The 72,089-nt window shown below is 50.0% G+C and overlaps 1 protein-coding gene across 1 annotated transcript; it reads left to right on the plus strand.

Moving 5' to 3' along the window:
• Positions 1-30,091: 30,091 nt before the first annotated feature.
• LOC131412367 (forkhead box protein O6-like) lies at positions 30,092-51,381 on the plus strand. Its single transcript, XM_058551951.1, is given in 4 exon segments — positions 30,092-30,127; positions 31,705-31,854; positions 49,939-50,172; positions 50,174-51,381. Coding segments are annotated over 4 exon segments (1,464 nt in total). The 3' UTR covers positions 51,218-51,381.
• Positions 51,382-72,089: the final 20,708 nt, after the last annotated feature.

The following is a 72,089-nucleotide window of genomic DNA, read 5'->3' on the forward strand; positions in this document are numbered from 1 at the left end:
GATAAACCCAGAGCTGAGGGCCAGGTCCCAGGGCCCCTGGTCGACCCAGGTACTGCCACTCCCTGGGTGCTGGTACGACCTCCATATGAGAGGGCATCTTCACCACATCTCCCACCACAATGCACTAACTGGCCATCACTATGCACTAAATGGTCAACAGCATGTTAAATTAGTTCGTTCTAAATAAGAACAAATGGGTTCTGATTACCACTGAAATAAGGCACAATCACTCTCCTGAGCCCACAGAACCCATTTGTTATATACTTGTTGATTGATTAAAATGATAAAAAGTTATGAAATAAACAGCTAAAGGTGCCTGGCAGTTTTCATTTTGTTTGTTTGCTTAATGCTGGTTAATTGCTAACACCTGCTGGCATCAGTGTCTGCTATCTCTTAAACGCTTCCATTTCTATGGAATTCACATTTCTAGGTACTGGAGTCTCTATGTGTATGTACTATCAGAAGACAAACATTCCAGAAGGTAAATGTGCATTGACTTATATCATACTGATTTTCAAAGAAATATCTCCGCACTATCTTTTCAGTTTCCATAACAAACAACAAGATTTCACAGCTTAGATCTATCAGCCAATGATTATAAATTCCAAAAAACTCCAGATTAGCCTTTGAACTTGACAACAAAGGAAAAAAAGCTATTACCATTTGTTTCATACTTTTCTGTTTATAATTTACTAAAGATAGTACAATAGAACTAGGTTTCAGAAGCAGCATCTGGGTAAGAACTGCAGTTAGCACACTAACAAAAAATGAAAGTTAGAATAAAAACATCAAAGATGTTAATGTTAAAACTAAGTCTAGTGCTTAGAAAAACAGTTGTATAAACTAAAGTAAAAAATGATAATGTTTTTGGGAAAAAATAAAGCTCTAATCCATAACATAATTTAACAAAAAACTTAAAGTATGGGTGGATCTGATGGCAAAAGCAAGAACTTCTTTACGTGCAAACAAAATCCTAGTAATTAGTGAACAATACAAAAAGAAAAATCAGGAGTATAATCACTTACTGAGTAGGAAGTAGAGAGATTTGGGTTTTATAAATCTACAATATAAAAATATGTTTTGTAAGACCAACTCTTAACTGAAATAAGGAGAAAATCATATAGAACACTACAAGGGGGTGTGGCATAGGAGAATCTGAAATGTACTAAAAGCATTTTACTTTATTTTTATATTTTTATTACTTGGCATAAGGCACAATAAACCTTTTGTCTTCCAAGTGCACACCTTCAGTCTTTGCCTCGTTTGAGGGTGGGCTGCATTCTGTACGCTCCCACAATCACTTCTAGCACACATCTCCTTGACTCTCTATACGGAGATTTCTTCATCATCAACTGCATCAAAGTGATCCAGGGCACTTTCATAAATATATGGGTGACTATTTCTGAGATATGAAACATATATGTATTGATCCTCAGACATTATTCTCATATAAAATAACATTTGTTTTAATATCCCTATATATGAGATCTTTCCTCAAGCAGAATGTTCAGTTTCAGAGAGCAATCTAGAATGGAGATTCATACAGGTTCATGATGAAAACCAGCATGCAGGACCATTTCAAAGATAGATCAGAATGCTGCAGCCAGCTGAGTTTCAGAAATACCAAAAAAGCTTGAAAAAGATACTTTAAAAAAAATTTTGCCTATAAAATTAAATACCTGTGTTTTATGGACTCAAAGTGGTTAAAAAAATTTGTTTATGTGTGTGTGAGTCCAAAGAGAATTCTAAAATGTGTCAGTACATCTCTGTCAATATATACTATGCTACATAAGGCAAGCTGGATGGGCCAAATTCACCCCAACAAAGAACGGAAGGACAGGTCACAGCCTGATGCCCCAGCCCACAGGTTACTGGCCCATCAAGTCTTCACCCTGCTCACGCGGCCTCTTGGGAAAGCTCAATGCTTGGTGTCTAATTCCTACTGCTGGCATTCCTCCAGGAAAGGGCTCTGATGTGGGTCAACAGCAAGACAAAGGACCACAGGAAGAGAACGTCTGAATAGAAGGAGCAAGAAGGTATTTAGAAATGGACAACTGCTAAGCCTTTGGGTTCAGGCCAAGCCCCAGCTAGTAATAGAGAGTGTGCCTCCTTAAAGTATTCCAGCAGATAGTACAAGGAGATGAACCAAGTGCCAGCACGGGCCGTCCTGAGCCGCAATACCAGCAGCCTTGCAGCACCACCCAGGCAGCCAGCATCTGCATCTCTAGGGGCACGCATGTCCACCTCTCCTTAACAATCCACCAGACAGGATTTTAAAATAATGTTTGCACAACATCACCTATACAATATTCTTGCCAAAAAGGTTTGACCTAAATCTAATATTGAGGAAACTCAGAAAAATCCAAGTTGTGGCAACTCTAAGAGTGAATGCCCTGGGCTCTTCAGAAATGTCAGTGTCGTGAGAGAGAAGGAAAACACAAACACTGTTCTAGGTGAAAGTAGACTAGGTAGACATGGCAGCTAAAGACATCACATGGCCCTCCTCTGAATCCTGGGTTGGAAACAACCCGGCTACAGAGGATATTCTGATACAGGTGGGAAGTTTTGAATATTATTGCATCAAAGTTAATGGGTGTGATATAACATTATGGTTATGCAGGTAAACTTCCTTATTGGGAGATATGTGATAAAGTACTCATGAAAGAACCAGCATGATCTAAAACTTGAACATGATTTGGAAAACACGTGCTATGACAGATAGATAGACAGATGGATAGTTGATTGATAGACAGATGAGACATAGACAGATGATTGATAGATAGAAAGATGGTAGAGAGCTAGATTTGAGTAGATAAAGACAGACAGACAGACATAGATAACACATGAATGTGGCAAATGTGAGTCTAGGTGAAGCGTCTATTAGTATTCATTGCACTATTCTTTCTACATTTTCTATAAGTTTGAAATTTTTCAAAATAACTTGGGGAAAATGCTTGTAGTGCTCTAGCATCTGAAACGAAACAGCTATAGAACGTTTGGCTATACAATAATACAACATCAATTTAAAGTTGAAATAAAAATTTTAAAAGTGCTTTCTACAAAATCTCTGTATACATATAGCTAGATATATGAAAATAAATCAAATTGTTTCACACAAGTCTATAATATTTTAGCTGCATTCCATAAAGAGATCATCACAAACATGAATTATATATCACACTCCTGGCCAATGTAAGCACCTAATGAGTATCCCACACATTTTGGCACTTTGCTGAAAGCAGTTTCACACTTTATTATGCAATGTCCTGTGCTGTTTCTAATATTTTCTAAATTACGTTCCAAGAAGACTCAAGGGCAGAAACTCTGGATTGTTATTTCTTTTGTATCTGCTACAATGTAGATCACTAAAGAAGGTTAACAAAATATTTGTTAAGGTGAAAACTGCAGCTTCCTAAATGCTTCCATAGATAATGATCAATTTACAAAAATTAAAGAAAATTCACATTTTCCATGGCCAGTGGGTTTGAGACTCACACTGAATTCAGTTTCAGTTGTTAAAAACATGGACGTGAGAAGGGAGCTGAGCACCCCTTGGTCTGTGTGTAGGTCTCAGTGCCTCCCAGGGCAGAGGTGGAGTGTGCCTTTCCACCCAGACAGCCCCACCTCTGCTCACAAGAGCCCCCTGTCCTTCCCCTTCCTCCAGGGGACCCTTCCTTTGGGATTCTACATGTGCTGCCAAAACCACATCTGCTACTTTGAGGTAAAGCTGTGTTGTAAATGCTCCCTCCCTCACTAGTCAATTCTATACCATCAATGGTGCTAGCTGATTGAATATTAAAACTGTGAAAGTCTTCAGCTTTATGTACATATGTATTCAGTGCATATTTTTCTATTATGCCATAAAAGTATATAGCACGCCCATTAAGATGGTTACTATTATTAAAAAAAAAAAAAAGAAAAGGAAGTGTTGGCGAGGATGTGGAGAAATTGGAACCGCTGTGACTGTTGGTGGGAATGTAAAATAGTTACAGCCACTATGGAAGATAGTATGGTGGTTACTCACAAAATTAAACAAAGAATTACCATATGATCCAATAATTCTACTTCTGCATATATACCCAAAAGAACTGAAAGCAGGATCTAGAAGAGATATGTGTACACCCATGTTCAAAGCAGCATTATTAACAACAGCTAAAATGTGGAAGCAACCCAAGTGTCCACTGAGAGATAAATGGATTACCAAAATGTGATATATACATACGATGGGATATTATTCAGCCTTACAAAGGAAGGAGATTCTCACACCTGCTGCAACATGAATGAACCTTGAGGACACTGTGCTGAGTGAAATTAGCCAGTCACAAAAGGACAAATACTGTATGATTCCACTTATAGGAAGTCTCTGGAGAATGGTGGGTGCCAGAGGCTGGGGAAGGTGGAATGAGGAGTTAGTGTTTAATGGGGACAGAGTTTCAGTTTGGGGAAGATGAAAAAGTCCTGGAGATGGATGGTGGTGATGGTTTCATAACAATGTGGATGTACTTAATACCACTGAACTGTATGCTAAAAAATGGTTAAGAGAATAAATTTTATGTTATGTATTTTTATCACAGTTAAAAAAGAACTTATGTATACAAGAACACAGTAAGTGACTTGTGGTTTCTAGGTACTTTCTTGTATTCAGAAATGTAGAATCATTGTTCTTTGCTACTCATCACCTAAAACATGCCTAAAGAACAAAAGAAAGTTACATTAGCAAGGAAATAATTTGGAAAATTTACTCCTTTTTTAAAAAGCAGACAAGGAAAGGGGGAAGAGAGAGGAGAAAAATCTATCACAAAGAGGCCACAATCATACAAAAAGCATAAAAAAGCAGATGTATCAGAAAAGCAAATAATAATGAAAAACATTCAAGCTGAATAGTTAATAGATGTAAGCCAATGAACCAGAGACAAAAACTTCTTCATTTCATCAACAGCAGGAAAAAATAACATAATTCATGCATTAAAACTTTGATTCTTCATAAAGTCATCTCAATATGTATCTTTTAATTACAAAGGACAGACTCTTGGAAAATATCTGATTCTGCCAGAGAACACCAAATCCCCACGTCCAAGTGTGGAAAATCAGGGACAAAGCTACATTTTAGAACCACTGAAAAGTACCTGAAATGGTTGCTGCTGGGGTGAAAAAGAGGCAGAAACCAGGAGGAAGCTGGGTTGCTATAACAAAAGGAGTACCAGTCTGCCCATCCTTTCCTGTCACAACCTTTACCTGAAAGGAGATACTGAAGGGAAGGGAGGGAAAAAGCAGAATCATTTGTAAGCTTTTTCAAAGTTGATCAATATTTGTATTTCACACTCTGATGGTGAGACCTCACTGAGAGGGGACATGACTGAGTGGCCCCCGTGTGATTTCAGATGAACACAGTTGAACACATGGTTATTTGTCACCGTTAGTGACTCACAAGCGGGCTGGAATGAATAAAACTAGGACCTCAGCACTGAAAAGCTTTGTTTTAAGTCTGGTTTGACTCTTCACTTCAACAAGGCATATTTAATTGCTGGCAGGTAACAAGTTTAGGCACGACAGGCGTCTGCATTGGACAGTTACAGGCATGAGCCCAGCAGGGAGGGGATGCTGGCGCTGCAGGCGACTTGGGAGGACATAAGCGGGGGAGGAGGGAATGAGAATCACACACACACACACTGAAAATGTATAATCTCTTAAAAACACATTTTGATCTGATAAAGCAGAACAGAAGGACAAGTTAACCTGCATATCCATGATAATGCACTTAGAGCTAAGCAAATGAGAGTCTTTCAAGAAGAATTATCTGCTTTTGGTCCAGGATATTTGAATGGAACATACCCTTATATTAAATTAACTCAAAGTGAAACAGCATTTCACATCTTAAAAGCTCACAAGGGGAAATACAAGAAAACAAAAACTGGTTCATCTGGATAAATACATTTAGAAGGCTAATTAGAAACAAACCTATATCATCATAAATAATAAAAACTAAACCTTAATATTTATCAGTACTCTGGAAAAAAGGTATACTTTTAGAAAAATAAGCAAAATGGTAAATTTTATGTTCTGTATATTTTACCACAATTAATTTTTTTTTTAAAAATCAAGTACATTAACTCTGTAATCAAATGAGCTTGAATAAAATGTACAAACATTTCTCATTCTTTCAGGAACCTTCAATGTAATTTCTAGTCAAAATGCCTAAAATGGCTGACATTGGCTAAATGTCTTGGCCTTAGGGAATCCAGTTCTGTTAGGAGGTACTGAAGCCTTTAACTTTGACCCAGAAGGAGGGAACCATACTGTGACAGTGGGAATTTCGGCATTCAGCGGGCTGAAGAGTAATCAGCAATGCTTGGGGAAGAAGGAGACTTTGAACTCTGAGGTCCTCTGAGTGATGTCCATGCTGAGGGCATGTGCAGAGGCCTCTGCCTGAAGTTTATTGGGGGGCCAAGTCATCAAAAGTTGACAGAGATAGGACATCAGCATCATGGCAGAGTGAGCTTCCCCCATTGAAGCTCTCCCCACTAAGACACAACAAAAAAGACATTCATATTCCAACAGAAGCTATTCACACAACACGGGACATCTGAGGCACCCAGGCAGCCGTACACTCGAAGATTGAGGTGCTGGAATCCCCAGAGTAAGTGGAAGAAGGTAAGAGGAGCTCCCTTCCTTTCCCAAGGACTGCGACCCAGAGACTGAGACCCCGTGGCTCTCAGAGGAGGGGGAGGGACGGCTCGCCATGTGAAAAATGGCACTCTCCAAGACCCCTCACAGCCTGAGGGGATCCCCCTATGGAGGGAGAGGAACTGTTGTGAGGGTAGTTTCAACAACCTACCCCCTCAGGAGAGCAGAGAGCGACAGCCAGGCAAGAAACCTCGGAGATCCGGGAGGCGAAAGTAAGAGCCCCTCTCCCACCTGGCCCACCCAACTGGCACTTCAGCACAGTGGCGGTTCAGCTCAGCCCTGTCCCCAGAGGCAGTGGCCCCCAGGTGCCTGGGCCCCACCAGCAGGGGCAGCGTGACCGCGTCCCACCCCCACAGACAGCAGCCCCCAGGTGCCCGGGCCTGACCAGCAGTGGGGTGAGCCTGCGCCCCCACACCAGAGGAAGCGGCAGCTCAGGCCCCACCATGCCACAGCCCCAGCTGCTCCAGCTGGACCAGGCCACGGCCCCAGCTTCCCCAGCTCCACCGTGCCACGGCCCCAGCTCCTTTGGCTTGACCGCCCTCCCTCCCCCTGGCTCCAGCTGCTGCAGCTTGGCCTGTGCTCAGGCTCCAGTTGACTTGGCGCTCGTAACTTCAGCCCACCGCACTCCAGTTCCAGCTTCTTTGGCCCAGCACACTCTGGTTCCAGCTTCTTTTGCCTAGCGCACTCCAGTTCCAGCTTCTTCGGCCCAGTGGTGCTCCAGTTCCTGCTTCTTTGGCCCAGCAGCACTTCAGCTGTAGCTGCTTCAACTCACCCGCACCCAAACCCCAGCTGCTTCAGCCCAGCTGCACTCTAGTCACAGCTGTTCCCACGCTTCCCCCCTAGCAGCCTCCACTCAGCCACGCCTCAGATCAGCCAGAGGCCGAGAAGAATGCCTGCGGATTGAGGCTGGCCACAATACACAGCCCTTGACCCCCACCCAGCAGCAGCAAGAGGAAACTGAGACCATATATTTTCACTGTGAGGAAAAGTAAGCCAACACTGACAGGCACCATGCAAGAATATATTAAATCTCCAGACCAAAAGGAAAATGACAAGCACCCAGAAGTCAACCCGGAAAGCACAGAAATGTATAACCTTAATGAGAATTCAAAATAGCCATCATAAAAAAGCTTAATGAAATACAAGAAAACATAGACAATTCAATGAAATCAGGAGTTTCTTCACAAAAGAGATTGAAACTATAAAAAAAAAATCAGAAATCTTAGAGATGAAAAACACAATAGAGGAGATAAAGACAAATCTGGAAGCCTTAAGCATCAGAGCTGACAATATGGAGGAAAGAATTAGCAATATTGAGGACAGCAATGCAGAAATGCTCCAGAGGGAGGAAGGAAGAGAACTAAGACTAAAAAGAAGTGAAGAACCTCTCCGAGAAATATCCGACTCAATTAGGAAATCCAACATAAGGATTATAGGTATTCCAGAAGGAGAAGAGAGGGAAAAAGAAGCAGAGAACTTATTCAAAGAAATAATATCCGAGAACTTCCCAAACCTGGGGAAGGAGCTGGAAATACTAGTGAATGAAATAAATAGATCTCCTAAATATATCAACACGAAAAGACCCTCTCCAAGGCATATAGTAGTAAAGCTGACAAAAGTCAACGACAAAGAAAAAATATTAAAGGCAGCTAGACAAAAAAAAAAATAACATACAAAGGATTTCCTATCAGGATCTCAGCTGATTTCTCAACAGAAACTTTACAGGCTAGGAGAGAGTGGAATGATATATTCAAAATTCTGAAGGACAAAAACTTTCAGCCAAGAATACTCTATCCAGCAAAAATATCCTTCAGATGTGATGGAGAAATAGTAACTATCCCAGATAAACAAAAGCTAAGGGAGTTCATTGCCACAAGACCCCCACTACAAGAAGTGCTCAAGAAGGCCCTCGTCCCTGAGGAAAAAAAGAGAAAGGGGATTCAAAGTTTTGAACAAGGAGGAAAAGAGGTCGACAAAACCAGAAAAATTGCAGTCCTCTATCAAAATAGATTAGCAAACACTTAATTATAAAACCAAAGATCAAGGGAAGGGAAGCACCAAGCATAAATATAACCTCATCATGTTAAACACGAACTCACAACACAAGAAGGAATAAGATGTGACAACAACAACGTAGCAGGGGAAGAAGAAAGGGATCGAATCAACTTAGTCTAAGGGAATAAGAGGCCATCAAAAAATGGACTCTCACATCCACGAGATTTTTTACACAAACCTCATGGTAACCACTAACCAAATAATCAGAACAGAATCACACACGATAAAGAAAGAGAAAACTAAGAGAACCCCCATACAGAACTACCAAACTAAATTGGTAGTCCGAAACACATGGGACGAGAAACAAAAGAAATGCAAAAGAACTGGAAAAAGAGCAATAAAATAACAACAACAAGCCCTCATATATCAATAATTACCCTAAATGTAAATGGACTGAACTCTCCAATCAAAAGACACAGAGTGGTGGGATGGATTAAAAAACAAGACCCAACAATACGCTGCCTCCAGGAAACACATCTCAGCTCTAAAGACAAACACAGGCTCAGAGTGAAAGGATGGAAGACAATACTCCAAGCTAATGGCAAACAAAAGAAAGCAGGTGTTGCCATACTTATATCAGACAAAGCTGACTTCAAGATAAAACAGGTAATGAGAGACAAAGAGGGGCAATGTATAATGATAAAAGGGACACTCCACCAAAAAGACTTATCACTTTTAAATATATATGCACCCAATACAGGAGCACCAAGGTACATAAAGCAACTATTAACAAACCTAAAAGGAGATATTAACAACAATACAATAATAGTGGGGGATCTTACCACCCCACTCTCATCAATGGACAGATCATCCAGACAGAAAATAAATAAGGAAATAATGGACCTAAATGAAAAACTAGATGAGATGGACTTAATAGACATATACAGAGCACTCCATCCAAACACAGAATATTACACATTCTTCTCAAGTGCACATGGAACATTCTCAAGAATACATCATATGTTGGGAAACAAGGCATGCTGATATAAATTTAAGAAGATTGAAATCATAACAAGCATTTTTTCAGACCATAATGCCATGAAGTTAAAAATCAACTACAAGGAGAAAACCGGGAAAGTGACAAAGCTGTGGAGACTCAACAACATGCTACTAAACAACCAATGGATCATTAATGAAATTAAAGGAGAAGTCAAAGCATATCTGCAGACTAATGAAAATGAAAATACACTGTACCAACTCATATGGGATGCAGCAAAAGCGGTCCTGAGAGGGAAACTCATAGCAATACAGGCCCACCTTAACAAACAAGAAAAAGTCCAAATAAGCAACCTCAAAGTATGCCTAACAGAATTAGAAAAAGAAGAACAAACTAAGCCTAAAGTCAGAGGAAGGAGGGAAATAATAAAAATCAGAGCAGAAATAAATGAAATTGAAATTAAAAAAACAGTAGAAAGGATCAATGAAACAAAGAGCTGGTTCTTTGAGAAGATAAACAAAATTGACAAACCCTTAGCCAGACTCACCAAGAAAAAAGAGAGAAGGCTCAAATAAATAAAATTAGAAATGAAAAAGGAAAAATTACAACAGATACCACAGAAATACAAAAGATTATAAGAGAATACTATGAAAAACTATATGCCAACAAATTGGACAATCTAGAAGAAATGGATAAATTCCTGGACTCATACAACCTCCCAAAACTGAATCAAGAAGAAATAGAGAACCTGAATAGACCAATCACAAGTAAAGAGATTGAAACAATAATCAAAAACCTCCCAAAAAGAGTGACGTCAGCATCATGGCGGAGTGAGCTTTCCCGTGAATTCTTCCCCCACAAAATACAACAAAAGTAACAGCCACAGACAAACAACGGAATCCCAGACAGTCAAAAGCTGGAGCGGAGGGATCCACACTGCCGCACATCTGAGAGCGGAACGTGCTGGGCCCCCGGAGGAAGTGGGGAGAGGTAAGGAGAACTCCGCTCCCTCCCCATCAGATCAGCGATCCGGTCCGCGCGGCTCCCAGAGAGGGGGGAGGGGCGGCCCTCGGCGGGAAACTGCAGCTCTTCGGGCGCTCTCAACCAGTGGGAAACTCCCGCACAGAGGGCTCAGAGGAGCCACAGGGCTACCATCAACATCTGAGCAACCCAGAGAGCGGATAAAGAGGGGCAAACGAGAAGCCTCCCACGTCAGGGACCCAGAGGGCAAAAGAGAGAGCTCCCCCCTCCCCACAACCCGGAGTCTGCAGCTCGACCAGATCTAGCGGTCCGAGGCAGACCTGAATAAATTGGACTGGACCCGTGGATCGCAGTGGGGAAAAGAAACAAAACAAAACAAAACAAAACTGCGGATCGCAGCAGAAAAACTGGGGCAGAGCGCAGGGGGCTTAGACTACACAGCCCTTCACCACCACACAGTGGCGGCAGGTGGAAAGTGCAACCAGAGACTTCCAGGATGAGGAAAACCAAAACCAACACAGGAACCACAATGCAAAAATATATGAAATCACCAGACCAGAAACAAAATGACAAGCAACCAGAAATCAACCCCGAAGACACAGAAATCCATAAACTAAATGACAGAGATTTCAAAATAGCTATCATAAAAACACTCAACGAAATACGAGACAACACAGACAAACAATTCAATGAGATTAGGAGTTTCTTCACAAAAGAGATTGAAATCATAAAGAAAAACCTATCAGGGCTGATGGAGATGAAGAACACAATGGAGGAGATAAAGGAGAATCTGGAATCTTTAAAGAACAGAGCTGACAATATGGAGGAAAGAATTAGTACCTTAGAGGATAGGAATACAGATATACTCCAGATGGAAGAAGAGAGAGAACTAAGACTAAAAAGAAATGAAGAAAGACTCCGAGAAATATCGGACTCTATTAGAAAATGTAACATAAGAATTATAGGTATTCCTGAGGGAGAGGAGAGGGAAAGAGGAACAGAGAGCCTATTCAAGGAAATAATAGCTGAAAATTTCCCAAATCTGGGGAAGGAGCAGGAAATACCAGTAAGCGAAGCCAACAGGACTCCTATATATATTAACAGACAAAGGCCTTCACCACGACACCTAGTGGTAAGGCTAGCCAGGGTCAACGACAAAGAAACAATATTAAGGGCAGCTAGACAAAAACAAAAAATAACATACAAAGGAACTCCCATCAGGCTCTCAGCGGATTTCTCAACAGAAACTTTTCAGGCTAGAAGAGACTGGAATGATATATTCAAAATACTAAAAGACAAAAACTTTCAGCCAAGAATACTCTATCCAGCAAAAATATCCTTCAAATATGATGGAGAAATAGTAACTCTCCCAGATAAACAAAAGCTAAGGGAGTTCATGGCCACGAGACCGCCACTACAAGAAATACTCAAGAAGGCCCTCAGGCCCGAAAACAAGAAGAGAAAGGGAACACAAAGCTTGGAGTAAGGAGAAAAGTAGGCAGACAAAATCAGAGAAATAGTAGATCTTTACCGGAATAGGTTAGCAACCACTTAAATACTAAACTCAAAGATCAAAGGAAGAAATTCACCAAAAATAAATTTAACCTCATCACTGTAAACACACAGCCACAACACAAGATAGAATAAGGTATAACAAGAGCAACTTAGAAGGGGAAGAGGAAAGTGACTGAATTGACTTAGTATAAGGAAATAGGAGGCTATCAGATAATGGACTATCTCATACAGAAGATTTTTTGCCCAAACCTCAAGGTAACCACTAAACAAATAATCAAATTAAAACCACATATGATAAACAAAGAGAAAACTAGAAGAATCATAAGACAGAACAACCAAACTGAATTGGCAGTCCAAAACAAATGGGACAAGAAACAAAGGAAATGCAAAAGAACCAGAAAATAAGTGACAAAACAGCAACATTCAACCCTCATATTTCAATAATTACCCTAAATGTAAATGGATTGAACTCTCCAATCAAAAGATACAGAGTGGCAGGATGGATTAAAAAGCAAGACCCAACAATATGCTGCCTTCAGGAAACACATCTTAGCACTAAAGACAAGCACAGGCTCAGAGTGAAAGGATGGAAGACAATACTCCAAGCTAATGGCAAACAAAAGAAAGCAGGTGTTGCCATACTCATATCAGACAAAGTAGACTTCAAGATAAAACAGGTTAAGAAAGACAAAGAAGGGAAATATATAATGATAAAAGGGACACTCCATCAAGAAGACATATCACTTATAAATATATATGCACCCAACATAGGAGCACCAATGTACATAAAACAACTATTAACAAACCTAAAAGGAGAAATCAACAACAACACAATAATAGTAGGGGATCTTAACACCCCACTTACAGCAATGGATAGATCATCCAGACAAAAAGTTAATAAAGAAATATTAGACTTAAATGAAAAACTGGACGAGATGGACCTAGTAGACATATACAGAGCACTCCACCCAAAAACAGCTGACTACACATTCTTCTCAAGCGCGCATGGAACATTCTCTAGGATAGACCATATGTTGGGAAACAAAGCAAGCCTCAATAAATTTAAGAGGATTGAAATCATAACAAGCATCTTTTCAGACCATAAGGCTATGAAACTGGAAATGAACCAGGAAAAAAAAGCTGGGAAAGTGACAAAAATGTGGAGATTAAACAACATGCTACTGAACAACCAATGGATCATTGATGAAATTAAAGGAGAAATCAAAAACTATCTGGAAACAAACGAAAATGATAACATGCCATATCAAACCATATGGGATGCAGCAAAAGCGGTCCTGAGAGGGAAACTCATAGCGATACAAGCCCACCTTAACAAACAAGAAAAAGCCCTAATAGGCAACCTTAAATTACACCTAACAGAACTAGAAAAAGAAGAACAAACAAAGCCCAAAGCCAGCAGAAGGAGAGAAATAATAAAAATCAGAGCAGAAATAAATGATATTGAGACCAAAAAAACAGTAGAAAGGATTAATGAAACAAAGAGTTGGTTCTTCGAGAAGATAAACAAAATAGACAAACCCTTAGCCAGGCTAACTAAGAAAAAAAGAGAAAAGGCTCAAGTAAATAAAATTAGAAATGAAAGAGGAGAAATTACAACGGATACCATGGAAATACAGAGGATTATAAGAGAATACTATGAGAAATTATATGCCAACAAATCGGACAATCTAGAAGAAATGGATAAATTCTTGGACTTATACAACCTCCCAAAATTGAACCAAGAAGAAATGGAGAATCTGAATAGACCAATCACAAGTAAAGAGATTGAAATAGTAATCAAAAACCTCCCAAAAAATAAAAGTCCAGGACCAGATGGCTTCTCCAGTGAATTTTACCAAACATTCAAAGAAGATTTAATACCCATCCTCCTCAAACTATTCCAAAAAATAGAGGAAGATGGAACACTTCCTGAATCATTCTACGAGGCCAACATCACCCTGATACCGAAACCAGACAAAGACAATACAAAGAAAGAAAATTACAGGCCAATATCGCTGATGAACATTGATGCAAAAATCCTCAACAAAATATTGGCAAACCGAATACAACAATATATTAAAAAGATCATACACCATGATCAAGTGGGATTTATACCAGAGACGCAGGGATGGTTCAACATCCGCAAATCAATCAACGTGATACATCACATCAACAAAACAAAGAATAAAAACCACATGATCATCTCAATAGACGCAGAGAAGGCATTTGACAAGATACAACATCCATTTATGATAAAAACTCTCAATAAATTGGGAATAGAAGGAAAGTACCTCAACATAATAAAGGCCATATATGACAAACCCACAGCTAACATCATACTCAACGGGGAAAGACTGAAAGCCATTCCTCTGAGAACAGGAACGAGGCAGGGCTGCCCACTCTCACCACTCCTGTTCAACATAGTACTGGAGGTTTTGGCCAGAGCAATTAGGCAAGAAAAAGGAATAAAAGGAATCCAAATAGGTAACGAAGAAGTGAAACTCTCACTATTTGCAGATGACATGATTGTATATATAGAAAACCCTAAAGAATCTGTTGGAAAACTGTTAGAAACAATCAACAACTACAGCAAAGTTGCAGGGTACAAAATCAATCTACAAAAATCAGTTGCATTTCTATATGCTAATAATGAACTAACAGAAAGAGAGCTCAAAAAGATAATACCATTTACAATTGCATCAAAAAGAATAAAATACCTAGGAATAAATCTTACCAAGGAGGTGAAGGACCTATACAATGAGAACTACAAGACATTATTGAGGGAAATCAACGATGACATAAAGAAATGGAAAGATATCCCATGCACGTGGATTGGAAGAATAAACATAGTTAAAATGTCTATATTACCTAAAGCAATCTACAGATTCAATGCAATCCCAATCAGAATCCCAATGACATTCTTCACAGAAATAGAAAAAAGAATACTAAAATTTATATGGGGCAACAAAAGACCCCGAATAGCTAAAGAAATCCTAAAGAAAAAGAACAAAGCAGGAGGCATCACAATTCCTGACTTCAAAACATACTACAAAGCAATAGTAATCAAAACAGCATGGTACTGGTACAAAAACAGACACACAGATCAATGGAACAGAATTGAAAGCCCAGAAATAAAACCACACATATACGGACAGCTAATTTTCGACAAAGGTGCTAAGGACATGCAATGGAGAAAGGAAAGTCTCTTCAATAAATGGTGTTGGGAAAACTGGACATCCACATGCAAAAGAATGAAAGTGGACCATGTGCTATCGCCATACACAAAAATTAACTCAAAATGGATCAAAGACCTGAAGGTGAGACCTGAAACTATAAAACTCATAGAAGATAATATAGGCAACACACTATTTGACATTGGGTTTAAAGGAATCTTTTCGGATGACATGCCTACCCAGACTAGGGAAACTAAAGAAAAAATAAACAAGTGGGACTTTATCAGACTAAAGAGCTTTTATAAGACAAATGAAATCAGAATCAAGATGAACAAACAACCAACCAGCTGGGAGAGAATATTTGCAAAACATACATCTGACAAGGGGTTGATCTCCATAATATATAAAGAACTCACACAATTGAACAACAAAAAAACAAACAACCCGATCAAAAAATGGGCAGAGGAAATGAACAGACACTTCTCCAAGGAAGATATACAGATGGCCAATAGGCACATGAAAAGATGCTCAACATCACTAATCATCAGGGAAATGCAAATCAAAACAACACTAAGATACCACCTCACGCCCGTTAGAATGGCTATAATCACCAAGACAAAAAACAACAAATGTTGGAGAGGATGTGGAGAAACAGGAACCCTCATACACAGCTGGTGGGAATGCAAATTGGTGCAGCCTCTATGGAAAACGGTATGGAGATTCCTCAAAGAATTAAAAATAGAGATGCCCTATGATCCAGCCATCCCACTACTGGGAATCTATCCAACGCACCTGAAATCAACAATCCAAAGAGGCTTATGCACCCCTATGTTCATTGCAGCATTATTCACCATAGCCAAGAAGTGGAAGCAACCTAAGTGTCCCTCGACTGACGATTGGATTAAGAAAATGTGGTATATATATACAATGGAATACTACTCAGCCATAAAAAAAGACAAAATCGTCCCATTTGCAACAACATGGATGGGCCTGGAGCGTATTATGTTAAGTGAAATAAGCCAGAAAGAGAAAGACAAACACTGTATGATCTCACTCATATGTGGAATATAAACAAACACATGGACAGAGAAAACTGGACTGTGGTTACCCGGGAAGTGGGGGTGGGGGGTGGGGGGTGGGCACAAGGGGTGAAGGGAGTCATATATGGGGTGAAGGACAAACAAAAATGTACAACCCAAAATCTCACAATGTTAGAAACCATTAAAACATCAATAAAAATGTAAAAAAAAAAAAAAAAAAAAAAAAAAACCTCCCAAAAAATAAAAGTCCAGGACCAGATGGCTTCTCTGGAGAATTTTACCAAACATTCAAAGAAGACTTAATACCCATCCTTCTCAAACTATTCCAAAAAATAGAGGAAGATGCAACACTTCCCAACACATTCTACAAGGCCAACATCACCCTGATACCAAAGCCAGGCAAAGACAATACTAAGACGGAAAACTAAAGACCAGCATCCTTGATGAACATAGATGCAAAAATCCTCAACAAAATATTGGCAGACCAAATACAGCAATACATGAGAAAGATCATACACCACGATTAAGTGAGATTTATACCAGGGACACAGGGATGGTTCAACATCCGCAAATCAATCAATGTGATACACCACATTAACAAAATGAGGAATAAAAACCATATGATCATCTCAATAGATGCAGAGAAGGCTTTTGACAAGATCCAACAAAGATGGACGAGATCCATTTTGTTGAGAGTTTTTATCATAACTCTCAACAAAATGAGTATAGAAGGAAAGTACCTTATCATAATAAAGGCTATATATGACAAACCCACAGCCAACATCATACTCAATGGGGAAAAACTGAAAGCCATCCCTCTGAAAACAGGGACAAGACAAGGGTGCCCACTCTCACCACTTGGAAAAAGAGCCACAGCCAAGTGGCAGGGTACAAAATCATCTTACAGAAATCAGCTGCATTTCTATATACCAACAACGAACTAACAGAAAGAGAAGTCAAGAAGACAATCCTGTTTACAATTGCAACAAAAAAGAATAAAATTTTAATCTAGGAGTAAATTTAACCAAGGAGGTGAAAGACCTATACAGTGAAAACTATAAGACATTATTGAGTGAAATCAATGATGATATAAAGAAATGGAAAAATATTCTATGCACTTGGATTGGAAGAATAAACATAGTTAAAATATCCATACTACCTAAAGCAATCTACAGATTCAATGCAATCCCAATCAGAATCCCAAGGACATTCTTCACAGAAATAGAACAAAGAATACTAACATTCATATGGGGCAACAAAAGACCCCGTATAGCTAAAGCAATCCTGAAACAGAAGAACGAGGCTGGAGGCATCACAATCCCTGACTTCAAAACATACTACAAAGCAATAGTAATTAAAACAGCATGGTACTGGTACAAAAACAGATACACAGATCAATGGAACAGAATTGAAAGTCCAGAAATAAAACCTCATATCTATGAGCAGCTAATCTTTGACAAAGGAGCTAAGGACATACAGTGGAGAAAGGAAAGTCTCTTCAAGAAATGGTGCTGGGAAAACTGGACAGCCACTTGCAAAAGAATGAAAGTAGACCATCTTCTTTCGCCATATGCAAAAATTAACTCAAAATGGATCAAAGATCTGAAGGTGAGACCTGAAACTAGAAAACTCTTGGAGGAAAATATAGGTAGTACACTACTTGCCATCAGCCATAAAGGGATCTTTTTGAATTCCATGTCTACTCAAAGGAAACAAACCAAAAAATAAACAAGTGGGACTTCATCAGATTAAAGAGCTTCTACAAGGCAAATGAAACCAGGATCAAAATGAATAGGGAACCCACCAGCTTGGAAAAAATATTTGCAAACCATATATCTGACAAGGGATTAATCTCCATAATATATAAAGAACTCACGCAACTCAATAACAAAAAAAAAAACAACCCAATCAAAAAATGGGCAGAGGAAATGAACAGACACTTCTCCAAAGAAGATATACAGATGGCCAATAGGCACATGAAAAGATGCTCAACATCACTAATCATCAGGGAAATGCAAATCAAAACCACATTAACATATCACCTTACACCTGTTAGAATGGTTATAATCACCAAGACAAAAAGCAACAAATGCTGGAGAGGCTGTGGAGAAATGGGAACCCTAATGCACTGCCGGTGGGAATGCAAACTTGTGCAGCCTTGTGGAAAACACTATGGAGATTCCTCAAAAAATTAAAAATAGAAATACATTATGATCCAGCTATCCCACTACTGGGTATCTACCCAACGAACCTGAAATCAACAATCCAAAGAGGCTTATGCACCCCTACGTTCATCGCAGCATTATTCACTATAGCCAAGACATGGAAGTAACCCTTGACTGATGATTGGATAAAGAAGATGTGGTATATATATACAATGGAATACTACTCAGCCATAAAAAAAGACAAAATCGTCCCATTTGCAACAACATGGACGGACCTGGAGGGTATTATGTTAAGTGAAATAAGCCAGAAAGAGAAAAACAAACAGTGCATGATTTCACTCGTATGTGGAAGATAAACCAACACATGGACAGAGAAAACTGTTTGGTGGTTACCAGGGGCTAGGGGGTCGGGGGGTGGGCACAAGGGGTGGAGGGATGCACTTATATCGTGACTGATAAACAGTAATGTACAATAAAAATTTCACAATAAAAAATTTTTTAAAAATGAAGGAAAAAAAGTTGAAGGAGATAAACTGTTAGTAAAGTTCGCTCCTTCTTGGAAGGTAAGAAGCCTTTCAAAAACAAGTCTTCTCATACAAGTTTTAAACACTGAAATTGAATGTTATGGAGTAGTTGACCCCTTTATTGAAAAGGTTAAAAGGGATAGAGATGGAACACTCTCTTGATACTTACAGTTTTTGATACATTGACTACACATATATCACTCAACGGTGTCAAGGGGAAATCCTACTATACTGAGAAGCAAAATTAGAAAAACATACTGAAGATATAAGAATACGGCATTAACAATTCAATATAGGATTATATACTGACTTCTAGAGTACCTCTGAAAATCTCCTGACAACTTGATTTAATGATTTTTTTAAGTTTTAAAAAATATATAAACATAATTTGCTCAAAGGTTTAAAAAAGTGTGTTTTCACTTGTACCAACTCTCCAAGTAAATGACCTACAGGCAAATTTACTTAATTTCACTTAAGTAATTTGGTTGAAATCAATACTTAGTCCCCAAATATTTTAGGGCTCTAATAAAGTTTGATAATCAAGCTGATATTAGTAGGGTAGACTTAAAATACACAAAAGCACTTGGAATGAGAACTATATGACATAGAGGAAAATATTCACTTAAAAGTCTGAATGTTAGTAAATGTCAGTAGAATCCAACATTCTCTTGTGAAATGATGGTCAAACATGAACTCCTGAGATGCTAGTCAGATTCTATTAAGAACTTGTTTCTATTATTCACAAGTAAACACTAATAAAAGAATTAACTTACTATTAGTCTACTATCAAAGCTTTCAGAATGTTGGTCTTCAATTTTTCTTGTTTCTCACATAATTAACTTTTTTTTTTTTTTTTTGTGAGGAAGATCAGCCCTGAGCTAACATCTGCCAATCCTCCTCTTTTTTTGTTGTTGTTGAGGAAGACTGGCCCTGGGCTAACATCCATGCCCATCTTCCTCTGCTCTATATGGGACGCCGCCACAGCATGGCCTGACAAGTGGTGCGTCAGCGTGCGCCCGGGATCCGAACTGGCGAACCCCGGGCTGCCGCAGTGGAGCGTGCGCACCCCACCGCTTGTGCCACCGGGCCGGACCCTCACATAATTAACTTTATAAGTAGACCTTCAGCTTCTCCCACAAGGCCTGAAGGACACAGCACTCCTGCTGTCATTTAGTTCAAAATACTCCATGAGGATATTCTCTTCCACCCATGAATTCCTTAGAAGTAAGTCTCTTAGTTTCCAAACATAATTTTTTTAAATAATTGATTTCTAATTTTCTTCACTGTATGCACAGAATGGTCCATATGGAGTTGATGTTTAAAATCATATTGAAGTTTCCTTTGGAGTCGATTTACAAAAAATTTCCATGTATCCTTGAAAAGAATTATTTCACTTTGTTGAATGAAAGTTTTTACACACACACATATACATATGTACATAGATTTAAATATGTACACATATGTATAGTCAAACAGGATAATTTATGTTGTTAATTCATGTTGTTCACATGTTCTACATCCTTATAATTATTTTATTTCCTTGATTTATTATTTTCTGAGAGAAATGTTAGAATCCGCTCATATAATGGCGGATTTCAGAATGTCCCCCTTGAAATTCTGTCAGTTGTGCCTTACATATTTCGAGTCTAAGTTAGACCTATAACACCCACAGAGACTCTAACACGGAGAGGGGCATGGTCAGGATTCTCAGCTTCGGATAGTGTCCAGCCCCCCCGGCAAGGCACCGCAGAGAGGGCTGCGGGTGCTGCCACTCCGAGCAGCACAGCCTGGAACAGTGATGGGGAGAAGTGGAGGGACAGTTAGACGGAGGGGCGAGCGGCTGGCATGCAGGTGCTAGCGGACTCAGCCATGCACAGGGTCCCCAAACCATCCTCCATAAACGGGGAGGGCCTCAGCACATCTCTAAGACAGCTATCAAGTAACTATAACAGTGTCTTGGTGTGAGAGTAAAATGTCTAGAACATGTGCTTTAGGATGATGCAGCTCTGAATTTCACTCGTGATGATATAAGCCATGATATCCATTTCCATGACAAGTAATTAAACATGAGAATTTTCACCTCCATCATTAGTAACTTCAGACTGCTCCTCCTCCTCCTCTTCCTCAAGGTCCAAATCACTCTGCCTGAGATGAGCTTGCGATAGGGCATAATGTTTCTTCTTAAAAGCTAGGAAATCCATCATGTTCCTTTGAAGGTGCTGCAAAAAAAACAGTTCAATCAAATACTCCTTAAAGGCCGCCTTCAGCGCCTCCATCTCTCTGTAGTGGTGGTCCAGGCACTGCTTCCTCATCTCAGCCAGCTCCTGGGAGGCCAGAGGATCTCCTCCTACTTCTTGGGATCCTCTCACATCCCAGCACTCCCCAGAGATGTGAAAGGAAGGCTGGAGAGGCCAGCGGGCACCATGGTCCTGGAAGGGCTGGTGGGGCGCAGGGATGTCCTCCCGAATGCTGAAGTTCCCCCAACCCTGACCCTGACCCCACGGAGCAGAGGTCTGGTCAGTGGTGGTCCCTGCAGCACCTGCTTCTGCTGGATCAGTGGCCCCTGGATGTTGCTACTGATCTAGGGTGGCAAGCTCGCTGTGGTGATGTGATGGGGCTGGCCACAGGCTGCAGGCTGCCCCTGCCTGTGTCCACAGGGCTCTGGGGTCTCAGGTGCTGGACAGCGCCCCCTGGACTGGGTGTGGGGCTGTGAGAGTCTCCATTTTCTGACAGTGATGGGAGTCCCTGCATGCTGCAGGTGAACCTGGGTCCCCTGAGCCACCTGGCCAAGGCCCTAGCCCTCCTGAAACACAGAGCGCCCACCACTGGATGGGTTCCAGCTGATCTGCCTCACCAGGTAGGACCGCTGCTGCAAAGGCCCAAGCCAGCATGAGGGGAGCCAATTTGCATGCTCTGCAGGCCCGGTCCTGCCCCAGGGCTGGGCTGGGTGGGGCTCTGGGTCTGCAGCTGTTGGGACAGTGGTGAGGCAACCTGGATGTATGACGGAGATCCATGCTCAAACTGCCTCTGCTGGGCACTGAACTGAAAACCCAGAGAAGTGGGGCTGGGGAGCAGCACAGGGGCAAGCGGGATCCTTGGGCTTCCTCCCTCCTCCAATCCAACATTCTGACAAGTGATGCTCACATTCTGCACAGCCACGGGACTCCTATTCACCTGCTGCTGAACTTGGTAACTGGGTGACTGGGGTGGGTTGGGCTCACCGATGGCGTGAAGGACATGGCAGGGGCCTGGAGTGGATTTCCATGGGCCTGCTGCTCCTCTCCTTCGCTGCCTGTGAAGGCCCCAGACCTCTGCAGCTGGTGCTGGACATGCTGAGGGCCGCTGCCATGGTGCATTATCACTTCTTTATGAAATAATTCCTAAACAAATACAGAAAAGATGAGATTCAGTGAGGCAAATTTTATTTCTAGTAGTCTTTCTGAGTACTGTACAAAGGCATTTAGAAAGTCCGACTACTGCATCAAAAAGCGTACCCTTATTACTTGCTTTAGGAATAGGGGAGCCGGCTGCTGTGGTTGATAACAATTAGGCACAAACTGATTACTTTAGGTGGAAAAAAGCCCTTACAGTGGAGTAATTTCAGATTAAAAGAGCTGCTCGGCAGGAGATGTTCAGTAACACTTTCTTGTATCAAATTTTCCATGAGCTAAAGCATCTGCTTAATTCAATTCTACTGGCTAGTGGCTTCCGAGCTGACGGTAATGAGGACAGCAACAAGGAGGAGCCAGAGGAGACCAGGGGCAGCGGCTCACGTTTACCGGGGCCGGTCCTCTGTGCTCCAGGCATGGTGCTAGAGGCTTTCCATTCCTCACCTCACTGACTGCTCAGGAGAATGCCACGAGGCCAATTCCACCATCATCCCGTTCTACACGGAGGGAACTGAGGCCACGAGAGGGGAACACGCCGTCTGAGCTAAGAGGCAGTAGCCTTCTTCAGCCCCAGGCTCTCCAGCTCCAAGGCCACGTGCCGGCCACTGAGCCAAGCACTGGGATAGGTCCTACACAGACTCAGCCTTGCCCTGAATCTGGATTTGGATATTGTTGACCAAACAGCGCTGGAGCACCAGGTCTTTGGATTTGAGCCTGTGTGAAGACTGAACACTCTGTTTAGCACCTACCCTACGGGAACTAAGTGCTAGAGGGACTCAGTGATTACTGCTTAGTGACTAGCTCTCTGGTGGAAAATAGTGAATGGAAGTAGACAGACAGTTTCTGAAGTAGTCATTCCAGAGACAGGCCAGACATGCGGTGCAGAGTGGGCTTGAAGTTCCTGGTGGGCCGACCTCCAGGTCCAGCACTATCATAACTTGGGACTAAAGCCCAGGACACAGGAGACTCCCTACTGCCAAATATTTTTGAATAAAGTATATGTATTATAGAAAAATATATTTTATAAGACAGCTCAGATATCATTTTTTTCCATCATAATACATCATATAATTTCAGGGGAAACATTTAAAAGTTGCAATAACCCCACCAACTATGGCAGCCGCCTTTCCAAAGGCTTGATGCTCAGAGATGTTTATGACAGCACGTCATATAAAAAATGGATGTAAACGAAACACCAAATAGAAGAGAACAGCAGGTCAGTCATGGGATGACATAGTATGTAGTCACTGAAATTACTATAAAGAGTGTTGAAGAAATAAAATGTTTACGTTAGATTTCAAATGGAAAAATTCAAGATAAAAAAATTTTGTAATTTTTAAAGATTTAATAGAAAGACTCAAATGTGAACCAGCTGGGGTTGAGAACCACTGTGATAGATCAAGAGTCCCTTTGTGTTCACCCCTGTTACACCTTCTAAACAATTTCTACTGCAGGACTCGCCCCTCCTGCCCCAGCTGTTACCAGCACACATGAACACACGTGAGATCATGGAAAAACCCTCACAACAGTGATTAGACCTGTGGTCCTTAACCCTGTTGATGCTTCTGAGAATCCAGTGAAAGCTACAGACTTTTCTTACCAGATCTAAGATGAAAATCTGGTTCTACACAGAAAACTAGGACTAGAAGAAAACTTCCTTAACCTGATAAAGGGCATCCTACAGGTAACTTGAAGCTAACTCATACTAGATGGTAAAAGACTGAACACTTTTCCTCTAAAATCAGAAAGAAGGCAAAGATATCCACTCTCAGTACTTCTATTCAACAATGTAATGGAGATTCTAGCCAGTGCAATCAGTCAAGAAAAATAAATAAAAGGCATACAGATTGTAAAGGAAGAATTAAAATCCTTCGTTCCCAGGCAAAATAATCATCTATACAGAAAATCCCATGGAATCCACAAAAAGACTCCTAGAACTAATAAGTGAGTTTAGCAAGATATAAGCTCAATATACAAAAGTTATATTTCTACAAGCTGACAACAATCAGAAATTAAAAATTTTAAAATTATGATAGCATCAAAAAATATCAGCAATAAATCTATAACAGATGTGTAAGACCTATACACTAAAGTGACAAAAATTGCTAAGAGAAATTTTTAAAGATGTAAATAAGTGTTCATGGATCAGAAGACTCAATATTGTTAATATGTCAATTCTCTCAAAACTGATCTAAAAATTTAAAGCAATCTCAATCAAAATCCCAGTAGGCTCTTTATAGAAAGTGAGAAGCTCGTTCTAAAATTCATAAGGAAATGCAAAGGACCTAGAAGAGCCAAAATTTTGGAAAAGACACTGGAAAATGTAGATGGCTCGACTTTAACACTTATTATAAAGCCAGCAATCAAGACGGTGTGGAAATAGATCAATGGTACAGAATAGAGAGACTAGAAATAGATTCACACATATATGGTTAATCAATTTTTAACAAAGGTGCAAAGACAATGATGCTGAAACAACTGGGTATCCACGTGCAAAAAGATGAACTTTGATTCATTCGTTGTACAATAGACATGCACAAAAATTTTCAATGGATCAGCGATGTAAATATAAAACTTAAAACTAAAAACTCCCTAGAAGAATGCATAGAAGAAAATCTTTGTGATCCTTATGACTTTGGGTAGGCAAAGACAGCTTGGATACAACAATAGATTCGTAAGAGAAAATTGATAAATTGGACTTCATCAAAATTAAGACTTATGCTCTTGAAAAGACATTATTAAGATAATGAAAATATAAGCCACAGACTAGGAGAGAATATTGTCAAATCCCATTATCTGATATAGAACTTCCAACAAGAAGAATTCTCAAATTCAATTTGAAGAAAAAATTTTAAGTGGGCAAAATAGTTGAGCAGGCACTTCATTGAAGAAAAATGTATGGATGAGAAATAAGCACATGAAAAGATGCTCAACATTATTAGTCATCAGGAAAATGCAAGACAAAACCACAACCGGATATTACTACACACCTTAGAATGCTAAAATTGCAAAGACTGATCATACAAAGTGTTGGTGAGAATGTGGAGAAACTGGAACCCTCAAACACTGCTGGTGGGAATGTAAAAGGGTGCACCCACTTTGAGAAACAGCTTGGTAGTTTCTTTAGAAGTTAAAGACACACTGAGCACATGATCCTGCCATTTCACTCCTAGGTATTCACCAAGGAAAAAAGAGAGCATATGTCCATACAAAGAGTTCTTTACAAAAGTTCATAGTGATAAACTTACAAAAATTTTGCATATGTATGGATATTAAAATTATTTAAGAAATTAGTAAATAGAGCCCAGCATATACTAACAGAGATAATAGACTGTCCTCAAAGGGGAGGTAGGCCAAAAATGTAAGAGAGTGGACTATCAGGAAACTCACTAACTTTATCATCAATTTTAAAGCCAAAAAGTACTAGATGACAAAATAATAGTTTATAAAATTAGCAGCCATTCCTAATAAAAATTCAAAATACAACGCCTATCAAAGGAAACTACTTAAATGTGATGTTTTAAAAAACTAGGGCCCAAAACTCAACAGCAAATATGTTAACGTTGACGTACAGAAGCTAATTCCAATAAATTAGAAACACAAGAGAGTCAAATATCACCACTTCACCACTTCAACGGAGGTTTTAGCAATTAAAAAAACAAAGAAAAATGAGCTAAATAATGAGGGGAATGAAATTATCTTTGTTTGCAAATCATATGACTGTATGCCTAGAAAACCTAAGAGACCAAAAATTATAAGAATAACAGAATTTGGTAAAGTGCCTGGAATCAAAATAAACATACAAAAATCAATAGCTTTGTTTCTATGTCAGCAATAGACAATTGAAACAGAAATAGAAAAAATATCCCATTTCATTAACAGCCACAAAAACTATAAAATACCAGTGAATATACACTTAACAAGAAAAGTGGAGCACAATCTGAAAAAAACCATACAATCTTATTTTAGGATATAAAATGACACGAATAAATGAAATAAGATACTATGTTCTTGAATAAGAAGATTTAATATCATAAAATGCCACACTTCCAAAAAAGTAAATATACATGTAATGCAATTCTGAGGAGAATTCCAATGAGTTTGGCTTTTGTTTTGCTTTAGAAATAGAAAACATGACTTTAAAGCTTATATGAAAAAGCTCATGTCTGAAAAGAGGCAACAGTATTTTGAAAAGAAGAATAAAGAATACCGAGGGGGTTCTTGACTTACAAAATATTCATACTTATTCTAGAGCTTCTGTACTCAAAAATCAGTGTTGTCCTGGCACAGAAATAGACCAAAAAAAAAAAAAAAAAGAGGAAAGGAAAAGAATACAGAGTCCTGACCAAAATATATAGACAGTGGTGTTTACTTTGAATGAAAAAAGAATGCTTTAGCTAAAAAATGGTAGTGGCACCTAGGGAAAAAAAAAAAAAAAGCTAGTTCCCTACCCCACACCATGTCAGACGGAATAAAGAGTTAAATGCTATCTTCCTCAAAAGAAAGAAAGAAAGAGAATAAGGGGAGGGAGAGAGGAAGTTTATTAGAGTCAAATTTAGGAGAATATTTCTACAATCCTGAGATGGTGAAAACTTTCTTAATAAACATGGCAGGAAACCCAGATGCCATAAAGTAAAAAATAACTACATAAAGATGTTCTAACAAAAAGACAAAAAATAATCAGGGGGGAAATACATGCAACATTTTATTTATGGCTGCAAAGGGTAAATATCCTTAATATACAAACAGCTCCTAGAAATTAGTGAAAAAACAATTCACCAAGGAGATGGAGAAGAATATAAGAGGCATTTACTGAAGAGGCTGTCCCAACTGGCGACAGCCAACCAAGGAAAAGCAACATAAAGCAATGGGGCAAGATGTCTTTTCACCCATTCAGCTGGCATTAACTTCAGATAGGAAGTCAAGGATCCTCCCCTGCATTTATAGAATGTAAATTGCTATAATAGTCTGTGAAACACTCTGTCAACATCTATTAAAATTAAGATTTTAAATATGTATATCCTTTGACCCATTATCTCGATTTAGTTCCCACTATTGGGAATCTAGCCCATAGAAATCAAGTACCAGAACCTATGTATCAGAACGCTTATCTCAGTACCACTCGTGGTGGGAAAACCCATCAATGGGGGACGATTGACTCAGTATGGTACATCCTAATTATGGACCATTATGCAGCGACCAAAAGAAATTATCTCTGGACTTGAATAGATGTTGGAGACATATTGCTAAGTGAAGAAAAAGGGGGAAGGGAGGTAAATAGGACTAAGGAGAAAAAAGGACAGAAAGGAATTCTTATTTTTCTACATTGTTCGAATTCTTCTTATAAGGTTGTATTTTGTTGTATTTAAAAACTAACTTTAAAATATACCTCATTCCAAGGTACAAAAAAAAAATTACTTTGGCAAATCAGTTTTCCAAAGGATCTTGAGATTCAAAATGTCAAACGCTCAAACTTTCAGCGTTCTTACGCCAGCTGACTGCAGCAGGTCAGTTTTCTGTGCGGAAGGATATTTACTCAGCCCTTGGCCAGATGGCTTAACGGTCTTCGGGGCGAAGGTGTGTCCTAGTTCGCCATCCGGTGTCTGAACGCCCCCTGCGGGGAGGTCTCTCCCAACGGTGCGCGCGCAGGGCTCAGCCCACGGAGAGACTGCTTCCCTGGACGGACCCGCCCTTCTCGGGGTGCAAAGCAGGGTCACCCCGACCCGACGGCCCACCGGAGACGGGCGCGGCGGCGTCAGCACCGTTGACAGCGGCCTCCCGGAACGGGGCAGGGGACTGCACTGTGGGAGGCGGCCTCACCTAAGCGGGGGTCACCGGGCCCAGGTGACAGGGGAGGCGGGCCAGCAGTGGAGGCCGAGGGGAGGGCCGCACCGCCCATCACGCCCCGGCGTGGACAGCGGCCGTCCCTACCGAGGCTGCCGGGCAGGCGGCGCAGGACTCTGGCAGGAGTAGCGCAGCGGCAGGCCACGGGACTGCTGGATCCGCCGGACTAGACAAAAGCGGTCTGGCTGGCCCCAGTGCGCAGGCGCACCAGCAGGCAGGAACACAGCTCAGGCAGGGGCACCTGCGGACCCGCAGGCGGAATGCGGGCCGATCGAAGCGGGCGGGGTGAGAGCGGAGGACCCAGAGGGAGTGGGTGGGGCAGAGGTGGCACCTGCGCACTCCTCTAGCTTCCGTCTCTGGCCGCCACCGGCCTTCATGCCTTCATTGATGCATCTCTGCTTGCCACAGACTATGCACGTGCCAGTCTGCCCACCCACCCATACACGGGATGCTTACTACCTGTTACACTGACCAAGCACTTCTAGTTCCTGCAGTGGTAGAACCTGGAATCTCGTGAGGAAGGGTCAAATCAAAAGGGTCAAAATTGGGGTGAGTTTATTATGAGCCATATCTGAGGACTAGCCCAGGGACTTCCTTCTCCAAGTACGGAGGGGCGCGAAAGGAGTGGGGTGTACAGAGGGGTTATACACCATCAAAGAGCATGTATCACATATGATTGGAATGTCCCTTTTACAACAGTCAAGAGATTGCCTAGCCTGCACAGCAATTCACACAGCGATTGATGACCACAGCAAGTAGCAGGTCTGTCGTCTCGTCTCGAGCTTGGTGGTCACAGCAGGTCACCAATCAATCCGTAGCCTAGGGAGAGATGCTTATCCTTAAGGAAATGCCAATGGGAAGTTACATCTTTCCTTATCTTAAAGGGCCTTGTGCTTGTCTTTGGGACATAGTAAATACTTAAAGCAGATATACAATGCATGCTCAGTGGCTGCGGCAGGCCCTTTTGGAAAAACAAGGTCAGGCCAAATTAGTTTTACACCAAATGGCTTCCTCATATAACCCAATATATCCTATTGCTTGCCATTTATTTATCATTTATTAATAAATAAATGCCCAATGAGAAGAAAATAAGGTAGGGCTGCTGAGAAAATGTGGTGGGAGTTGAGTGCCTATTTTAAACTGGGGAGAAGGAGTCAGAAGATGCCCAATAGGCTGTAAGCGGGGATCTGAAGATCCACAAGGATAGTTCTTCCTCCTGCCTGTGACCAGGGAAATGTTCTAGTGTGTCTCTGGTTTCACTCTTGCTCCGTTTCATCAAGTCTCTGAAACCAGCTCAAGACAAGGTTGACATAAGGGAAGCCATATTGTAGAAAAGAAAAACTCTCTTGTAACTTTGAATGACCTCTGACAAACTAACCCAGCTGGATATGCACCCTCCAGGAGATCTAACTGCTCTGTAGATTTTATGACACCTGCTCGTGCATGTACCTCCCAGCTGCGATAAGATGGTAACTTGATAAGGTGATAACTTTGTTTTTGTTGAGTTCCTTAGGAATGTGATGACCCCTGAACAGAAAATCTATGCTGATAGCCATCATCAGTGAAAACTGAAAGATCTGGTGTGGCACTCCCAGTCTATAAGACCAGAAGGTCAACATTCCTAATCCCCTCCCCAGTAACCCAATGGCCTATATAACTGCTGTAAGATTTTTGTGCCCCCTTAAGATGGTTCTTTTGGACATGAGTCGGCCATCTTCCCTCTTGCTAGGAAGCTGTAATAAAAAGTCCTTTTTCTCCTACCACTTTGCCTCTTGGCTATTGGCATGTCTTTTGGCGAGCAGAAGGCCACACGTTGGGTGGTAACATCTCCACTGCAGACAGGGCGACCTTTCAAAATTGTAAGTCAAGTTGTCTTTCAGGCTTCAACCTTTCCCATCTACTTAGGATAAAATCCAGATGGTTGTCAGAATCTTGCCCCTGTTTCTTCATGGTACTTATCCCCTTCTGAATTATTTTATCGTCAGGCTGGCTGCTGGAATGTGACCTCCTTTTCCAGGGTGCATTGTAATAAAATGATTTTCCTGCAGTATAGGAGATATTATAATAAAATGATGCTCCCACAGTATAGGATGCATTGTAATAAAATGATTACACTGCTTTGTTACAATTATAGCTTTACAGGTGCTGAACATCTCACATGACATAGTCCCAAGTTTCAACAATAAGTAAAATCTACCAGATTTTGGCTAGATGGTGGAATGCATGGATGGCCTGCACTGAGGCCACCCCACTTTCCTGACTAGGGGCATGGAGTTTGGGTGGGCGTTGTTAACCTGACAGCAGGGACTCTTATTTGTAATCTGGGCTGCTGGTTTGGGCTATCAGAGCTGGCTGGCACCTGTGCTGGTCGGGAACACCAGGGGTCTGCAGCTGGGCCACGGTTGTCATCATAACTTGCTGCTGCGTGAGTTTCTCCTGGACCACCCGTGGCTGCACAGGGCCACGGGGCCCCTGTGGGGATCATCTGGACTAGCTGCCTGGCTGTTGTTGCCTGGGTGAGGGGCACAGTCTGTAGAGAAGCCTGAACTGAAACAGTTAGAAAAAACACATTACCTAGAAAACACAGATCAAGTGACATGACAAATGAATCATTCTTGGGGGTGGGCAGAGGGGTTTTAGAAAGTTAATTAGCCGGAATGCTTTTGTGAAATGTGAAAACTACCTGACATATCAAAATATGACCCCTGGTTTCTAACGAAACAAAAGAAAACTAAACCATTGTTGCTTTAAACCATTGTTGGATGCCTCTGCGGAAAAGGCGAGGGTTGATGACTGGGGACTGGTGGTAGTGGCAGTGTTCAGCTTTTAATACTATTTGGTTTTTTGAAATCTATATGCCAGTGTGATTTTGAACAAAATAAAATGTTTTTAAAGCACTGCTTTTATATGGTCACATTTTGTAGCAGTAAATAAAATAGTAAGAGCCTGACGTTTCCTCTGTTAGGAAGGTAAGTCATCACTGTCCCTAGGAGGACTTATACCTCTAGGACTCAAGGTCACTACAAGTGGGTTCTGTTTTCTTTATGCATTTCCCTAAAACTATGATGTGGCAGCTTCAGCTTCTAGGACGTACCTAAGGTTATCGGCTGAAGGAATGATCCTAGAAATGAGCTCCTTCAGTACATTTGGCACTGAGTTTGAACACGTTTGTCCAGTTTTTTCCCTGCTAGTCTAAGGATATCAAAGGTTTTCCTCAAAGTTAATTGTTTTCTGTATTATGAAAATCAAAAGAGATCCTCTAGGGCCAGCCCCAGTGGCCTAGTGGTTAAGTTTGGTGTGCTCCGCTTCGGTGGCCTGGGTTTGGTTCCTGGGTGTGCACCTACACCACTCATCTGTCAGCGGTCATGCTGTGGTGGCGGCTCACATACCAAAAAAGAGGAACCTGTCCTACGCCGACCTCATCACCAAAGCCATCGAGAGCGCCCCGGACAAGCGGCTCACGCTCTCGCAGATCTACGACTGGATGGTCCGTTACATGCCCTACTTCAAGGATAAAGGCGACAGCAACAGCTCGGCCGGCTGGAAGGTGGGGGCGTCCGGCTGTGGAGGGGGCTGGGGTCGCGGGCTGGGGCTTCCAGGCTGCTAGGTGCGTCCAGGCTCCCGTCAGGCGGTCAGAGGGAGGCCCTGGGGCACCCCCAGGGACATGGAGTGTGTGCCTAGGGCGTGGGGCCGGCCAGCAGACAGGCGCGGGCGTGCCGGAAGCAGCTGTGTGTGTGCCCTGGATGCGGGGTGGGAGGTCTGGTGGGGTGACAAGGGACTGCCGCTTTGAGGCATCTCGGAGGAGCATCCCACCCCGTCCTTGGGAGCATAGCAGAGGAGCCAATTCCCAGGCCTCGGACATGGGGGAGCCCCTCTTACCCCTGCGAGTTTGCTTTATGATACTCTTGCCCTCTCCACCAGATCACCCTCCTTAAAGAGCTGGAATAATGACTTGGGGCCAGTGACTGCTTTCCCCCCAAATCTTTCCCACTGCCCTCCCTGGAGCTGGCCCCCGGGTGAAGAGTGCGACCCTGGGCCCACAGTTCTTCCTGTGGTGCCAGGAGTTCACCCTAGGGCACCAGCCAGCCTGGGGTGGGGAACTGGTCAGGTGACCTGGGATCTGAGTTCTCCATGGGGCAGCTGCTGCCCCCTTGCCTGGATCAGCATGGTGAGCTGGTGATGACCTCTGTTGGTGTAGGGGCACGGTATTGAGGGCTGGGGATCTGTCCCTGCCCACCCCAGGCTGTCAGTCTTACACTTCTCTGGCTTTCTGAGCCCAGATGCATTTGGTGGTGCGGGGAGGGGCAGGGGCACCCCAGGGAGGCCTCAGTGCCAGCCAGTGGAAAGGGGGGCGCCATCTTGCGAGGGGACAGGGGCTTGACTGGATTGTGGCCTCCAGACCCTCCCCTGGCCATCTTGTTGGGGAATGGGGATAGTCGATGCCTTTAGGGGAGAGGAGGTTGGTGGGGGGTGCTGTGCCTGGGGCCTGTGAGCTGTCAGGCTCCCTATGGGAGAGGGGTCCCTGCAAGGGAGTCGTGCCTACGTGGAGGGAGGGGGCTGTGCGTGGTGGTGGCTGCAGACAGGGTCAGAGGAAGGAGGTGTGCCAGTGGAAGAGGGGAGGCTTGTGGATGTGGACAGCTCTAGATGCCCAGAGGCTGCTTTTTAGGGGCCGCAGTGCTCTGACCCGGGAGCCATGGCTCTCAGGCGTTGTGCTGGCAGCTTCTCTGTCTCTCTGTGGCCCCTGTGGGGTGGGGCCACAGCTTGGAGGAGCAGACATGAGTTTCCTTCCCCAGGCTTTCTCCTGTCCCCTTGGGCTCAGCCCGGGCCAGAACATTTATTCCTCCCAGCTGGGTCCTGCCCTTGGGCTTTGCTCCCTCCTCCCTCCCTGCTCCCCATGCACTGTCCCACCTTTCACTTCTCCTTGTGGATATATTCCCTGTCCTCAAGGGCACAGTTTAGATGCCTCTTCCAGGAAGCCTTCCCTTAATCCTCTTTAGCTAGCTTAGGACTCCCTCTTCTCTGGCCATCTCCCTATCTGTCATAGGTCTCATTTCCCTTCTCCACCCTGCGTTTGGAAGACAGTGGCAGTGTCAGAGCAATCTCTGTGCCCACAGCACCCAGCATAGAGCTTGACAACGAGGAGCCACCGGTGCATGTCTGGTGAAAGAGTGAAGAAATGGGTGGATCATGCAGAGGATGCTGAGACCAGGGAGGGTACTGTGGGCCAGGGTAAGCCAGGAGGGCTTCCTAGAGGAGGTGGAGCTCCAGCTGGGCTTAATAGATTAGGTATGATGGGGGAAGATGGCAAGAGGGGACGTGAGGCTGGAAGCTGGGCGAGAACTGCACTTCATTGAGGGTCTCAGGGCCAAGCCCTGTGCCAGACACCTTCAGGCATCTGTGCCAGGTGTCTCCTTTAATGCTCTCAGCAGTCCCTAAGGTGAGTTTTACCGTCACCATTACAGAACTGGGCACTGAGGCGCAGAGTGGAGGAGTGAACTGCCCAAGGTCACATAGTCAGTTGGTGGGAAAGCTGGACTCCAGTCCAGGTGTGTCTCCCTCCAAGGCCCCACAGAGCCTCTGGAATAGTATCCTGCTGGCACTGGCCGTGGGAGTGGGGCGCTGACGGCTTTTGCACAGGGGCAGGTCTAAATCCTAGAACGTGATTGGGAATGGAGACAATTTGGAGATAATTTAGTCCCATGTGTTCATTTCTCAGACTGTGAGACTGAGGCCCCGGAAGGGGATGGGACTCTTCTCAGGTCGTCAGTCAGCTGTGAGCGGCAGGCCCTGGATGACGGCCCAGGTCTCCTGCCTGCCCATTGGATGCATTTTCCACTGCACCATGCTGCTGGGGACACACTGGTTCTCCCTGTTCCCCGGGCTCAGGAAGGAAGGAGCTCTGGAAGGCTTGTCCTGGACTGGGGCATTGGAGAGGGTGCTTCAGCCTGGGGTTCCTGACTTAGGCCCTGGCAGAGACCACCCAGGCATTGGAGGAGGCTGTTCAGATGGGCCTCTCCCATCTCATGCTCTCAGTCGCTGTCCCCCTTGTACCCCACCCCCCATCCAGCTCCCCATGGAGCTTCCTCCTCGTCATTCGTGCCCCCCCTGCCGCTTGTTCCTCCATTCCCAGTCAGTCCCTCCAGGGGCCTGGTGGAGGGGCCATCTCCAACTCCCAGCCAACCTCTGGTTAGCAGGGCCTGTGGTACGCTCAGGTGCCAGGGCTGGGGCAAGGGGCCCATTGTTCCTTCCTCCCTCCCCTCTCCCACATAAGTGTTGCACTTGAATCCCCAGGGGTGTTAGACGGAGTCGGGGAACAGGGGAAGGCACTGCACCTGCCTTCAGGATGCATCAGAGCTCAGCCAGTTCCACACCCAGGCCCTGTGTTTTACAGGCAGGAAGGGCCGGGGGTGGGGGAGTGCAGGGAAGGCAGGTTAGATCCACTGGGAGCCAGGCAAGCCCTCACAGAGAAGGTGGCACTTGATCTGAGCTGCCTTCACGGGGCGGGGGGGGGGGTGCAGAATTTGAGAGAGTCTTCCAGGGGCTGTTGACTGCATATGGAAAAGCAAGGAGGTGGAATCATACATGTTGGGTTTGGGAGATGGTTGGGCGTGCCAGGCTGGAATGAGGGCTCCTAGGGATGGCAGGGAGGTGGCATGGGAAAGGCAGAGTGGGCCAGATCAGGACGGGCCGCTGTGCTTGGCCTTTGCCCTGTGGTCCCAGCTGTGGCGTGCTGCGGAGAGGAAGTGGAGGAGGCAAGGTCAGCAGCAGGCACAGGGCACTCAGCAGGCTGAAGCCTGAGGAGGGGCTGGGCTTGGTGCTGGGAACTCCACCCAAGAGGCTGGCAGTGTTACCCTCAGGGCGGAGGGTCTCTAGGCCTGGGACGGCGCTTGGACAGGAGGTCTCCCTCCCTCTGCAGTGTGCTAGTAGTGTTTATCTCCACCATCCAGGTAGAGCCTCCCACTTCCTCTCAGATGCTCCAGCCCCACCTTCCCTAGTGCTGGACTCCTCCCGGAAGCCTTCCAGGCTGCTCAGGGTCCTGGCACTCCTTCCACTTAGCGCCTCTGGAGTTGTTCTGCCTGCTTTTGTGTTTCCTGGCTGCCAGCTCCCCTGGGAGCTCCCAGGTCAGGCCTGGGCGCCTCCCATTTCTGTCCCCAGGCCTGGGGGTGGGGAGGAGCGCAGTGGATGGGGAGTTTCCCTCTCCTTCAGGGCTGGAGCAGCCTAGCTGTTGGGGGGTGGGATCTGGAGGGGTGGTGCTACCCCCATCTGGCCCAGGCTGGCCAGCAGGTCCTAGGTGGGAGGGAGGCTGGAGGGAGGGACTGATCTGAGAGGCCAGGAGGAGGGTCGTGCTACAGCCGGGCTGAGCAGTGCTTGTGAGCGCAGAGGGCTCCCCTTCTTTCCTCCCCCCAGCCTGCTCCAGCAGGGCTGCCTCCTCCTTCTTTGTCCTCCGGGGATCCCCAGCCCCAAGGGCTGGTGGGGGTTCGGGAGGAGGCGGTGTGAGCCTGGGTTGGGGGGTGTCCTCACCCCCCGCACTGCACGAGCGGAGGGCTGGCAGCTGCCCACCTCCTGGGCACGAGCCCGTGCCAGCCGCTCCTGGCACAGTTGCTGGCACGCCCGGCAGACTCCCACGGCCACCTGCTCACACCCACCCACGAGCGCTGGCGCGCTGCGGGCCCTTCAGGCTTCCTGGGCCTCCCGGCGCCCCTCCCCCGCCGCCGTGCTCCGGAGCCCCCACCCCGGTTCTCTGCGCCCCGCCGGCCCCTTCGCTCCCGCCAGCCCCACCGCCCTGGCCCCCATCCTCGCGCAACTTGGGGAGCTCAGGAGGCGGGGCGCCGGGAGGCCCCTGGGGTAGCTGTGCCGCTGTAGGGGGGAAGGGGGGACCAGGAGGCAGGCAGGCAGGCAGACAGACCGACAGACAGGGTGAGGGCCCCGCCTGCCACCTGGCGCCGCTCCAGCGGGACGATGGCGGGCAGCGCCGTGCCAGGCGGTAATTGCAGACAGACTAATTTAAAGAGATGAGACGGTTATTTTTAACTCGTGTTAAGGTAATGAACGGCGTGGGGGGGGGGGGTTGCGGGTTTGAAAGTTCAGCACCCCCCAGCCCCCACTTTCTGCGGGTTGGGGCCCCCCTCTCTGTGTGCCCTGAGGACTCCAGCTGCAGGATTCGCTGGAGTGGGGGTGCTCTACCAGAGAGGAGGGAGAGCTGGGAAGGAGATGCCCACTAGCCCAGGGCATATCCCATCAAATCCTGGCCACCATCCTTCTGGGTGGGTATTAGCATCTCTGTGTCCCAGGTGGAGAAGTGACTTGTCCTGGGGTCACATCCCTATGAAGTGGCAGGCCTGGAAATTGAACCCCCTTCTGACCCCAAAACTCAAGCTTTTTCTATACCATTGGGGCTGGAGGGGCTCTTGTGTTTGGATTTTGAAAGGGCACAGGATTATTCCTTGCAGCCCACCTTCTCCGTCCTTTGAGTGGCAGCCGGTGGTGGCCACCACATGGGGTCCTGGGGCTGTGGAAGCCCCTCTTTCTGTGTCCTCTGAGGGGAGGGGGTGGTCATGGACTGTGTGTATGGATGTGAGCCTCTGGGATATAGGTGCAGCAGCCATAGCAGGGGGAGCCCCCTCCTCACCTCACTGTCCCCCCTATTTCGTGACTGACTCACCAGCACCCTTTGCCTATCTGCAGCCTGTGGGCCTGCCTCCTAACTTGGGGGTGGTACCTGGGAAGCAGGTACACACTGGTGCCCACTCCTCCCACCTCCAAATCAGACTTTGGGTCTCTAGGGGAAGTGGGGAGTCACAGAGCCCAATACCCCCTTCCATGCCTCCTTCCTCAGCTCAGTCCCTTCTCACACACTCCCAGTGACTGAGAGCTCATGATCTCTGACCTCTGAGACTGCCCATTCTATTGCTAGACAGGTCTTAAAGTTAAGACGTCCTTCCTTCTCCCGGCAGAGGCCCATCTCCCTGGAGCATCGCTCAGGGTGTCCTAGTTCAGCCCTTTGGGGTCAGTTGGAGCTGTGGAGTTGGGAGTAGGTGAGGGGTGGACAGAGCACCTGTAGGAACTTGATCCAGGTGTGTGAGCTGGAGCAAAGCTCTTTGCATTCTGGTCCTTGGTATTCTCCCTAGTGTCCAAAGGGCCTTAACTCGGTTTCTGGTCCTTTCGGCGCTGTGACTGACAAATCCTCTGGTTCGGGAACCACGAGGGGTTAGTTGGCATGGCGGGCACAAAGTACCGATAGGACTTCTCACGGGTGGAAGCGTGTGAGTGTGGGTGTGGATGGACTTGAACTTGGGGCTCCTGCTTGGAGATGCCTACCCTGCCCATGGCGTTACCCAGGTGGCAAACGTACTCTGGGCGCAATGACAGGAGTGCTCATGGCAGTCCCAATTGGCCCCCAGAGCGGGCAGATGGGGTGTGCAGGGTGTTGGGTGGGCATTAGCTGAGGCTCTGGGGCCCGAGTAGGGCGCTCAGGGGGATAGCTGGATCTGGAGCGCCCCCCTTCCTCCTGGCACCCTGGTTACCATGGAAAGCAACTCTTGTTTGGGAGGGTTTGGCTGTTTGCTGCCATTCCCCACCCCCACCCCATATGTGGAGGTGGGAGGGGGGCCAGGTGGTGTGTGGGGGAGGGGCCTCCCACACCCTCCCCCCAGGGCCTCCCTCTTTGCAGAGAAACCTTTCTGGTCTCTAGGAGGGGTGCTTCTTGTGGGAAGGGGAACACGAATGAAGAGAATTAACGTCTGGGTGCTAGGCAGTTAGTTGGACACTTCACATAAATGCTCTCATTTCATCCTCCCTGGGTCCTGCCAGCTATGTGTTAATAGCCCCATTTTGCAGTTGAGGAAATGGAGGCCAAGAAAGATGAAGTCACTTGGCCAAGGCAGCATGGCTGGGATGAGGCCGAGCCTGGATTTAGACACAGACTTGTCTGTTTCTACCATGTTTCCCCATGTCCCGATGCTGGTGCAGTCTCAGCCCCACACACCAGCCAGCCCTCCTGCTCCAAGGCTTGCTCATGCTCCAGAACGCTCTAGGGCTCCTCAGTTCCCCTGGGAGCCAAGCAAGCCCAAACTGCTCTGTTTGGACCCCTGGGCCCTCTGCTGGCCTTGTCTAGACCCTACCCTCGCTCCCGCTTTCCCTGCAGCCTCTGATCTCAGGCCACCCTCACGTTGTCGCCTTTACACCTGGCCCTGGAGTTCTTAACCCACACCCACTGTCATTGTCACATGCTCACCAAGGCAGCTACTGACTCATGGACTGATCCCTTGGGACACCCCTCAGAAAGTAGGCGGGGTCTTGGGTGGTTGGAACAAAGACCTGCCTCCCAGGTGATTCTGGAACTCACTGTGTCTCCCTGAGAATTCCTCCCTTAAATCCTTAGTTGTTGGCAAACCTGGCTGATGATCAGAGTCACCCAGAGGCTTTAGATAATACAGGTTTCCAGTCCCCATCTCAGACCCTCTCCATCAGACTCTCAGCGGGTGGGCTTTGGAATCTATATTTTAACAGGTCTGTCTAGTCACGGGTCCGATTCTGAAGCAGTGCCTTAGATGGTAGCGTCTCAGGCTCCACTTGTCCCTCCCTTCCGCTGCCCCCAGTGTGGACCAGCTTCTTCTCCAAGCAGGCTGCCCAGGTTGAGCCCACTCCTCTCCTGCTCGCTCTTTTTGGATCCTCCAGAGACTTGAACCCCATGCAGACAGCTTGAAGGGACTGACCCCCATCCCCAACACATTCACTCATCCCTCACGTCTTAGGAATCGCGCCATATAGAATGTGGATGGAGAGAATGCAGCTGGCAGCCAGGGCTGATACGCTGTGCCACTCAGAGCCTCTGGCCACAGGAGGGAGGGGAATTGATGGTGTAAATTCTCAGGAAGCCTCTCTGCACCTAGAAAGGTGAGGAAACTGAACGTCACAGCCCCTGCTCTCTGAGGGCTCCCCATCTGGTGAGGAGACGTGAGCACGTGTACAGTGCAGTGCTGTTCCTACAGGATCCAGTCCAGGGGCTTCAGCGTGACACTCAAGGCCTTGGCCACCTGGCACCAGTCAGCCTCTCCAGCCACATCACTCACCGTCTTCTGACCCTTGCTGTAGCCACACTGCACTCTTCCAGCTCAGGATTCAATCGCCTTATGCCATTACGTCCATGCTTTCCTTGAATTCTCATAGCAACCCTGTGAGGCTGGTACTGTTACTGTCCCCGTTTTGCAGATGAGGAAACTAAGGCTGAGAGAAATAAAGTGGCTTTCACAGTATCCCACTGTAAGTGACAGAAATGAAACTCCCCAGGGCTAACTCCTGCCTAGCCCATTGCTCTGGCCAAGACATTCCAAGCTGGCCTCCGCTTCCACCCCTGTCTCCAGCCCCATCATTGCCTCTCTGCTCTCCCTTGGAGTTTGGCCCTGAGGCTTCCAGCCTGGGGCGTGGCTCTGGGGTCCTTGGCTCCCTTTCTCAGAGAGCTCCCTGAAAACAGGGCCTGACCAGCCTGATATTGTCCCACACTGCACCCCCCTCCCCAACCCCATCTGTAGGCCCCAAGGCTGATGGCAGCTTCCTCCCTCCAGGCCTACACCCATTGGGCACCAACTGCAGTGCTGCTCAGGGGAACGGGACTGGCTCCCTGACTTTGAGGTGCCCACAAGTCAAGCTGGGGAGATAAGATGAGGACTCCAGATTTTGATTCAGGATAAAGACTGCTCAGGGTCACGGTGGAAGGCCAGATAATGATCTATAGGTGTTTGGAGGTAGAGGAAGGGAACCAGATAAAGGAAGTCAACCCTCAGGACTCTTTAGGAGCCCCACAGAGTCTGGCTGTGTTGGCCAGAGCCCACCAGGACTTGAGGCTGGAGAAGCAAGCAGAGGCCTGACAGTTAGTGGCCTTGAATGCCAAGCTGGGGAGCTGGCACTCCAAGCTGTAGGGGATGGGGAATTACTCTGGCAGAAAAATCCCTTGACGGTGGTGTGGAGGGTGGACGAGGGGAGAGGCGGGCGCTGGCACCCAGTGTGGGCCTGGTAGTGGGGTCCAGGGGAGAAGATGAGCCCGAGAGAGGGTGGAGGCCCAAAGAGTCCTAGATGCCAGGCCTGAGGTGCCATTCAGCACCCTTTGGTGCTTCAAGGATCCCGGAGGTGAGGCAGAGTGGTGTTAGGGGTCTTGGACACAGGCAGGGAGGAGCTGATCATAGCTCTGTCACTCACCCTGTGTGTGGCCTTGGGCAACTGTCCCCAAGATATCAGGAAATAACATGACGGTTATTCATTGCTCTGGGAAAGGAAAGGAACCAGCACTGCTGTGTCAGGTGGGGGTCCCTGGGCCCTGATCCCTAAAAGACACTGACTTGTGCGTGTTGCGGGAAAGGGGGTCCTTCCTCTAATGCCTCCCTTTCTGTCCCTAAGGTGTCAGATATTCAGGATGTCCAAGCTTTGTCCTGCCCTTAGGTTGACCCGCTGCTTTCTAGCCTCCAGAGCCTTCCCCATGGCCTTGGGAGGCAAGCAGCCAGGTTTTAGGCTCTGTATTTTTAGAGATAAAGGCAGTGATTTGCTCAAGGTCACCCTTGAACCCAGGGCTGCCTGCCCCTGGGTGCCTGCTGCCCTTTGCCCATTGGGAGGCTGTGTGACCTTGGGCATGGCCCTTCCCTCTCTGGCTGAGTCCTATCTAGAGATCTGAATTCCCCTCCCCCAAGACTCTGGGAAGCTGTGATGCCTTCTCCACCCCTCCTGTCCCCTCCCCCTGTCCTCGTCTGGCCTTGCCTCCTCTGTAACCTGAGCTGGGGCTGTGGGGGAAGGGGCTTGCCCTCTGCCAGAGGCACCTGCCAGCTGAGCAGATGTGAGGGGATGGAGGCCCCCTCCTCCCCCAGGGCATCTCCGGCTCTTAGCCTGGCCAGGCTGGGGCTGGGAAGGCAGTGCTCAGTACACCTAGCCCTGGCCCCTGGCCTCTGGACCCAGAACTTGCCCTGAGCACTTGTCCCTTTTCAGCGGACATTCGTGCTCCAACATGTCCTGCAAGGACCTCTCAGTATCCAGGAGAAGACAGATGGCAGATGAGGGCTGGTGCCCAGTTTGGGTGGGCTGCCCTGGGCTCCTGGAGCCCCTTGGCATGGGGACAGAGGGCCAAGGGCGGCCCCTGGGGCAAGGCCAGTGTCTGCGCGGGTGGCCATGCCCCTGGGAGAGCAGATGGCTCTCTTGGCACCACGCCCATTCTGCCTTTTTTCCCCTCAGGAGCCGGCCTGCAGGGCTGGGGCACAGCTGCTGGGCCCTCCCCAGAGCCAGGCCCAGGGCAGGGCTGGGTGAGGTCACCGCAGCTGCTCCAGGCCTAGGGCAGGGGTGTGGGGAGGTGCGGCCTGAGGGAGGGAGGGGGCTCCGACTGAGAAGAGACAGGGAGAAGCCTGAATGGCTTTGCATTTAGGGATCCCCTTTAATCCCAGATGAAGGAGGAAAGAGTGTGGAGGTGTGGCTGAGCCATTGCGGACAGCCCCCACCCCCACCCCAGGCCCACCCTGGAGCTTCTGCCAGGCCTGGGCTCCTCCCTAGAGGCATCTCAGGGTGGGAGGAAGAGCAAGGGCCCTGGGTGTGAATTCCTGCACCACCACTTACACGACGTGACCTTGGGCAGGTCAGTTTGTCTCTTGGAGCCTCAGTTGCTCGTCTGTAAAATAGGGATAATAAACCAGCTCGGAGGGTTGTCACAAAGACTCAATAGGGTTTTAATTGCTGAGTGCCAGCACAGTGCATGGCACCTGGTGAACGCTCAGTAAATGGTAGTTTCTTTGCTTCCTCACTTGGCTGGATTCTCTGGAGGAGCCAGGAAGTGCTGAGGAAAAGGAGGGAGGTGGCAGAGGCAGCAGGAACGGGAGGGGAGACCAGGATGGAGGAGGCAAGGCCTGGAGCTCTGGCCTGAGGTTTTGCTGAACAGAAACTGCACAGAATTGCCAGGCCTGAGTGGTTTGTGGCTGCTGAGAGCTCCATCCTATGGTTGACTGAATGTGAGCCAAGGGTTGCCCCAGAAAGTTCACGTGGGGAGGCAGACTCATAGACAGTTATACTCCAGTGTGCAGTTAGATTTCTGTAGTAGCACTGACGTGGGAGCAGCTATCTTTGGGGCTTGCAGAGGGCGCTAGGAAGATGCCACAGAGCTAGCCTTGTTGGAGCAGCAGGAACTGGTGGAGCAGAGAGGGAGGGAAGGGCAAAGGGAACAGAGTGCAAAGGCATGGAGGTGTGAGACATCCAGGGTGGCTGGAGCCCCAGATGGGCTTAAGGGAATGGAGGTGATGAGGCTGGAGAGCGTCAGAGGGCTCTTGAGTATCAGTCTGGAGTTGGACCCAAGCCTGTGGGTGATGAGCAGCCACAGGCTTTTGAGGGAAGAGCTCGGACTTCTGCTGCTGCTTTGTTTGCTGCCCAGGCTGGGTGTGTGGGCTCTGCTGTCTCTGGGGTAGGGGTGGGGGATGCCAGGGCCTATCCCTTGAACTCATGCCTTGCTTGGGACATTTGGTTCCCCCTACCCCCTGGCTGCCCACTTCTGTTCCACTGCTGACCCCAAGCTCACCCACCTGTTGACACCTGCGGCCCTGATGCCACCACCTGCCCTTCTACCCCTCCTCCACTACAGACACTAGTACCAAGGATTTGCACGTGGCCTCAGGCCCTTGAGGTCATCCAGGTCACCCTTTCTGCCAGGTGAAGCACCACAGCTTCACCTCAGGCAGCAGAGCAAGTGACCCCCGGAGAGTCTGTGGCTCTGTCTGAGACAGGTGTGTGTTCCTGGGCCAGACTGGGGCCCCAGAGTGGGGTTGGGGTAAGGGGTGGGACAGGGGCTGCTCTTGGGGCTCTGAGACAGGGAGGGGTTGAGGTTCATGACATGTGGGATCTCATCCATGGATGTTGGGATTGTTACCTTCTTTTCCAGGGGAGGCCCAAGGTTCCATGGGTGAAGCTGGAATTTCAGCCACTGCCCTGGACCTTTGTTCCTGCAGGAAGGGAGGGAAGGAAGGAGGGAGAGACGAAATGGGAGTCATGGTGGGGATCCAGCGCTCACATAGCCCCACAGGTGGTGTCTGCTCAGGGAGGCATTAAAGGGAGGAGCTAGATCATCATCCCCATGGGGTAGGCAGGTCAACTTCCTGAGGGAGGGGCTGGGCTGAACCTTGGACAGTGATAGAACCTGGAGAGGTGTCCATACCTGGCTTCGGGCTTGAATGGATGGACACAAGACCCGGGACTGAACTGGGAGGGTCCTGGAACCGCCTGGTGCCAGGGAGGCCAGGAGGTAGCACAGGGCTTGTGGTGGGTGAGGGGCACAAGACTTGGGTCTCCTGTCTCTTATGAAAGCCAGGAAGCTTGGGCTTGAGAACCAAGGCAGGGATGGACACTGAGGTGGGCAGGGGGGCAGTGTCCCCCGTCACACTGAGACCCAGACCTGGCTCCATCACTTCCCAGCTTCACGGCCTCAGGAGTCATTTAATCCACCTGAGCCTCAGTTTCCCCCCTTTGTAAAGTAGCACTACCTATTTGCAGGGCAGTTATCAGGATTAAAAGAAGAAATGTATCAAAGAACCTAGCCTGGGTCTGTCATACTGTAAGTGGTGCCCTTCTCCTGCCTCAGTATTTGAAGCACGTGGCGGTGGTGTGCTAGAGCTGGCTTCCACTGGCTCATGAGAGCCGATCGTGCACACTTCTTCCCAGTTCTGCGCTCAGTGACGTCATGCTGGCAGCTTAAAATTGGCTACGATGGCAGTATCCATGCCACAGAAATCAGCAACAGCTACAAATCAAATCCTGGAGAGCTGGAGGAAATCCATCCTGTGGGCCCTCTTTAGCCCTAGAGGGGACAAAACGGGAGGTGGGGCAATGGTGGAGCACTGGCTGGGCCACGCAACCTAGAACTCAAAGGCTGTGGGCCCTTTTGGGCCTGGGGAGATTGGACATAGTCATAGCAGGAGACAGCAAATGGTGGAACCCCTTTCCTCTCCACACTCCCCTCTCCCCACCTAGAGATCTGGTGGGCTCTGGCTGGAAAAGTAAGATTGGATGAGGCTGAGCTATCAGAGAATGAAGCTGTACTGGGAGGAGAAATGAGGTTGTACTGGAAGATAAACAAGGTTGTACTGTCAGGGAATGAGGTGGTACTTGGAGGCAAGGTGAGGCTGCATTGTTAGATAAATGAGGTTGTACTGTCGGGATGAAGTGTACTTGTAGGAGAGATGACGTCCTGCTGGATCAGTCAGGTTGCACTGTCAGAGAACACAGCCACACCACAGGAGGAAGGAGAGCCTCCGACTTGGAGAATAAATGAGGGTGTCCTGCTGGATAAATGAGGGGGCCCGTCAGGTGAATGGAGTGCTGTTAGCAAATGAGGTTGTACTTGCTGGATAAATGGGACTGGTGTGCTGGATAAATGGGGTTGTGCTGTCAGATGAATGCATTACTGCTCGTGGGCGAAGGGTGTCCTGGGAATAGATGGGGTTGTCTTGCTGGATAGATGAGGTGCGCCATCAAATGGATCAGACCCTGTCCAGGAGGGAAGCACGGTCAGCAAGGATGAGGTTATTCTGTTCCCACTGGGGCTCATGGAGTGTCTTCTCGCCCAGGTGGTACAGTCTGTAAGAAACCTTGGCCCCAGCAAGCCCTAGGTTACTCAGGTCTATCTGGGGAGCAGGAGGGAGCAAGGTGGGGGGCTGGGGTGGGCAGCTGCATTGTTCACCCTCTGAGGCCTTCTTCCCCTCTCACAGAATCCCTCACTGCTCTCTGCGGTTCCATCTGTGGATCACACTGTTCCTGACTTCCTCCACCCCATGCTTACCTCTCCTTCTGACTATGTTCCCTTCTCTCAGCCCAGTTTGGAGAAGCTCATATCATGTGCCAGCTACTCTGCCCAGTCTCATTAATTCTCCCTGCAACACAGTATTCCCCCTTTACTCTCTCATTCATTCATTCATTCCTTTGACATTTAGTAAACGCCTAGTATGTATCAAACACATGGAGTACAGTAAAAAATGGACAAAAATCCCTCATGAAATAGTGAAACCAGACAATAAATAATAAATACAGAATATAAATACATTATATATTTATATATAACATATATTAATTTATTAATTCATATATATATAAATTAAATATTCATTTAGACAGTGATAATTGCTTTAGAAAAATGTAGAGCAAGGTAAGGGGGCCCAGAAATGGCAGGGAAGAGGAGCAGTTGTTAAGAGTGGTCGGGATGGGCCTCGTTGCAGAAGGTGACATCTGAAGAAAGACTTGAAGGAGATGAGAGATCGACGTGGGTGTCTGGGCGCCCAGTGTTTCTCTGAGACAGAGGCCCCAAGGTGCGACCATGTCTCGCAGCTTCAGAGCAGGAGGGAGGGATCCAGCATTTAGGGGAGGAGTCTGAGAGGTCATGGAGGGGCTGTGGGCTATGGCAAGGCCTCTGTTCTTTACTCTGAGTGAGATGGGGGCGTCAGAGGGTTCTGGGCAGGACTGGACGTGATCCGGGTTATTTGAAGGACCACTCTGGCTGGCGCGTGGTGGAGGGCTGCAGGGGAGCAAGGGTGGAAGCAGGTAGCTGTGTGAGGAGATGGAAGTTCAAAGCATCTTGCCCCAGGGTCGCACTGCTTGTGAGTGTTGGAGCCAAAACTGGGATCCGCAGCCAACACCAGAGCGCATGCGCTTTGCCCTGCGCCAGCCTCCTCTCCCTGGTGGGTGAGGCCCCAGGGGACTGGCCTCCCTGGCCCAGGTTCTGAGGGAGAGTGGGATGGGTGTGGAATGTAACCCACTCTCCGTTCCCTCTGCCCGCTGAGGGTCTCCTGAGGCCCTGAATCAGGAAGGTCTATCTCCTCTGGGAACCTGCCCCAGGCCTGCATGGAGGTATGGGAGATGGGAGGCCCCAGAAGTCGGGCCCAGCTCTGGGCACCAGGGGAGCGCGGGCATGCTGGGGCCGGGCTGTGGTGGCGGGTTGCTAGGCGACTCCGAGAGGGAGCCCTGGTTACTGCTGCCTGGCAGAAGCATCTCCCTCCTCTGCCTCCCTCACCTCCTCTGTGGCCTCTGGCCTCCCAGGAGGCCTTGTGGGTGAATTGTGATCTGCGCTTGCCATTGGATGTTGGCCGGGAGGTCTGATCGGTACCAGGTGGCTGGGCTCTGAGGAGCCAGCCTGGGCTGCAGGGCCTGGGCTTCCCTCGTGGGGCACAGCCCTGGTGTACACCTGGTGCAGAGCCTGGCTCAGCAGTGAGGGCCTAGGTCCTTGTGCAGCTCTGGGCCACCTCCCTGGGTGACCCTGGACAAGGTATCGCCCTCCTCTAGGCCTCCTCTCTGCCCCATCCATCTGGCCAGCAGAATCTCTCCCCAGGGGCCTGGTTTTCTGTGCGAGTGCAAGGGAGGGTGCTGAGCCGGCAGGGCCTCAGGTGCCCCCACCCCCACTCCCTGATGGCTTGAGTGTGCAACACTCAAGTTTTGCATTAGATTCCATTAACTGAAAGAGTTCCACTACTTTGAAAAAAAGTTTGAAAACCTCTGGGCTGGATGATTCTAAGAACTTTCAGTGTCAAATCCAAAAGGTCCCCAGAGTACAGATGGCCCATCTCATCAGTTTACTGGTAGGGAAACTGAGGCTGGAGAGAAGGAGGGACTTGCCCCAGGTCAGGCTTGGTGGAATGGATCAATCCCCAGGCTGAGGGTCAGGGGGCTTGGGCCCGAATCCCTGCTCTACCACCAGGTCCTGGGTGACCTTGGGCAAATCCTTTCTTCTCTCTGGTTTGGACCAGCCATTGTTTCAGGCTGGGGCTCAAGCTCCCAGGGGTACCTGGCTGGGCAGGAAACAGAGTGGGGAAGGATGCAAACCTTCCTAGGCTCAGAACATGTGCTCTTGGTAAAAATCTAAAACATTATTTTTATATTCAGAAAATTTGGACGTATTATGAAGTACAATTCAAAATTCACTTGAACTCTACAAACGAATCACAAGACATATAGGAAATTTTGACCTTGTGATATGTCCCCAGTCTTTCCATGCTGCCAGCTTCTAGGGATAGTTTACATGGAAAGTTTGAGAAGCACTGGAGTACTGGCTTCCTAAGATTCTTTGGAAATTCTCTGACTCGTTTCTCTCTCCCGTGGTGGAATGTGATGTCCTTTAGACTCAGGGTGAGATTAACCTGAAATCAATACCTGGCTCTGCCACTTAAACTGTGTGACCTTGGCAACTTAAGTTAACCTCTCTGAGCCTCACTATCCTCATCCTTAGATAGGGATCACAATCCCTGACTTGTATGGAGTTTGACAGACTGATCACGTGAGATAAAGTAGTTTAACGCTTATACGTCTGAACAGGCAGGTTCTGAGTAGGTGCTGGTACTTGGCAATGTCCTTCCTCCTTCCCCCCCAGCACTCAGAACCAGGCTGGCACATAGGGACATTGATAAAGACGTGTTGCCTTACTGACCTCCAGGTGGAGAAGCCGGGAGGTGGAGCTTCTGGGAAGCCAGAGAGTTCCATAGGGGAGAAGAACTGAGGCCTCCTAGTCCCCTGAACACAGGTGTGAGGGAGGGGCTGGGGAGCCAGGTGCAGGGGCGGGAGCAGGAAGGGGGTATCTAATTGAGGGAGCACCACTCCCTGGGGGTCCAGCTCCCCTCCTCTCAGGGCCCCAGGAGAAGCCAGGCAGGGCAACGCTTGGAGGGGCCTTGGAGCCCCAGCTGTCACCTCCTTAGACCAGAAAGTGCCAGAGATAGGGAGCCTGGGCCCTGAAGAGTCAGGGCAGTACCTGGAGCTGGGGGTGAGGGGTGGGAGCATACCCTGGGCAGCAGAAAGGACCCCTCCTCCTGGAGACTGGTGGGAAGGAGGCGGGAGGGAGAGCCCTCATGGATCAGTGGTTATGGTTACAGGTGGATTAATGAGTTAAGAGCAGGTCCATGAGCTGGGCAGATCTGGATGGAGTGGTACCTAGCACTGCTGCCTGTGGGACTGTGGGCAAGTTACATCATGCCTCTGGGCCTCCGCTCCCTGGTACATGAGATGGGGTAATGCCAGCTTCCCCGGGTTGTTAGTGCCCAGCACAGTTATGCTCAGGGTATGATATTAAGGAGGTAGAGACAGAGCAGGTCTGTTGGGTGACCTAAGAGGTGAGGTCTTCTGGCCAGAGTGAGGGATTTAACCAACGTCTATGAGCACCTGGTGGGTTCACCAAACACTTACCCACACACATTATCTCAGGTAATGATCTAACAGCCTTCGAAAGTGGTTATTGAATGTTGCCCATTTTTTTCAGAGTTCACTGAGGCTCATAAGAGATTGAGTCAGCAGCCCATGGTCACATAGCTAGGTGGCTGAAAAGAGCCAGGCATCCTGCCCAGCCCTTCTGATACCCAAGCCCATGCTGTTTCTGCAGCAGTTACTAAGCTGGGAGGTCAAGGCCACCAGGTGGGAGGTCCCAGTGGTGGGGCGTGGCAGGCCCAGCAGAAGTCCTACTCCTCCAGGTTCCTGAGGGGAGCCAGGTCAGTGGAGCTGTGGACTCCCCTGCCTTCTTGGCAAAAGCAGGCAGTGTCATGGGGATCACTAGAGACTGGCAGAGTAGAAATTTAGAAGAGGATATGCAGGGGTGGCAAAAAGGAAGCTCAGGGAAGTAGGAAGGAACAGCAGAAAGGGCCATGGAGCCTTGGGCAAGCCACTTCACCTCCTGAGCCTTGGTCTTCTTGTCTGTAAATGGGGATTACGCCACCTGCTTTGTGGGGATTTTGTGAAGGCTCCACGGAAGGGGCTTTGAGGGCAGAGCTACTCTGCTTCAGGTGGGTCAGGAGGGAAGGGTGGGCTGCAGCCCAAAGGGCAGGCTGGAGAGCTAGGCTGGCCTGAAGGTGGGCACCAAGCAGAGGTGGGGTCTGAGGTCTCCACGGCCAGTGGATGTGTTTTGAGGGGCTTGCTGGGATCCACGTCCTCTGTGGAGGTCCCAGGAGCTCAGAGGAGTTGGGGGAAATCTCTGCATAGTCTCGGGCCTATAGCCACCTTGGGGACCCCCAGCTTATTCTGCTTTCCCTGGCCAGGCCCTCCCAGCAAAGGGTTAACAGTCTTCTCTACCTGCAGTTGCATTTTAAAGACACGAAATTAAAGCAGGTAATTTATTCTCCCCACACATGAAAGAGCAATTAGTTCTAAACAGGGCTTAATCAGTCACCGAGAGATTGATTTCTGGAGCCCTGGGTTTTCGGGCTCCTGGCACCATGCCAGGCTGGGGAGGGAGGGGGGCAGACAAATGAGCCGCAGCGGCATGAGCCCTTACATAATCTGCCCGGGGGCCCTGGCAGGCTGGCCAGCTCCAGGCGGCGCTGGGCTGAGCTGGGGAGACAGGGTCCTGCTCCCCTGCTGCAGGCCCCTTAAGAGTCGCCCTCAGGTTCGCCCATGCTTCCCGGGAAAGGCCAGGCCCAAGGCTCGGGTCCCACCCTCTGGGCAGTGCCTGTGGGGAGCGGGGGAGAGGATGGGTGTTCGGGTTAGTCCGACCTGGGGACTTACACCTGTTCCCCCAACTCCATTGCCCCCTTCTCCCTTCTGGCTCTCTCCTTTCTCATCCTCTCACCTCCTTCTCTGTTTTCTCCCCCATCCCCGTTCCCCACGGCCTCCTCACTTCCCACTCCCCCACCCATGTCCTTGTCTCCGGCCACAGAACTCCATCCGGCACAACCTGTCGCTGCACACCCGTTTCATCCGCGTGCAGAACGAGGGCACCGGCAAGAGCTCGTGGTGGATGCTGAACCCCGAGGGCAGAAAGACGGGCAAGACCCCGCGGCGCAGGGCCACGTCCATGGACAACGGGGCCAAGTTCCTGTGCATCAAAGGCAAGGCAAGCAAGAAGCAGCAGCTGCAGGCACCTGAGCGAAGCCCCGACGACAGCCCCCCTGAGCGCACCAGCCCCGGGGCCCTTGCCTGCCGCGGCCAAGTGGGCCACCAGCCCGGCCTCACACGCCAGCGACGACTATGAGGCGCGGGCCGACTTCCGCGGTGGCGGGAGACCCCTGCTAGGGGAGGCGGCCGAATTGGAGGACGACGAGGCCCTGGAGGCCCTGGCGCCATCGTCGCCGCTCATGTACCCGAGCCCGGCGAGCGCGCTGTCGCCCGCGCTGGGTGCGCGCTGCCCGGGGGAGCTGCCCCGCCTGGCCGAGCTGGGAGGCCCGCTGGGTCTGCACGGCGGCGGCGGCGGCGGCGCGGGGCTGCCCGAGGCCCTGCTGGACGGCGCGCAGGACGCGTACGGGCCGCGGGCCCGCGCCGGGACGCCCGCCTACTTCGGGGGCTGCAAGAGCGGTGCTTACGGCGGGGGCGGGGGCGGGGGCTTCGGGCCGCCGGCGTTGGGCGCGCTGCGCCGCCTGCCCATGCAGACCATCCAGGAGAACAAGCAGGCCAGCTTCGCGCCGGCGGCCGCGCCCTTCCGCCCCGGGGCGCTGTCCGCGCTGCTGCCGCCGCCGCCGCCCGCGCCCAGGCCCGGCCCGGTGCTGGGAGCGCCCGGGGAGCTGGCGCTGGCGGGCGCGCCCGCCGCCTACCCGGGCAAGGGGGCGGCCCCATACGCGCCGCCTGTGCCCTCGCGCAGTGCCTTAGCCCACCCCATCAGCCTTATGACGCTGCCCGGCGAGGCGGGCGCCCCGGGCCTGGCGCCGCCGGGCCATGCGGCCGCCTTCGGGGCCCCGCGCGGCGGCCTCCTGCTGGACGCGCTGCCCGGGCCGTACGCGGCCGCCGCTGCCCGGCCGCTGGGTGCCGCGCCCGACCGCTTCCCGGCCGACCTGGACCTCGACATGTTCAGCGGGAGCCTCGAGTGCGACGTCGAGTCCATCATCCTCAACGACTTCATGGACAGCGACGAAATGGACTTCAACTTCGACTCGGCCCTGCCTCCGCCGCCGCCCGGCCTGGCCGGGGCCCCGCCCCCCAACCAGAGCTGGGTGCCGGGCTGAGGGCCGCTTCCCGCGCCCCGGGTGCCTGCCCCGCCCCAAGGGGCCTCTGTCTTCCCATCCTGATCCCCGGGACCCCACCCCCGATTCCAGCTCCGCGGGAGGATCCAGGAGGCAGCCCCAGCCCAGCTAGAGACATCCCTCAGAAGTTGACCGCTGAAGGAAGTGGTGGGGAGGGGCTGGGGCACCCCTCCACTGCTGCCCAAACTCCTGAGACCCACTCCTTCCCCCGGGGGCAGGAAGTCTGGGAGTGGAGGCCGAATTCCGGGCTGGGTGGAACGGCGAGGAGCGAGGTGGGCCGCGCTGGTCGGGGAAGCCAACCGGGAGATGGGGCGGGGGGCGTCTCCGAATCTTCAGTTTCATTTGTGGGGCCCTCGCCATGACGAATCGCCCACCCCAAACTGCGGTCTGGTTCTCAATTGACACTTTCCTACTGGTCTTAGCCTCACCCACCCCAAGCCAGCAATCCCCTCCGGAAAATACACTCACACCTACCTGCTGTTCACCCTGAGCTGTCCTCTTTCAGCCCTAAACCACCTCCCACCGCCAGGGTTCAGCCCCTCCCACCCATCCTTGCCGGCCCCAGCTTCTCCCCTCCTCCGTCGGAGTCAATCCCTCTTTCCGACCTCCCCATCACCCGCTAGTGCTGGTCTCAGTCTCTCCAGCGGGCCTCAGCTCCCATCCACCCCACAACCGACACCCCTTTCTCTGTGCCAGTGCTGGCTCCTCTCTCCCATATTTATAAGTGTCCGGTCGGGGCGGGCTGTGGGCGCGGCGTCCCTGGCGCGTGTCGTAGGCAGTGTACCGTGGCCGTGCCGTCAGCGTGTGCGTGTGCGTGTGTGCCGTGTCGAGGCCGTGTAGAGTGCATTGTACAGCATATTTTCATGGATAAAATTGTTTTAAATATTTCCCGCGCCTTGGGCTAGCAGGGGGCGTAGCAGCAGAGGAGAAGAATTGGCAGGGATCATGGGGACGGAGTGTCCCTGTGCCTGAGCCCCTACTGTGGCTTTGCCTCTGAGTATGTGTCAGCATTCACTACGTCTGTCTGCTCAACACACATTGGTTAAGGGCCTAGTGAGTTCCGGACGCTGGAGATGTGCCTGTGTGGAGCTCTGCACCTGTTTCCGTGAACATGTGCATGCAGGAAGTTTCTGGTTTGGCGAAATTCTGTCCTGAATAAGCCTCAGAGATTGGAAGAGAAGGCACAGATATTTACTGAGAACCTGTTAGTGTCAGGTCATGTATTAGGCACGATTTTTGTTCCCGATATACAGATGAGAAAAAGGTCCGAGAGGGACAATGGCTTGGGAAGGCAAGGTGGGGTGGAAAGGAGGCCTTTGAAGGCACACAGACATCTATTTGAATCCGTTCCCGGCGGTTTACTGGCTGTGTGACCATGGGCAAGTTTTTAAGCTCTGTAGCCTTGCTTTCCTGGTCTAGACCACAGGATAGTAGCACTGATTGCATGGATTTCTTCTAAGGAGTAAAGGAGAAAAGGTATGTAATGTGCTCAGCAGTGGTCCCGCACTCATTCATTCATTCATCCACAGAAGATTTAGTGACCAACTGTTATGTGCCAGGTCTTATACCAAGCACTGGGGCTGCCACAGAGAACACCACAGGCACAGTCTCTCCCCTCAAGGAACTTCGAGGCTCGAGGGGGACGTGGATGAGTAAAGAGGCGATTGCAGGTCAGAGCTGGAATGAAGGGAGGAGCCAGAGGGCTGCTGTGGGAACGAATGACACGCTGCACCCATCCCAGGCTTGAGGAGTCAGGGAAGGTGCCTGGAGGGGGTGCTGTCTCAGCTGAGCCTTGAAGGATGAGTTGGCCTTGGGAAGGGGAGGGATTCAGACAGAGGGAACGGCATGGTCAGAGGCCCGGAATCAAGAGATCATATGGGTTCCAGAACCAAAGGCAGTTTAGTGTGATGGAAACTCAGAGATAGAAAGGTTACTGATGACAGGGAGGCAAATGGGCTGGAGGGAGCAACAGTGGGAGGGAGTCAGTGGCCAGGCCAGAGGTGCTGGTGGTGACTGAAACCAGGAGGGATATGGGAGGGCAGTGGGGCTGGAGCGGAAAGGAAGAGGTCACATATATTTTGGATGTGGGGTCATTGGGACTTTGTTGTGGATTGGACATGGGGGATGAGGGAGAAGGAAGAGTTGAGTGATACCTGGTTTCGAGTTGGTGACCTGGGCAGACAGAGCCCTTCCCTGAGATGGGGAACATCCCAGCAGGAGGAGCCCCGGGGAAGCTGGTGCGTTCAGCCTCAGACAGGCTCAATTTGAGTTGGGTACTACGGGAACCAGTGGGATGTGGGAGGGGTGTTCAGGAGCATGTATATTGTGTGAATGGCATTGGCCCTGGCATTGGCCGACATGGTAGCCTGGAGATGTCCCCCTGGGTAGTGAGGTCAGAAGCCCAGGAAGGTGTCTGGGCTGGAGAGGCTCAGAGAACCAAGGGCACAGAGGCTGTCATGGAGGTGTTGGGAGTGGCCTGGGGGTGGTGCAGAATGGGAAGAACAGGGGATCCAGGTCTGATTGCATGGATACCTTAGCACACCTTGGCACAGGAAGAGGAACCCACTGGTTGAGAGGGAGCCGCCGGACTGAGGAGAAGGAAAACCAGGACACTGTGAGCTCCTAGAATCTGTGCAAAGAGCATGGTCCTAGAAAGGAATGCCCAGTGCTCTTACCCGCAGAGCCTCACTTTCTTGTTCTGGGAGATGGGACAGTAGCACCTGTCTCAGATTTGTTTTGAAGAGCAAATAAGATTGGAATTATTCTCTGAGGTCACACAGCTGGCAGGGAGCAGAGCCGGGTTCCTGCCCGCACTGTGGACCTCCAATGCCCAGGCTCTCCTGCAGCCTCCAATGCCTCTGGGGAGGTGGCTGTGACCACAAGAGCAAACGAGCTCTGAGCCAGCAGGACATGTACAGGACTTAAAGGTGGAGGGCGAGACCTCACTGTGGGGTGTGGTAGCTGTCCCTGCCGGGTGGGGAGCACAGAGAGGCTGACAGATCCTCCCCTGGGACAGATGCCCCAGCCCCACCCCACAATCAGACTCCGGATGGTCCAGCTGGGTCTGGGCTCCATATGGGCTGCAAAGCTGCCCCCACCCTAGGCTGACCGAGGGTGGGCTGCTGGTGTGCATGTGCAGGTCTGTGTGTGTCCATGTAGCCCCATGTGCCTCTGCCTGTGTGGGCCTGTGTGTGTGTGTGTGAGTGTGCTGGGAGGGGGGCAGGCTGAGTGATGGTTGGAGCCTCCCTGTCTGAGTACGCACATGCCTGAGCGTGTGTGTGTGTGTGTGTGTGTGTCTATTGAGAATGACAGTGTATCCATCTCTGAGTAGGCTCACATGTGTGCCCGGGGCTGTGGAGTCCATGCTTGTGTGAGTTGTGTGTGCTGCATGCCTTCCTCTCTGGGTGTGTCTGCCTTTCTTGGCGCACACGTCTCTCCGGGTGCACCAGAGCTGGTGTTCCCCTGCCAGGAGTGTCTTCTGGGCTGCTCTGCGGAGGAAGAGGAGGGGAGCAGAGGGACACTCCCAACCCTGGGATGTGGCCAGGCTTATGAGCAGGGAGCAGTGAAACCACCTCAGAGTAACGACTGAGCTCTGCCCGGCTCAGGCCAGTGGTAATTCTAGAGAGAGCTTCTGTCCTGCTGAGCCCCATCGGGAGAAAGGGGGCAACACCCCTGCAGCTGGGGGTCTGCGACTGGCCCTTCCCCACCAGCCTTGAGCCCAGCAGACGAGCCCCCCTCCACGCCCACTCCCTGGGAGGCGTCTGACACATGATTTATTCATAAAAAGCTATTATTTGTGCCAAAGAAGAACAGAGCTGCTGGCTTTTTAAGTGCTGATAATGCTCTCAGCCTCCTTGCCTCTCCTCCCCTCCCCTCTTCTCTCTCACCTCCTTGGGACTTCCCATTCTTTCTTCCTTTCCTTTCTTCCCACTTCCCCTCCTGTTCCCTCTCTCTATTCCTTTCTTGTTCTCCTCATACCTCCTCTTCGCCCATTTCTTCATGCTCCTCCCTTCTCACCCCACTCACCTCTCCACATCTGCTCTACAATTAGGGGAAGGAGGCAGGGTCGCAGGAGGCTCAGAACCAATTGTCCCAGATTGGGGAAGGCCTACACAGGCCTGGAGCCCGGTGTACCCCACCCCTCCCCTCGGCCTTCACCTCTTCAGGACTAGGGGAAGGTTGGGAGGAGGGGGAGCAGGCTGAGAGTGACGGGGGATGGGCTGGTTTCTGGAGGCTGTCATACCAGCTCCCCCTATGCTAAAGGCTGTGACTTTTGCCCCCCATTAATAGCACCAGCCCCCCAAATAAACATTCAGTCTAAAAAACGTGCACTTGCTAAGCAAATGCAGGTTCAAGGGAAACTCCTTGGCCCCCTTTATCCCTTAAGTGTGCCCCGATAGAGAAACTCTGGAGCTACTGTTATTCAGGTGATGCCGGAAGAGGCTGGCATCAAGGGAGGCTCTTGGGGCCCCATCGCAGAGCTCCCTCTCTTTCCAGACAGGAGGTAGGAGAATGAGTATCACAGATGTGAGCATGGACATGGACACATGCAAGGTTCTTAGAAGCAGACATCACAGATCCACATGTGTGTGCCCTCAAGCTCGCGCGTGCACACACACACACACACAGGCATGCACACAGCCACACACCTACGCACACAGATGGAGAGTCGTTCCTCCCTGAGCACCTGCAGCGGGGGCTGAAACTCTCCCCATTTGGATACAGGTTCGTTCATTCATTCATTCACTCATTCACTCCATAAACTTTACATGCCACCCCTCTGTGCCAGCCCTGGTGCTGGGTGCTGGGGTGGCAGAAATGAGCGTGATTGGGCCATAGGGAGGGACTGGAGCAGGGGGCTACTGCATGCCCTCCCCTGCAGCCTTGGGCTAGGGGTTTGGCGCCCAGCAGGCAAGGGGTTAAGTCATTTGGCATCCAGAGCTGGGGCCATTAGGCCTCCTAATTATGAAATTATCGAGGGCCTCAGGTGACTGCTAATTTCACACACACTGTTCCTCTCACGGCTAATGAACGCCCGCAGAACCCACGCCTTGTCTTTCCTGCTGAACGGTGACCTGCAGATAATGAGCTCAGGAAGGCAGACGGGCGGCCGGCTGGGTGGGTGGAGTGCCAGGCTGAGGAGGGGGCCGCTTGCCCTCCCGGCTCCCTTGCTGGCTGCCAGCCCCCAGCGAGGACTTCAGGGCCAGAGCCCAGCCCACAGTCTCTGCAGGACAGGCTAGGCCAGGGGCCCTTGGGAGCGGGGAGGGCATCAGGTCATATGACCCTGGAATGAGCTTGGGGGTGGGAGGAGAAATGAAATGCAAATGCTGGAGGAAGACCATTTCTGCTTGATTCTGGGGCCACGTAGGAGACATTTTTTAAGGGTGAGGGTGTAACGACAGCTTAAGGGGTGGGCATTGGCAGTGGGGGCACAGTCATACCCTGCGGCTGGCATTGGTGATGACTCTGGGGGATGATGGTACTGATGATAGTGGCAGTGTCAATTGGCAAGGTTGCAATGCTGCTGCTGGTTGTGATTTTTAAAGTTTTAATTCTTTTGAAATTAAAAAAGTAACATGAAAAATTACCCTGCAAAATAGGAAGGAAATAAAAGTAATGCATACTGGTTGCAGTCTTAGGTGGGGGCAGACCAGGAGCCCAGGTCTAGAGGTCATGTACCCCCAAATGGGGACGCAATGGACACTTCAGGCTGACCACCAGGTGGGCTTGAAGGCTCTAAGACCTGCCCATGGGGAGGACCCAGCCTCTGCCCCACGATTCACCAACCTGGTCAGTGCCACTTAAGTGGCAGTGTGGCGAATGAGGAGAGCAAGGGGGTGAGAGTCATGGTCTGGTGCCTGGGCCCTCTGTTCTAGCTTTTTCTGTCCTATGGCCTAGAGCAAGCTCCCTTCCCTCTCTGGGCCTCAGTTTCTCTGAGTAAAGGGGAGGGTTAGACTAAAGCTGTGTTCACAGAGGGGACAGGGCTGGGATCCTTAGAGGTTGTCCGTATTCAGCCTGGAGTCCCCATCAGGGACCCTCCCCCGAGGCAAGCACCCTAGGCCAGGGACAGGCGAGGAATCGCCTTTGCTCCAGGTTTGTGCATTTGTGCACGAGGTGCCAAGGTGAGCATTACTCCATCCTCAAGAGTAGAGGGGCGGCCTGGCTTCCCACAGCCTGGTTGTAGGCTGTGTCCTCTGTCAGCAAGTTCCTGCTCTGCCACCAACTGGCATCTACTTCTGCACCTCAGTTTCCCACCTGTCAAAGGGAGGTAATAAAAGTGTGAACTCACTTCAGATGCAACAAAGATCTCCGAGGTTGTAGCTGTTACTGTGTGACCCGGGCCTGACCAGTTCTCTCCCCAGGTGCCCACAGGTCTCTCCCAGGCAGCTAGCTCCATGTTGAGGGCGGGGAAAAGTGTCTGTGCTGTGGGTGTTCCCCGGGGGGAGGGAGGGGTTGGGAGGGTGGGAAGGGCCCGCCCCTGCACATAGGCACACACCCCTGCATCTTGCACATCCCTGCCAGCCCTTTGAATGTGCCATCCCATTGATCCACGCAACAATGTGAGGTAGATACTTTTATTATCTCCATTTTACAGATGAGAAAATTGATGATTAGAGAGGTTAAGTGATTATCCCAAAGTCACACAGCTAGAAAATGGCAGATCCAGACCTCAAAACCAAAGTCTATGGGCCCTTGACTATTATGCTACACCTTTCCTCCACGTGTCATACACAAATGCCCAGGGACATGCATGCCACATACACATACATCCCCAACCAGAGAGTTTCTCATCTCCACGTCCCACCTGCATGCACACAAACACACGTCTGCCCTCCCCTGCGCTTAGGCATACAAACCCCGGCACCCAGAGATGCACTCGGACGGGAACATGTACCTTATTAGTAGACTTGCGAAAATTCACATGTACGTGCCCGCCTGCAAGCAGATGTCCACACACAAACATGCAAGGCACACGAGAGCATGCATAAACACACGCGAGTTCACATTTGCACACAAACACACTCACCCAGGAAAGTGCGCGCACACAAATGCACACCCCCGGGTGCACAGATGGTAGTGTCACCCGTGCACATGCACTGACATGCAAACACATAGGTACACAAGAAATATCTTCAAAGGAGCATTTAGACACACATGTGCACATATGTGTGCCTGTGTAGATGCATGTCCTCCACATATGAAGCAAAGCACACGGGTACTCTCACAGGCACACACAGGCACGGGGTCACACGGGCCCAGGCACCCTGGTGCAGTTAGGTGAGCAACCTCTTGTACCGTAGGTGTGATGGATGGCCCCACGTCCTAAGTGACTATCAAAGTGTCGTGGTGTGCGAGGCACAAACACCAATTAGCTGGGCCTTTGAAAGCATCAGCTTGTTAGAGGGGAAGCAGAAGAGGCTGGAACTGGCAGAAAACACAGAGCTATTTAACTCTCGTGGGGTGGGGGTGTGTGTGCTGTGGAAAGTCCTTGGGACAGAGCTCCCTCCTCCACTCTGCACTTGTTAGTGGAGAAGGACCCTCACGAGGGGCCTTGGCAGGCGGCTTTGATGCTCCTTGAAAGCGGGGGTGGGGGGGCAGCCTCCTGCCAGCTCTGGGCTGGCACTGAGTGAGCGGGGGCTGCGCCAACTGGCGATCAATTTCATGCACATCGTAAACCTAAGTGCTTTCTGGAGAGTGGGGCAGATTGCACATAAACTCCCCCTTTTGTCCCTAGCACACGGGTGGGCGGGTGAGGCAGAGGCTCTCCCGGGTAGGCAGACCTCTGCCAGGCTGCAGGAGACCTGGATAACCTGGTCCCCAGTAGGAGGTATCCTTGGGGACATAGGGAGTTCTCTCAGGAGGGCTGGCACTTGTGGGGGCAGCCGGAGATGTGGACAGCCCTGAGGTCTGCCAGACTCTGCTCCCTAATGGCTGAATGGCTTCAGGCAATCAGCTTCTCTGACCCTTGGTTTCTTCATCTGTAAAATGGGTTGATGTAAGAATTAAGTGAGTTCCTGTCTGTGGCATGATGTGTCCCAGAGCTGAAGAACCTATGCGCATGAATGAGGTCACGTTTGCGTTTATTGGTATGCCTAAATGATTCAGGCTCTGAGTCCCCCCATGCTCACTGCAGGGCCTCAGGCCACCCCCCACAGTCTCCACTGTTTCTGGCAGGCTCCGGAGGTGGGGTCTCACAGGGGCCCACAGACCTGTCTTTCATTACTGCAGCCCACCCATCATTCTTCCAGCCTGGTCCTGACCCAACTCCCGTTTATGCACGCCTGCCACCTTTGAACATGTTTGACAGATCCTCCCCACCATTCCTCCCATCATGACATATCAATACCAGGCCAAAGAGTGGCCTCTGGGTGTTCTCCAAATCCCCTGTTGTTTGGATGCCACAGTGGTTCTGGGCTCTGCATCAAGGCCAGGGCAGCAGGGTGAAGACGGGGGATGAAAGGGGTAAAGGGTAGAAGGGACTGTGTTCCTGCTCAGCTCTGGGCCTTGTCATCTGGGCCCCAAGGAGCTGTGCTTGTGCTTATCATCTCTCAAACACTCTCATGAAATCAGTTTCTTCAGCTTCTGCCTTTGCCCTGACCCTGGAAGCTGAAATCTAAGCAGGGGCTCAGCTGGGGAGGGCTCCACACTGCCCTCATTCCAGGAACCCATACAGTGGAGGGGTTAAGAGCAGTTCTGAAGCCAAACTGCCCAGATTCAAATCCTGGCTTTGCTATTTACCAGACACATGATGTTGGGTAACTTATCTCTGCCTCAATTTCCTCATCTGTAAAATGGGGATGATGGTACCTACCTCATAGGGCTGTTGTTGTGAGAAATAAATAAGTGAATGTTAGTAAAGTGCTTGGAGTGTTACCTAGCACATAGCAGCATGATGTGAATGTTTCCTGATAGTATTATGACGATATTAATGTTATGATATTATAACCATTGTTCCTGTTTCTCCTGTGCCCTTTTCAGACTCTCCTCCGCAATTCTTACTCTTATAACAACAAAATCAGTCTCCATATTTATTAGTGGGTTCAAAACAGAACTGGGAGTGGGAGTACGACAGGGTTACTACAGTTCACAACTCCAAGGGTTGACTTCCACATTATAATGTTTGTCAGTGCCCCTCCCCCCTGGAATTGTTCAGAACCCAACCTGAGCAGCTGAATGTAGCTATCTCCTTTTCTCTCTGATGATGGAGCCCTGCTGTCTTAGTCTGCTCGGGCTGCTATAACAAAGCACCATAGACTGGGTGGCTTAAACCACAAACATTTATTTCTCACAGATCTGGAGGCTGAGAAGTCCAAGAACAAGGTGCCGGCAGATTTGGTTCCTGGTAAGAACCCTTCCTGGCTTGCAGACGGCTGCCTTCTCGCTGCTTCCTCCCACGGAAGAGAGAGAGAGTGCTCTGGTGTCTTCCTCTTCTCCTAAGGGTGCTATTACTACCATGGGAGCTCCACTCTTATGACCTCATCTAAACCTAGGCCCCCAAATGCCTCCACCTCCAAACACCATCACATTGGGGATTGGGGCTCCAACATGTGAATCTGGGGGCGCACAAACATTCAGTTCATAACACCTGCCCAGCCAAGGCATCTCATGGTCAGGCCCTCACAGTGAGCCTGGCATACAGTAGGCACTCAGGAACTAGGGGTGGACCTTTTGATAATTAATCCTCATCACCACCCTGGGAGGAGTAGATGGTTATCCTCAGACTAGAGATGGGGAAATTATACTCAGAGAGGGCTGTATTAGTCAGGAGAGGAGAGGCTATGCTGTGGTAACAAACAACCCCTAAATCTCAGTGGAGAAACACAACAAAAACTTATTGTTTGCTTATGCAAAGTCTCCTGCAGGTCCGGGCACCTCTCAGGGCTGCTGTCCTTCATGGGGTGACTCAACTTTCCATGCCACTTTGATCTTGAGGATCCACCGCCTCAAAAGAGGCTTTCTTGGTTGCTGCAGCAGCTGGAAGGTCATGCACCAGCTCTTATATGCTTTGGCCGGGAAGTGACCATTTCACCTCTGTCCACAGGTCCTTGGCCAGGAGCAGTCACACGGCCCACTTACCAAGAAGGAGCCTGGGAAATGTAGGGTTTCGTGTATGCAGGAGGAGGGCCGGGGTGATTCTATGTGTCTAGGCATGGACAAGACAAGAAGGGCCCGGGAGCTTAGAGTGAGAGGGAGTTCTGCCAAGTGGGGCAGAGAGGAGAGGCTTCCTTGGAGGGGACTGGAGCTTGGCTTTGAAGAGGAGGCCAAGACAGATTTAGCATGGATTAGGCAAAGAAGAGGAAGAGGGCATTCCACGTGGGGACAAAGAAAGAGTAATCACCTGGCGGTAGACAAGCATAAGATGCCTCCAAGGAACGATGAGAACATCCTGGCTTGAGTGGTCTGTCTAGGGAGGATGGGGAAGGTCAGGGTGGACTTTCAAGGCCTTAGAGAAAGAGAAATATTTTGGAGGCAGAATTGATGAATCTGCAGTCCATCGTCACCTCTATGTGGATAAGGTGGGAGAAGGGGCTCTGGTTTGACTTGCAGGTTTCTGGCTTGGGAAACTGGGAGATGAAGGCACCAGTCATCAAGCTGGGGAAGCCAAGAGGACGAGCGTGGTGTGGGTCAGAGAGAAAGCTTGGTTTGGGCCACACTGGGTTGGAGATATCCAGGGAACATGCAAGGAGGGGCCAGGAGGCAGTGGATAGTCGCGTCCCAAGCTCAGGAGAAAGAGCTGGGCTGGAGTGGAAGATCAGAGGTGTAGGCACGCAGATGGTGACTGAAGCCTTGGGCACGGATTATATTACCCAGGGGTCATGTGAAGGGTGAGCGGAGAAGGGGACCCGGACAGAGCTCTGGAGAGCAGCCTTGTGAGAAGGGCAGAGGAAGAGTCCAAGAAGGTACCAGCCAGAGGGGTGGAGGCAAAGCCAGGAGGCATCACGGGAGCACGAGAGAGCCAAGAAGAGAAGAGAGGTCAGTTGTGCCTGACGCTGTCCCGGCATCCAGATGAGGAATGACCGTGGGATTTAGTGACAAGAAGGCTGCTGGTGACCTTGGGGAGGATTGTTTCTAGGGCATGAGGGGTATAGAAGCCAGCTTGGAGTGGGTCAAAGAGCAAATATAGACAACTCTCAGAAGCTTCTCTAGAGGGTGAGGAGAGACTCAGCCATGGTGGAAGAGGTTGGGCTGTCAAGGGAAAGTATTTCTTAAAATTATTTTATCATTATTATTGGTTTTTAAGAAAAGAGAGACTTGAATGTGTTGAGAGCTGACGGGAAGGAGCCAGTAGGGAGGGAGATGCTGGCGATTCAGGGTATCCCTGGGGGGTGGGGGGCAGTGGAGCGGAATCCAGGACTGGGGTGGTGGGTTGGGATTCGTCTAGAAGGTCAGCCATAGGTGGGCTGCTGGGGCAGGGTCAGCCATGAGGAAGCCATGGAGAGGGAGTTGGGGAATGACAGACAAGTAGCTGAGGCTCGAGGGTCCCAGATCGAAAACATGGTGGGGTGGGGGTGCGGGTATAAGACCCAGGAAAAGGGAGAGGTTAGGAGTAAAGGTATGAGTTGGAAAAAGAGGCAGAGCGGGGGGAGACACGGAGAGAGAGATAATCAGAGACATAAAGACACAGAAGGATACGAAAAGAGACAGAGAGGGGAGGACGAAAGGCAGGGCTGAGGCTCAGGAGGGGACCCCTCAGGAGAGACCCCTCCGTGCCGGCACAGGTGGGACTGCTGTGGAAAGAACGTGTGCTTTTCTCAGGGGACCCTGAGCCAGAGCTCAGATCCTCTCCCAAACCCTACTGGCGCCCAGCCCAGGAGTCCACCTGACTATAGCCATGCAGATGCCCGGGCCCCTTGCTCTCTGGGCTCCAGGGGTGGGGAGGGGCTCTGCCAAGCCCTTCCTCCATTACAGGAGCACCGACCACGCCCCTCGATGCCTCCAGTCCTGGGCAGAGGGCAACCTGGTCTTCACTGGGGCAGTCCAGGCCTCTGGGCACCCCACAGGCATTGGGCCCCAAGTATAGACAGGCCCTGAGGGAGATGAAGGTGGCAGCCAGCCCCCTGCCCCCCATCTCTCATGGCCCCAGCCCCAGGCCCTGGTCGCCCCGTGGGGCCTAGGCCACCCTGACATTCACCTAATTGTCTTCCTGCTTTGATGAGTGGCTCCGCAGAGGCGCCGCCACGGATCAAATTAAATGTGAGCTGAGCAGGCAGCCCTGCTGATGAGACGGGAAATACCACATTTACATAGCCCAGCCCTGGGGTGGGGAGACCCAGGCCCAGGAGACAAAGGTCCAGGGGACCAGAGAAAGACGGAGTCAGAGAGCCGGAGACAAGAGATATGGGGGTGGGGAGAAGGAAAGAGATGGCATAGAAGGTGGGGGAAGGTGGGCAGGGCACCATCCAGAGGGTCCCAGTCACTGCTGCTGAGTGACAGGCGGTGGGGGAGGAGGGAGAGCAATACAGGTGGAGGTTCTTGCCACCCCCAGCAGGTGACCTCCACCACGCCATGCCCAGCCAGCTGGCCCTGGAGGTAGGAAGGTGGCCTGGAGCCCAAGGTGCAGCTGAGTACCCCTCCTGCCCCACTCCCAGCTGGGTCTCGGAGCAGCTCCCCTCATCCCACCCCAGAGCCCACAGCTGGGCCGCAGCTGCTTCCCTCAGCACAGCCCTGGTGGGTGCAGCCACGAGCTTCCCCTCAGTTCACGTGGGGACATTCTGGCTGCCCCAGAAAGGGTGTGTGTGGTGCGTGTACAAATGTGACAGCGAGAGTGCGATCACGCGTAGCACCAGCATGGGGTCTTCTGGGTGCGGGTGCAACGGCTGTCACTAGCCCTGGGCACTTGGAGGACATTAATGAGCCAGGTCTTCCCTCTGCTCAGTTTGGCCCAGATGTTCCCACTCAGGGACTCCGAGTCTGGGTGCAGGATGTGGGGCGCTGTTGTTCAAGTCACGGTGACTGTGCCAGCAGCCCCTCCTGCTCCTGAAAGCACGTTCCAGGAGCAAAGCACTGTCACAGCCTCAAAACAACTCTGTGACGAAGCCACTCATATTCTCCCCACTTTACAGAGAAGAAAACTGAGGTTCCAAGAGGGGAAGTGGCAGTGGCTTGACTACCTAGAAAGGGCACTGCCCAGACACGAACCCAGGACCATCCTACTCAGCCCAGTCGGTCCTTCTCTGCTCCATCTTCTGTCTGTCTCTCTGAGCATCTGAGGCCCCTGAGGCTGGGTCTGGTGGTCCCACAACACTCAGCACTGAGCCCTTGTGCTTAGTAGGAGTTGAGAAGGACTTATTCATCCCTTCCTTCAGCTTGCTATCCAGGTTCCCTCCAGAAACACCCCCTACTCTCCCTCTTCAGCCTCACACCTGGGCTGGACGCCTGGGATAGTACTTTCACCATTAACAGGGTTTACTGAGCACATGCCATGTGCCAGGCCTGAGGCACGCCCTTTACGTGTGTGTCACTGACCCCTCACTTCAACCCGAGGCAGGCTGCACCATCGTTAGCCTCATTTGCGAGATGTGGAAACTGAGGCTCACACAGATCAGGGAGAGGCATTCTGTTACGAGTTAGGCTCTATTTGGGTACCGTCTCCTTTTCCCTGAGAGTCCCCTCCCTCTGTCACCAACACAGACCTAGCCGTCCAGGGAGACAGAAGGGTGTGGAAGGAGAGGCTTCCCGTACTCGAGGGCGTGTGAGCTCGGGGCCAGGGCCCCCAGGACGCTCTACCCTGTGCCAATGTCTGTCAGGTGGTGTCTCCACCTCACCTCCTCGACTCCTCACAAGAGCTCTACGACCTGGGAATGAATATCCTCCCATTTTAGAATGAGCAAACCAAGGCTCAAAAAGGGGAAGTGACAGCAAGTCAGCATCAAGGCTAGTTGTGAGGCCCAAGCGTCCAAATTCCCAGCTCTTTCCAGCACCCAAGGCTAAGCAAAGTTTGCCCCTTGCTTTCCCCATGGGAACTCCCACTTGGGGCTCCCCCCCTGCCCAGGGGAGCTAGACCCACGAAAGCGCCAGTTGGCTCCACTGAAAAGCCCTTCCCCCTCACCCACGGGGTCCAGGGCGGCTTTTACTGGGAAAATAATTAGAAATCTAATTCTTATTTCTCCCACTCCGCTAATTGTCTGTGGACAATTTGATTGTAACAGTCGTCACTGAAGCAGAAAAACCACCTTATTTCTGCCAGACATCCTCCCTGCAATTAACACTAGCAACTGCCTGGCTCTCCTCTCACCTGCAGAGACCCAGGGCTGCCCTCACCTCTCTGCCTCCCCAGCTTTGGCGAGAGCACATCTGGGGGCCAGGCCTGGCCACAGGGGGATGGGGCAGGGACTGCGCAGGGGCGGGTGCCTAGGGCAAGGGAGAGAGAGAGGAGATTGGGGGGTGGGATATGAATATTTGAGCATTTGGGGAAGAGGAAGGAGAAATGCAGACCCAGGCCCAAGGAGAGACAGGGGCCAGCGGGCCAGACCCAGGGCAGAAAGAGACGGGGGAGAAGGGAAGGCAAAGGAGGGAAGAAAATGCCCAACAGGAGTCAGGCTGAGGAGGCAGGAGCCAGGACCCCCAGCCCAGACCCTCTCTCTGCCAAGGCAGGGGACACAGCTCTGAGACAAAACCAGACAGTGTTTTTAGGAGCCGGCTGCTGAGGGCTCCCCAGAGGGCCCAGCCTCCTGTGGGATGTGGCTGCTTAAGAAGGGAAGGAGGGGAGGAGGGGCTGGGACAGGAGGGGTGTGCAGAGATGGGAAGGGTGAAGGATCCAGGGACCAAAACAAGAATGCGGTTGGAGATAGGACCGAGCATAAGACAGTCATACAACTGACCTGTTGATCGAAGCTGTAAGGGCTCTGCTCTCCTACCTACCACCCACCACCTGCCCTTTGCTCACTGAGAGCACAGCCCTCTGGGGACAGGCAGCCTCTATTTCTAGCCCAGTCTCCCCACACATCTTGTCTCCAGAGTCCCCATCCCTGTCCCCCACCCTGACCCACTCTCTCCTTTCCTGTGCAGAAGCCCTGACCTCACATGGGTTGGGGTTGAGCCCTCTGTCTTGGGGTGCAGGCTGAAGAGCTCACAGTGGTTCTCCTTGCCAGAGGGGGCAGGAGGGAGGGCCTGCTGGCTGTGTTGGCACCAACCTGCTCTCAGAGGCCCATTCCAGGGCATCTGCCCCAGGGTGGATGCTCCATTTAGGGGCAGGGGGTGGGCAGCCCAGCCTCACCTCACGGGGAACCCTGAGCAGCCTCCTCTGCCCCAGCCCCCTCTCTCTTAGTCAGGCCAGGAGGGAGAGTGCAGGGGGACTGAGGGGCAGGTGGCCATGTGGTTGGGGCCTGGGGCCTGCACAGGGGTGGGAGAGTGAGAGAAAGAGAGAGAAAGGGGAGCTTCAGCCCAGAGCCTCCTCTGCCTCTTCTTCCCTCTGTCAGTTCCCAGCCATCCCCACTCCCCCCTCCCAGGCTTGTCAGGGGAGGATATGGGGGGGCGCCGGGGGCTCCTGTCAGTCTCAAGCTGGAGAGCTCCCCGAGCTTCATTAACATGCAAATTAGCAAGTTCTGACTGGCTGCGGCAGATGGGCAGCCACCCCTCCCAGCCCCACAAGTGTGTGTGTGTGTGTGTGTGTGTGTGTGTGTGTGTGTGTGTGTTGCTGGCAGGCAGCAGGGTTTGAAGAGGGGAGACTGGCTCTCATTGCCCTGGACTCCGCAGACAGCAATATACGTGTCTCATGCACACGTACACACACATACCTACACAAAGACACTCGCCCACACGCATAGTACATATATACACAGACACACACATGCACATATATGTATATACATACGCACACCAGACATACAAACACTCCTGGTCACAGCCAGCCAGCCACATATCTACTGCTTAGGGACATCCATGGACACACAATCACACACACAACTTCACCCACAGTGGTCACACCCTAAACTGTCTCAAACAGGCAAGCTCCCTCCCTTTTCAAACCCACACTATTTCACATTCTCACACACACAGCCCCACCCAGAAACACACTCACAAACACACCGTCCCCCACACAGCCACACACATACACACAGAGTCCAGTCAATCACACAAAGTCACACCCAGGCACACAGTCCAGTGAAAGGCAGGCACCGAGGCTCCACAGTCTGCCCCAGAGTGCAGCCACCCCCTGGATCCCTCCAGCCCATCCTGTCACATGTTCCCTCCACCGGAACTGACCAAGAGCAGCAGGCCTCCTGGCCCACCCTCACAGCTGAGTTTCTTGCACCCTTAGCCCCTCTGCTTGGACCCCGACTCTGAACCTCCTTCACCAGCCCGCTTGCACTGACTTCTCGTCATCACCCGCCCCGCAGCCTGCCCCGGTCTCCCTCTGTGGGGTTGGGCCCCTCCTGTGGCCACACGGTCCCCAGGCTTCCCCAGAGAGGGGCCCTGGTCACGCTGCACTGAAATTGCTTGTTGATGTGTCTGCCTCCACCAGGCGGGAGCTCGAGGAGGACAGGGGCGGCGTCAGCCAGTCTGGTGCATTGCTCGGTCCCCAGTGCTCGGTTCACTCTTACCCTCTGGGCTGTTTCCGCAGCAGGGTGCAGCAGGAGCCAGCAGCGATAATAACATGAACAGCTAATACTTACGTGGCTGGGCCACATACACAACGACCCCACAAGGGAGTGCCTATTCTTATACCCCATTGTTACAGATGAGGGAGCTGAGGCACAGAGGAGTTCAGGAGCCTGACCCAGATCACCCAGCCTCTGAGCGACAGACATGACTGGGATCTGAATTCGGATGGCCCAGCTCAGCACAGCTTTGCACGTGCTCTTCCCCAGGACACCAGGCAAAGACTCAGAGGGTTGAGGGGCAGTCACAGGGGTGGGGAGACGGAGTTGGGGAGGGAAAGAGCAACAGGAGGATTTTCCCAGTCCTGAGGAATAGAAGGAGGCCCTTGACCTCTGAGGGGAGGGTCTCTGCTCACTCACACTTGTCATGGAGGCTCTGGGCCCTGGGATCCTGGGGCATCAGGGCTGGGGAGATCAACGAGACACCCCCCATTTTAGAAAGGGAGTGACTGAGGCCAGAGAGGTCCCAAACTTGACGCCCATTTCTTCAGTACCTGCCGAATGCTCTCCTTTGATCCTCAAGACAGCCCAGTGAGGTTGGCACTCTCATTGGCTCCATTTTACAGGGCAGAAAAGTGAGGCTCCATGTATCTCCACATGCCCAAGATCAGTGTGGTGGCCATCTGTGGTTTTGTATTCAGAGAACCAGTTTCCCCACTAAAGGGCCCACCTTCCTGGGCGGTGTTGATTGGCTAAGGGATGGACACATGATTCAAACTGGGCCAATCAGAGCCCTGACTTGAGAGTTTTGAACTTGGGGCCAAGATGAGGCTGTGGAGGTTTCAGCAGCCCAGATCCCGTTCTGCAGTGGGAGAGGGAGCGAGTCTGACTATCACCTGCCTGTTACGGGGCAGCCCAGGGGCTTCAGCATGCCCTCGGCTTACTAGGCAGTCTCCAGCTGGTTCCACTAGCTCCACCTTGCCCAAGCCTCTCCCGCATCCCCCCATCACCCCTCTGCTTGTCCAGGGCCAACTGTCACCCAGGGGCTCACGAGTGTCCAGGGGGATGGAAGCCAGGCAGGAGGGGGCTGTGCCCATTGGACGCCCCAGGGGCTGCTGAGGCACAGCTCAGGGCACGGACAGCCTCACTCCTGCTGGACAGTCATGGGTGAAAGGCTGAGCGTTGTCGCTGAGGGGTCCTCACCCTCGCACTGCCTGAGGCCAGGGCCCTCGTTTCTCGTTCACTGTGCCCAGAACAGGGTCTGGCACACAGCAGGCACTCACTGTCCCTTTGTGAAATGAATGAACGGACGGATGAATATGACTCAGGCCCTGGCTGGGCACAGAGCTCACTCACCAGTGTGGGGCTCAGCAGGTGCTCCTCCCCACTCACCTGTCTTCTCTGGTCCCTCTCACCACCCCCTCACCAGTCTTTGGGGTCTTTTATCCCGTCCAGGGGTGGGGGTGGGTGGCTCTCTCCATGCAAGCTGCGTGCAGTTGTGGGGGCTTAACTTAGAAGAGGATCTTTTGAATGTAAAAGGCCAAGAGTACACGGCTTTTTTTCTCTTGTCCAGTGCAGGGGTGACCTAGTGTCACCTCATATGGTGGATCAGGCTACGGGCGGCACCCCCAAGCTGTGTAATGCAGCAGCTCAAGACTGAAGCCCAACTGCCAAGGCTGCGAGAGACCCTTGGAGAACAAGTCAAGACACGGTGAGAGTGGGTGGGAGAAAGAGTGGCCTGTTGCTTAATTATCCAAAATGTCATCAGGCCCCATGTCAGCTGTTGAGCTCTGACTTGAACCCAGGACTCTTAACAACCTCGGACTTCCAGGCCCCCATGCTCGCCTTTCTGAATTCCTCAGAGAGAATTCTTAGCGCTCGCCATTTGCATCTGATGTTAGAGTTGTCAGGGCTTCCTGAATGTGGCCTGATACATCCTGCCCTGTCCACTGGGCCCCTTCCTTTTCCCAGACCCAGTGTGGGCCCCAGGTGGGGCTTGTCAGTGACCCTCCCTCCGGTCTGAAGGCTGCTGTTAGGCCTCTCCCTTCTGTTCAGGGATTTTTGATCCAGGAGAGGGCCCCAGGTCCCTGGAGAGAGAAGAAAAGGCCAGGCCTGCCCCCTGGGCCAGCGCCCCTGGGTATCTTTGAGAAATTCCCTGAGGTTGAACGGAGGTGTCTGTGTTCCTGGCTCTGGTTCCTCAGCTTGGCAGCTGCCCCCGGCATTTGGCACAGACAAGGCAGGAGCACAGCATCCAGCTGGGGGCTCCAGGGGCGAGCGTGGTCGGCAAGCCAGGGCAGCCCTTCCCAGCCCTGGAAGCAAAGAGTTAACCGGCTGGGGAAGGAGGGAGCAGCAGTCATTTGGCTAAGGAGCCTTGTTAATTGATTCCCTCATTCCCATTTGTTCCTGCTAAAGAGAGACAGATGAGAGGGAGCCCGCCAGGCCCGTCTTGGCACCCGGCAGCTTGGCTGGGCACAGCTGTGCTCCTGGCTCTGGTATCTCTGTGAGGGGAGGAGCCCGTCACAGTGGAGGTGAGGAGGTGGGGCAGGCCCAGTGTGCCTCTGCTCACCCTCCATACGGGCAGACCTCAGAGCGCTTTTGGGAGGACAGATCTTTTCTTTCACCTTGCGACACCTCTTTGATCTTTTGGCCGGCACTGTGGCCACCCATGGTCTGGGAGCTCAGTAACAGACACCAGAGGCCGCTCCCTAACCGCAGGCTCACCATGGGCCCCTGTCAGCATGAGGCCCAGGCAATGTTTCTGTCTGGGAGAGGTCAGCCCTGGCCTGTCGAGTTCTCTGGCTTTGTGAGGCACACTGAAGTCCATGTCACAAAACTGGCATCCTTGTCATGGCCACAGGCTCCATCTGAATTCCCTGGTCCTGCCACCTCAGAATCACCTTTTTATCTGTTCCTGCCTCGCCTTATCTCAGCCAAGCTCTCCGGTGCCTGTTAGGTTGGGCTGTTTTGGATGGTGCCCGACAAGGGCCTTGCCAGTGTCCCCCAAGGGGATGGAGTTTGAATGTCACAATGCAATCACGTACGGAGACCCCTGAGGTCAAATCCTGGCTCTTCCACTCACTAGCCGCATAATTTAGGCAAGACATTGTTTCTCTTTGAGTCTCAATTTTCTCATCTGTAAAATGGCAGTAATACTAGTGCCTGTGTGTGGCAGATTGCAAAAGTGACCACAATTTTCCACTCCTCCCTGGGCACGCCCCATGGCGATGTAACTTTGCAGCTTCTCCCATACCCTTGAATCTGGGTTGGCCTTGCGCCTTACTTTGGCCACCAGAATGTGACAGAAGTGCCAGTGCCAGTTCTGAGCCTGAGCCTCCAGAGGTCTTGCACGCTTTCATTGGCTCTCTTGGAGCCCCGCCCAGCTGCTGCATGGAAAAGCTTGGGCTATCCTGCTGGATGAAGAGGGACATGGCTCAGTCATCCCCATCACCCAGATGACAGCCAGGCAACTCCCAGAAGTGGAACCACTTAACTGACGAGCAGCTGACTACACACGCATGGGTGAGCCCGGCCAAGATCAGAACAGCCTAGCTGAATTTCCAAACCATAGAATCATGAGCTTAATAAGTGATAGTTGTTTTAAGCCATGAATGTTGGGGTGATTTATTACACAGCAAAAGCTAACTAATACACTCTCTCAAATCATTGCTGTATGGACAAAGATGAGACGATGTAAGTAAAGTACCCAACAGAATGCCTGGCACATAGCAGGTGATCAGAAAGTACAGCTTCTATTACTGTTGCCCAGGGTGGAGTCATTGACCATAAATTAAAGCCTCTTGTATTTGAGAATGTTCTCTCATAGGCACTCAAAAGTTACAGGGAACTCTCTCTGACCTACCTCCTCCACACACCTCCTCTGGGGTAATAATGGAAACAATAGATGACATAATTGAGCACCTACTCTGTGCCAGGCTCTGTAGCAGGTAATTTACATGCATTATCTCATTTCATCTTCTCTCCACTTTATGAGAGAGGCACTGTCATTTATCCATTATTGCATTTAACACATGCGCCATTTTAAATCCCAGCAAACTGAGGCTCAGAGATGTGAAATCTAATTTACACACAGGCTGCACAGCTAGTGAGTGGCTCCAGAGACTTGTTAGAAAGCAATTGACTACCTTCTGCTTTTGTCTGCTCTGCCAGTTCAGCTTCCATCTGCAGGCCCTTTCCCAGCAACCCCAGTCTCTGGGGATATGAGGGTCTTCCTCACACTTTTACCAGATATTACAGTTAGGCCCAGTTACATCCCCACCCAACCACTCCAGGAGCCCAGACACTGCTCCTCTAGC

Source organism: Diceros bicornis, chromosome 13 (assembly GCF_020826845.1).
Source record: "Diceros bicornis minor isolate mBicDic1 chromosome 13, mDicBic1.mat.cur, whole genome shotgun sequence".
Lineage (NCBI taxonomy): Eukaryota > Metazoa > Chordata > Mammalia > Perissodactyla > Rhinocerotidae > Diceros > Diceros bicornis.